General features: G+C 52.9%; 3 protein-coding genes across 3 annotated transcripts in view; all 3 read right to left on the minus strand.

Moving 5' to 3' along the window:
• Positions 1 to 21,955: 21,955 nt before the first annotated feature.
• On the minus strand, positions 21,956 to 23,017 carry LOC125321008 (inositol 1,4,5-trisphosphate receptor-interacting protein-like 1; the record flags this gene model as incomplete). Its single annotated transcript, XM_048293443.1, has 1 exon — positions 21,956 to 23,017. A coding segment is annotated over exon 1 (1,062 nt), but the record flags the coding sequence as incomplete, so codon positions are not given.
• A 4,813-nt stretch (positions 23,018 to 27,830) lies between these two features.
• LOC125320977 (inositol 1,4,5-trisphosphate receptor-interacting protein-like 1) lies at positions 27,831 to 51,679 on the minus strand. Its single transcript, XM_048293405.1, has 4 exons — positions 51,043 to 51,679; positions 44,023 to 44,028; positions 41,271 to 41,650; positions 27,831 to 27,836 (listed from the first exon to the last, which is right to left on the minus strand). Exons 1-4 carry the CDS (start codon positions 51,677 to 51,679, stop codon positions 27,831 to 27,833), a joined length of 1,029 nt encoding a protein of 342 aa, XP_048149362.1.
• A 17,750-nt stretch (positions 51,680 to 69,429) lies between these two features.
• LOC125320961 (inositol 1,4,5-trisphosphate receptor-interacting protein-like 1) overlaps positions 69,430 to 69,718 on the minus strand; it is a gene marked incomplete at its 5' end in the record, with an annotated part of 1,026 nt that continues 737 nt past the window's right edge. Inside the window, one exon of the mRNA XM_048293395.1 lies at positions 69,430 to 69,718. This exon is cut by the window's right edge and continues 737 nt beyond it. Within this exon, the coding sequence (XP_048149352.1) occupies positions 69,460 to 69,718 (259 nt within the window).

Genomic DNA, 69,718 nt, shown 5'->3' on the forward strand with positions numbered 1-69,718 from the left:
GATTTTCAAGGAGCCTTCCAAGCCAAGGCCTTCTGTGATTCTGTGATCACAGATCACTTGGGGCAGCTGGCCTTCGTTTCTGCTTAGAACCACTTCAGCACGGTAAATTGGGCTGAGTTCAAGGACACTGTTCACGAGCCCAGCTTGCCAGCGCCTGAGATTTACCAGTGCTCTGGGTCTGGCTGAGATCAATCAAGTCTTGCACGCTCCAGATTCTGGAATATTGTCGTTTCTTGAAGCAAGGACAAAGCAGCTTCTGGCCTTCCACTCCTAAATGCACTAACTGCAGAGCATGAGTAGATGTCCCAGCAGATAGCGACACTATACAAGGCTTGACTTGTGCAAAAAATAATATCATCTAGGTAATCTATCATAGAGATGTAATAAATAGATCTATTTTCTTAAAATCTTTCCAGACATAAATGCACTAAGAGCATTAATATGTGTCACAACAGATAGTGACACTAAATATGTGTTCTATGGTTATTATTTAAAACTGATGACCTACTCAACCCTTTCTAATTATTTTTTCGCATATTTCATCTAGATGATCATTTTATCATTTTCATTCTATTTTATCATAGAATAAGGATGTATTTGGTATCTTTTCTATTACTTAGATTAGTATATTGCTTTGTTTTATTATACTTTACTATTATATATGATCATTAATAAACTTTAGAGTATACGCTATGTATAAACAATATATATACATCTATGAAATAAAAATCTAGATTCTTATATAGACACAGTTTCAGGCCAGCTCCGACACAAGTCGGACCCAAAGGTGTCCCTTCCGGGGACAAGGAGTGTGGAGCTTTTAAAGGGGTACCCTTCCTTCTCGGACCAGGCTAAAAGAGCAGAGGAGGCTGCTGTTCTGCTAAGTTCTTTATTTCATAGTCTCATAGCTTTCTTGAAGGCCGAGTTCAAAGGGGGTTACATGATAAAGCCAAGCAGCAGCAGCAACAGCAGGCAAAACCCGCTTCTTCTATATCCTCTATATGCTCCATATATGCTTTTTCTTGCAGAAGGGTGGATTATATTTGTTAATTGACCAATAAGATTAACACATGATTCTGGTTTTTCTTTTCTTAACCTATCCTGGTCTAATTCTTACAATCGTAAGTCTTACACAAGTGTTACATAGGTATTACACAGATTTGCGTATACAGTTTCTATCAGTTCTTCTTGTTTATGTGAACACTCCATCTAAAAAATGTGAACAGTATAATTCTATCTATATTTTGTCGAAAGGAAAGAATTCCGTGAAAAGGTAACCCTGCTGCAGCAAGCACTGTGTTTAAGGTCTCTGTGACAGCTTTTAAATTCTTAAGGCACTTAGCATATATTTCTACTAAAAGTTAAAAAATCTATCTTTCTATTTCACTTTGCTGTGGCTTCTTGCGTCACAGCTTGTGCAAACCTTTTAATTCAACCCCTGTGCTTTGGCTTCCCTCTGGGCCTGAGTCCAGAGGAGCTTTCACTCCAACAAAGGAGAGAACCGTCCATTGGCTGATGGCGGGCAAGCGGCGCTGATTGTTCCTCTTGGTCTTTTGTTCCCTGTTTCTGTTTCCTTTTTCTGTCCCACATTCCTGCTTCTTTCCTCCTTTAAGTTTTGGCCCTTGCCAAAGGCCGGGAACAATTGCACGTTACAGCTGGGCTTTGGTGGCTTTGGCCACCAAAAAGGCCACCAAAAAAACAGAGGCAGGCGCTCTGTTTGTGCGTGTCCTCAGGAGTGGCAAAGGTCATATGCAAGTAGGGCTTAGTGCAGATCTGGGTGACTTGTTTTGGAGATGGAAATGATACGAGGAGGTAGAATCAACCCTGCTGTGGCCCTGCACCTGCTGAGGCGGCAGGAGAGGCCGTGGGACCTGGGCCAGAGTCTTTGCACGCATCCTCTTCTCCTTGAAGGACCAGATTTGTACGACAGCTTGTTCTGCGCAGTGAAGGGCAGTGAGGCCGATGGCGCTAGAGAGGTGCAGGTGCTCTTCTGGGCCTCAGGGAAACAACATGGGGCCGAGAGGCCTCTGCTTCACTGCAGACGTCATTCTGTGCTTAGGCCTTGCTGCAGCCAGGGGCAAGAGAGCTGAGAGGCCCCGCTGATGTTTTTCTCAAGCAGCCCCTTCAATTCTTTGCTGACTTCAAGCAGCTGTGCAGCACATCTGGCATTCAGCGCAGTGAGCGAGCACTGCAGCACATTGCCCAGAGGTTGTGGAGTCTCCCTGAGCGCAGATAGTCAAGAACCATCTGAAGGCAACCCTTTGCAAGGCGCAGCGGGAAGACCCTGCTGGAGCAGCCCTGGCCAAGATGATCCCACCGGTGCTCCTTCCAAACGTTAACTCTTCTGGGATTTGGAGATCCGCATCTTTGCACAAGGTGAAGCTCTCAGAGGGAAAGTGGAGTCCAAGAAAGAGTTGGGGGCAGCCACAAGGCCTGGTGCTAATGGGAGTCTCTCTCACAAGGCCCCTGGCCACGGCCTCTTCAGCTCCATCAGCTTTGACTCCCCGAAAGTTCTTTTGCTCTAGAGGAAAGGTGTGGCAGCAATTCCCACTGCCTCTTGAGCAGTGCCCTCTCCACATTCTGCACGCTCAGGTCTGCGTCAGCTGCAGCCCAGGGAGCAGATTCTGCCCACAGAGCCCAGAGAACACAAAAGGGAATCGGAGTATTTCCTCTTGCGTGGTCCCCGATCTGGGTAGCCAACCTGGTCATCAGTGCATGCGGTGCTGAGGAGACTGCTGAGATGACACCGCTGCTGCTGCTGCTTCTGCTGGCAGAGTGCTGCTGCACAGCGTTTTCCCTTCCCTCTCTGTGTCCCACATTGTTCCCTCTTTTCCCCTGTACAATGAGGGGCTTCTCTGCGGCCAGCTGCCGGCCCCACAAGCACAGCTCTAAGGTGGAGAAGCTCTTTCAGTGCTCATCGTTCAGGGTTCGTGTGAACCGCTTTCGCAGATCCACGTACTCACTCATCGCCTGGGAGTGGGCAACGGGATCCATCACCAGGTGGTGGAAGAGATTGCACGTCTCGGCCATTTGCACCTCTGGGGGAACCCTGATCTCCCCAGGAAGGCTCCGGTTGCCCACGATGAAGTGGTTGAGGCATCTCACTTGCACGCAGAAGCGCAGGCCCTCGCTGATATCCACCAGTCGCCTGACAAAATCTCTCCTGCGCCACCGTGACACGGGGATGATGGACAGGAGGTGCATGACAATGGTCTTGATGGTGTAGGTGGAAAAGCCGGAGCCCAGCTGCAGACAGCTGAAGAACTGCAGGCATTTGAGGTGCAAGCTGTCAGGGGGGGCCTGCCTGGCGATGCACTTGAAGAACTTCATCTCTGCCACGACGTAGCTCTCCGGCCATGTTGTGCTTGGCGTGCAGGCCTCCCTAGGCTGGCTGCTCACAAAGATGTCTGAGTCGCCTTGCCGCACCCCAAACAGCACCTCAATGCGGAAGCTTGCTGCGCCGTTGCTCACCTGGAATTGGCAGGAGCGTCTGGAGGGCAGCAGCACTAAATGCCAATTGTGGGACTGAGGCAAAGCCGGCCAGATTGCTCTCACCAGTTGGTAGAACCAGCGGGCAGTTTTCTGCACGTCGAGGTAGGAGCCGGTGCACAGGGTGTGTAGGAGGCTGGCATCCTGATTGCTCCTCAGCACCTCCTGGGGCTGGTGCAGGAAGCACAGCATGTTCTCCCCCTGCTGCTCCCTGCTGCAGGTGCACTCCAGCTGCACGCGGACGCGGAAGTTCCTCCCGCGCCTCTGCCCCGCAGTGTCCAGCTCCAGCTGGAAGGAGTGGCCTCGGGGAGGATTCATGGCTACCAGCACACGGTACACAACATCCTGCTCACGGGGACTCCAACCTTCGAAGGCACTGCCCACCCCGATGGCTCGTTGCAGCACCGGGTAGAAACTGTTGCACAAGACGTGGCCAAAGTAAATGGCAAAATTGTCCATCAGGTCAGTTGTCCACTCACAGCCTTCCTGCAGGTCCTGTACAGGCCACTGGATGCGCTCCATTGCAATCCTTCCTATGTTATCTTCGCCCTCGTGCTCTTCTTCTTGGACTCCATTGGCAGCATCATTGTTGTTTTCTGCATTTGCAGCCTCACGGACAACTTCATTTCCAACATCGTCTTCTTCATTTGCAGCAACATTGCCGACTTCCTGTACATTGCCATCATCATTGTTGACTTCCTCGCGGTTGGCAGCATTGGCTTCTTCTTCTTCTTCATTTCCAACATCTTCTTCTTGGTTTGCAGCCGCATTTCTGACTTCCTCTTCATCGGCACCATCGTTTTCTTCTTCACGCTCCTCTCTCCTCAGGCTCCTTTTCCTCCAGATAAACTCTAGGGCCAAGAGAAGGAGCAGGAGCCCAGCAAAATCCCAGACCTGCCAGTGCTGCAAGGCAGACCACGGCAGGTCTCCCCAGGCCCCTCCACTCTGCCTCAGCATAAGCTGCTCCACCTCCCGCTCCAGAAGAATCCTCTCCACTTCCTGGTGCATCGCATGCACCTCCATGCTCAGACGCCTGGCCTCATGCAAAGCATCTCCCGCGGGCTGCGGGTACGGGATAAGGCTTTGCAAGAGCAAGAGCCAGAATAGCCAGTGACCCATGGTCTGCAGGAGGATGGAGAGAAGGCCTTGAGTGGGGCGGGGAGGGAGGCAGCTGCCACTGGGGGCAGCAGGGACGGCAATCACAGGCATCTGGGGCCGGGAAGGACAGGGCCCCAGACAGCTGGCAGGCAGCAAGGCCTGTCCCGCTGCCCCAGCAGCAGCAGCAGCGGCACCGTGCCCTGCCCAAGGCTCTCCCATATGAGGGGCTGTCCCTGCATGCGGGGGGACAAGCCAGCCTCGGGTGCAGCGTTTCCGCCCCGGCCCTCGTCCCCAGCCCAGCCTCCCCGCCACGTGTGCACTCACCGCTTGCCCAAGCAATACAGGGCCAGCGTTACCTGCTGGGGCCTTTTAGAGCTGCCCCCATTGTGACACGTCGCCCGGCATGTCACAGGGGTCACAGCACAGCACAGCCAGGCCAGCACCACCCTTTGTCCCCAGCCCAGCTCAGGCGCTCAGAGTGGCCCTGGTGTACTGGTTAAGGCTGCTTTGGAGTGAATCTTCTGGGAAGAACTCCCCTTGCTCTTCCTTTGGTCTTTCTTATCAGCTGCTCCCCACTGGCAATCTCCTAGATATCCATGCTGGAAGGCACCCTTGACTCCACACTGCTTGAGCTACACTTGAAGCTCTGAGTGGTCGAGGTTGAAAAAGACCCTGAAGATCACACAGTCCAACCGCAAACTTAACACTGCCTACTCCACTGATCAGCCAGCTCCCCAAATGCCACATGCACGTGACTTTTAAACCTTGCTGAGGGTGCTGACGCCGCCATTTCTGCTAGGCAGCCTGTTCCCAAGCTTGAGGTGCTCTTTATTGAGGGAATAGTTCCTGGAGATCCAATCTAAAGCTCCCGTGGCACAACTTGAGCTCATTTCCTCTGGTCCAAATACGCTTTGTTGCCCGGGCTAATAGAAGGGAGGTTGCAGCTGGCTACAAGCTCCCTTCAGGGACCATCTGCACCGTGTCAGGAGCTTGCGCTGTGAAACCAGCTCCTCCCAGAAGAGAGAAAGGTGATGCTTTTGCTCTGTCGTTCCCGTCATCCAGTGGCAGCAAATGGCTTGTCGGTGGGCAGAAGAGTTTTGGGCTGCCAGGAAGCGTTTCCATGTTGACGCAGTCCTCGCCTTAATTGTGTCTGCCCTCGTGGGGGAGACTTTTTAGAGCCTTTGCCAGGAGTCAGAGACAAACAGGACCTTTGGCTTTCTCAGCCTTCAGATAGTTGTTTATTAAGTCTTATCAGGAAAGTACAAGCCACTGACGTGACCCAGACATAGCATGAAGCAGAGAATGCAGCAAAAGCCAAATTATCAAGATTTTGCAGCCCGTTGAAAGGTAAATTACCCAATGAAAACTTACAACGCAAGGTCTTTTCACTTCTCTACCACTGTCTAATAAATCACCTAGTCATGCTGGCAGGAACTGAGGAATTCCCTGTCAAATCATCCCAGACCACTTCTGCCGCAGAATATGGAGTAGATGGAGAAGAAGAAGAAGGTCTGGAGAACAATAACAATCCTCCATGTGGATGTTTTCTGCTTTTATCTACTTCCTATACTAATAACCGCAAAACCTCTAAATTTTTCACCCTGTGACAATCTTACATAGTATTCTGTCACCTAATTCACACCATTGTAGATTCTAATTCTTCCCAGAGGCTAGGCAATTTTCTCCATGGCCGAAGGTCAAAGACAATGTTGTCCACGGGGGTAGAACCCTTCAAAAGAGGCAGAGAAGTATTCTCTGTATTCTGGCTTCCCACACCATGTGGGGAGAAGCTTTCTGCCAAATCCATCAAGCAAGGCAATCCGTGCCCTTCCAAGCAGAAGGAAAAATGGGAATTTGCCTTGAAGAAAATGTCAGGGTTTGGAGTGCAAGTCAGTGCTGGAATGTGCCAGCATGTCCGTGTGGACTTTGCTAAGCTGCAAGGCCAGGCTGTGAAGACGGGATCCCTGCAGCCAAGAAATGCCCTCTTGCTCTGGGGCCTTCCATGGCACCAGCAGCACAAGGGAGAGCCCTTCCTTGGCCTTTGCCTTCAGCAAGGCCCCACTTTGGGCAAAGCCTGAATTCCCTAAGGAAGCAGCTCCCATTTCCACTGCCCGCCCTGAAGGATGCCAGAGGACACACAAGCTCAGCAAGGTGCTAATGCAATACAGCTTGGGCTGCAGCTTTCTGCCCTTGTATCTCTGGAGCCTTGCAGGGGAAGGCTGCGTGCCTTGGTGCGACTTTCAGCAGCTCTCCTTGCTGACAGCAACTGGGCAGCCCAAGGCTCTTTGCTCTCTGCCCAGGCAAGAGCAGAAAGAAGCCTTCCTCTGCCTTTGTAGGCCCCCGAGACGAGCAAGGACAATGAGTGTGCAGAGAAGAGGCCAGCAGCACTGCACAGCAGCTTCTCTCCTAAATGGCAGCAAACTCAAAGACTCATGCTATGCTTTGGGGTTTGGCTTGTGTTTTGTTTGGAGCTTTTCCCCCCCAGGAAAACCTGTGGCATTTGCCAAGTTGCCCACGTGCATTTGAGTGGTGCGCTCTGGCTGCTGCCTAGATGGCTCTCCAAATGGTGCCTTTGGCCCTCTCTTTCCTCTGTTACCGTGGCTCATTTCAAGGGCTTGATGGGTAACACCCTTTCTCTTTTCTCACCTTGTGCTCAAGAGCTGGGAGAGCCGCCGACCCCCCTGGCCCGCCCCAGCTTGAGCCTAAAAGGCTTCTGCAGCAGGGGAACGGGGCGTGGGGCCAATGGCTCAGCTGCCAGCACCGCTGCTAGCCAACGTGGAAGGCTCATCTGTACGGCTGCAGTCAGCTCACAGCTGCCAGCATCTGGGCTGTGTCCTGCCCCACCTTTGTCCTGCCATCAAGGCGGAGGACACAAACCTGAGACACTGACAAGCCCGCCTTGTCCGCCATGTCCCCAGGTGCCACATCCACACATTCCTTAAGTGCCTGCAGGCATGGCAATCGCCCCAATTCCGTGGGCAGCCTGTGCCAGTGCTTGACAACCCTTTCAGAGGAGACCCTTTGCCCTAATACCCAATCTAAAGCACTCCTGGCACAACTTGAGGCCATTTCCTCTTGTCCTGTCCCTTGTTCCCTGCGAGCAGAGCCTGACCTGCATTAGCTCCACCCTCCTGTCTGGGAGTTGCAGGAAGTGAGAAGGTTCCTCTCTGATCCTGCCCTTCTCCAGTGTCAGCCCCTGCAGCTCCCTCAGCCCCTGCTCATCAGACTTCTTCTCCAGCCTCTTGGCCAGCTCCCTTCCCTTCCCTTCCCTTCCCTTCCCTTCCCTTCCCTTCCCTTCCCTTCCCTTCCCTTCCCTTCCCTTCCCTTCCCTTCCCTTCCCTTCCCTTCCCTTCCCTTCCCTTCCCTTCCCTTCCCTTCCCTTCCCTTCCCTTCCCTTCCCTTCCCTGCACACACTCCAGCCTCTCAAGGTCATGCTTGAGGGGAGGGGCCCAAAACTCATCCCAAGACTCCAGGAAACTTAGAGCTGCTCCACTGAACTCTCCAAAGAGAGCAAGGGCGAGTGATGCTGACATTTCTCCCGGCTACTCAGGGAATATCTTGCCTGCCTCTTCACGCTGCCTGCCTGCTTTATACCAGAGCCCCTCCACGAAATCTGCCTTGTTGGCCTTCGCCCATGAATACTCAACCCCATCAGCACCAGCATGAAGCTCGAGACAGTTGGAACCCTCCCTTACACAGACACCGACCCCAGCAGCTCTCCTTCCTTGCCTGTCCCTTCTGAAGGCTTTCTAGCCATCGGCTACAGCGCTCCAGTGTGGGACTCATCCCACCATGGCTCTGGCATGGCAACCATGTCCCGCTTTTCCCAACCTGCAACCATTCCCAGCGGCTGCACTTTGTTGTCCATGCTGCATGAAGTGGCGAGGAAGCACGTCAGTTGAGCTCTTGATCTCGCTACCTTTTTGGAGGGGGATGAAAGGAAGAAGAGAAACTTGTCTTGACACACAGACCGCGTGAATGTGCTTGTCGATAGGGCCAGGGACTCACAGCTAGGGAAGGCACAAAAGAAGTTCTCCCTTCTAGAAAATGTTACTGATTGGCACGCACAGTTGCTCAGCCAAGGCCGTGTGAAATTCCTGAACTTAGAGAAGAAGAACAAAGGCTTAAGAGAGTTAAGAATAGTGTTTGGTTCTATATGTGTATCTAAAGAAACCAGAGGGTGCATATTAGAGGGGGCCATAGAGACGGCGATTTGGGAAGTCTGTACCTTCCGAGTACCTCAGGCAACGGGGGAAGGAAGAGGGTGATGCACCTGGAAATTAGGATCAAAAAGGAGGCTGCGCCCCACAGCAATTGGAGACACGCCATGAGAAATGTCCCATGGCCTCTGCCTTTATTGCAATGAGACGACAGGACTCCTGTGTGTCTTTTCCAGACTAAACCTCGGGTGTTGTGAATTCTTTTCTGCACAGGGAGAGGCCCTAATCCTTTGGGGACCATTCTCAAGCTCTTCTCTGCTTTCTGACCCATCAAGAAGCCCCGGGTCCTTGCTGCTGCACGCATCTCCCACGGCTCTCTGCCGGCCGCCCACCGGAGCTGCCAGCTCCGGCTGGCAGGGCCTCAGCGCCCTGTGCCCTGTGCCCTTTGGCCCCGCCGGCCACGCCAGGCCCTGCCTGCTGCCCTGATGGTGGCACTCGTGGCCCCAGTGCTCTCCAAGGGCTTCTCCGGGGGCACCTTCCTGCGGCCTTTCAGTCCCTGCACGAGGCCCAGCTGAGACCTGCAGAGGGGCTGTTCCCAAGGGCCTGGAGGCACAGCCCCAGGGGCAGTGGCTTGCCACTGACAGAGGGTGGGCTTAGGCTGGAGATGTGCAAGAAATTCTGGCCTCGGAGGCTGGCGAGGCCCTGGCCCACGCTGCCCACAGAAGCTGTGGCTGCCCCATGGCTGGCAGTGTTCCAGGCCAGCTTGGACGGGGCTTGGAGCAACCTGGCCTAGTGGGAGGTGTCCCTGCCCTTGGCAGCAGGCTTGCAACAAGACGATTTTCAAGGAGCCTTCCAAGCCAAGGCCTTCTGTGATTCTGTGATCACAGATCACTTGGGGCAGCTGGCCTTCGTTTCTGCTTAGAACCACTTCAGCACGGTAAATTGGGCTGAGTTCAAGGACACTGTTCACGAGCCCAGCTTGCCAGCGCCTGAGATTTACCAGTGCTCTGGGTCTGGCTGAGATCAATCAAGTCTTGCACGCTCCAGATTCTGGCATATTGTCGTTTCTTGAAGCAAGGACAAAGCAGCTTCTGGCCTTCCACTCCTAAATGCACTAACTGCAGAGCATGAGTAGATGTCCCAGCAGATAGCGACACTATACAAGGCTTGACTTGTGCAAAAAATAATATCATCTAGGTAATCTATCATAGAGATGTAATAAATAGATCTATTTTCTTAAAATCTTTCCAGACATAAATGCACTAAGAGCATTAATATGTGTCACAACAGATAGTGACACTAAATATGTGTTCTATGGTTATTATTTAAAACTGATGACCTACTCAACCCTTTCTAATTATTTTTTCGCATATTTCATCTAGATGATCATTTTATCATTTTCATTCTATTTTATCATAGAATAAGGATGTATTTGGTATCTTTTCTATTACTTAGATTAGTATATTGCTTTGTTTTATTATACTTTACTATTATATATGATCATTAATAAACTTTAGAGTATACGCTATGTATAAACAATATATATACATCTATGAAATAAAAATCTAGATTCTTATATAGACACAGTTTCAGGCCAGCTCCGACACAAGTCGGACCCAAAGGTGTCCCTTCCGGGGACAAGGAGTGTGGAGCTTTTAAAGGGGTACCCTTCCTTCTCGGACCAGGCTAAAAGAGCAGAGGAGGCTGCTGTTCTGCTAAGTTCTTTATTTCATAGTCTCATAGCTTTCTTGAAGGCCGAGTTCAAAGGGGGTTACATGATAAAGCCAAGCAGCAGCAGCAACAGCAGGCAAAACCCGCTTCTTCTATATCCTCTATATGCTCCATATATGCTTTTTCTTGCAGAAGGGTGGATTATATTTGTTAATTGACCAATAAGATTAACACATGATTCTGGTTTTTCTTTTCTTAACCTATCCTGGTCTAATTCTTACAATCGTAAGTCTTACACAAGTGTTACATAGGTATTACACAGATTTGCGTATACAGTTTCTATCAGTTCTTCTTGTTTATGTGAACACTCCATCTAAAAAATGTGAACAGTATAATTCTATCTATATTTTGTCGAAAGGAAAGAATTCCGTGAAAAGGTAACCCTGCTGCAGCAAGCACTGTGTTTAAGGTCTCTGTGACAGCTTTTAAATTCTTAAGGCACTTAGCATATATTTCTACTAAAAGTTAAAAAATCTATCTTTCTATTTCACTTTGCTGTGGCTTCTTGCATCACAGCTTGTGCAAACCTTTTAATTCAACCCCTGTGCTTTGGCTTCCCTCTGGGCCTGAGTCCAGAGGAGCTTTCACTCCAACAAAGGAGAGAACCGTCCATTGGCTGATGGCGGGCAAGCGGCGCTGATTGTTCCTCTTGGTCTTTTGTTGCCTGTTTCTGTTTCCTTTTTCTGTCCCACATTCCTGCTTCTTTCCTCCTCTAAGTTTTGGCCCTTGCCAAAGGCCGGGAACAATTGCACGTTACAGCTGGGCTTTGGTGGCTTTGGCTGTGCACGTAAGGCAGGCGCTCTGTTTGTGCGTGTCCTCAGGAGTGGCAAAGGTCATATGCAAGTAGGGCTTAGTGCAGATCTGGGTGACTTGTTTTGGAGATGGAAATGATACGAGGAGGTAGAATCAACCCTGCTGTGGCCCTGCACCTGCTGAGGCGGCAGGAGAGGCCGTGGGACCTGGGCCAGAGTCTTTGCACGCATCCTCTTCTCCTAGAAGGACCAGATTTGTACGACAGCTTGTTCTGCGCAGTGAAGGGCAGTGAGGCCGATGGCGCTAGAGAGGTGCAGGTGCTCTTCTGGGCCTCAGGGAAACAACATGGGGCCGAGAGGCCTCTGCTTCACTGCAGACGTCATTCTGTGCTTAGGCCTTGCTGCAGCCAGGGGCAAGAGAGCTGAGAGGCCCCGCTGATGTTTTTCTCAAGCAGCCCCTTCAATTCTTTGCTGACTTCAAGCAGCTGTGCAGCACATCTGGCATTCAGCGCAGTGAGCGAGCACTGCAGCACATTGCCCAGAGGTTGTGGAGTCTCCCTGAGCGCAGATAGTCAAGAACCATCTGAAGGCAACCCTTTGCAAGGCGCAGCGGGAAGACCCTGCTGGAGCAGCCCTGGCCAAGATGATCCCACCGGTGCTCCTTCCAAACGTTAACTCTTCTGGGATTTGGAGATCCGCATCTTTGCACAAGGTGAAGCTCTCAGAGGGAAAGTGGAGTCCAAGAAAGAGTTGGGGGCAGCCACAAGGCCTGGTGCTAATGGGAGTCTCTCTCACAAGGCCCCTGGCCATGGCCTCTTCAGCTCCATCAGCTTTGACTCCCCGAAAGTTCTTTTGCTCTAGAGGAAAGGTGTGGCAGCAATTCCCACTGCCTCTTGAGCAGTGCCCTCTCCACATTCTGCACGCTCAGGTCTGCGTCAGCTGCAGCCCAGGGAGCAGATTCTGCCCACAGAGCCCAGAGAACACAAAAGGGAATCGGAGTATTTCCTCTTGCGTGGTCCCCGATCTGGGTAGCCAACCTGGTCATCAGTGCATGCGGTGCTGAGGAGACTGCTGAGATGACACCGCTGCTGCTGCTGCTTCTGCTGGCAGAGTGCTGCTGCACAGCGTTTTCCCTTCCCTCTCTGTGTCCCACATTGTTCCCTCTTTTCCCCTGTACAATGAGGGGCTTCTCTGCGGCCAGCTGCCGGCCCCACAAGCACAGCTCTAAGGTGGAGAAGCTCTTTCAGTGCTCATCGTTCAGGGTTCGTGTGAACCGCTTTCGCAGATCCACGTACTCACTCATCGCCTGGGAGTGGGCAACGGGATCCATCACCAGGTGGTGGAAGAGATTGCACGTCTCGGCCATTTGCACCTCTGGGGGAACCCTGATCTCCCCAGGAAGGCTCCGGTTGCCCACGATGAAGTGGTTGAGGCATCTCACTTGCACGCAGAAGCGCAGGCCCTCGCTGATATCCACCAGTCGCCTGACAAAATCTCTCCTGCGCCACCGTGACACGGGGATGATGGACAGGAGGTGCATGACAATGGTCTTGATGGTGTAGGTGGAAAAGCCGGAGCCCAGCTGCAGACAGCTGAAGAACTGCAGGCATTTGAGGTGCAAGCTGTCAGGGGGGGCCTGCCTGGCGATGCACTTGAAGAACTTCATCTCTGCCACGGCGTAGCTCTCCGGCCATGTTGTGCTTGGCGTGCAGGCCTCCCTAGGCTGGCTGCTCACAAAGATGTCTGAGTCGCCTTGCCGCACCCCAAACAGCACCTCAATGCGGAAGCTTGCTGCGCCGTTGCTCACCTGGAATTGGCAGGAGCGTCTGGAGGGCAGCAGCACTAAATGCCAATTGTGGGACTGAGGCAAAGCCGGCCAGATTGCTCTCACCAGTTGGTAGAACCAGCGGGCAGTTTTCTGCACGTCGAGGTAGGAGCCGGTGCACAGGGTGTGTAGGAGGCTGGCATCCTGATTGCTCCTCAGCACCTCCTGGGGCTGGTGCAGGAAGCACAGCATGTTCTCCCCCTGCTGCTCCCTGCTGCAGGTGCACTCCAGCTGCACGCGGACGCGGAAGTTCCTCCCGCGCCTCTGCCCTGCAGTGTCCAGCTCCAGCTGGAAGGAGTGGCCTCGGGGAGGATTCATGGCTACCAGCACACGGTACACAACATCCTGCTCACGGGGACTCCAACCTTCGAAGGCACTGCCCACCCCGATGGCTCGTTGCAGCACCGGGTAGAAACTGTTGCACAAGACGTGGCCAAAGTAAATGGCAAAATTGTCCATCAGGTCAGTTGTCCACTCACAGCCTTCCTGCAGGTCCTGTACAGGCCACTGGATGCGCTCCATTGCAATCCTTCCTATGTTATCTTCGCCCTCGTGCTCTTCTTCTTGGACTCCATTGGCAGCATCATTGTTGTTTTCTGCATTTGCAGCCTCACGGACAACTTCATTTCCAACATCGTCTTCTTCATTTGCAGCAACATTGCCGACTTCCTGTACATTGCCATCATCATTGTTGACTTCCTCGCGGTTGGCAGCATTGGCTTCTTCTTCTTCTTCATTTCCAACATCTTCTTCTTGGTTTGCAGCCGCATTTCTGACTTCCTCTTCATCGGCACCATCGTTTTCTTCTTCACGCTCCTCTCTCCTCAGGCTCCTTTTCCTCCAGATAAACTCTAGGGCCAAGAGAAGGAGCAGGAGCCCAGCAAAATCCCAGACCTGCCAGTGCTGCAAGGCAGACCACGGCAGGTCTCCCCAGGCCCCTCCACTCTGCCTCAGCATAAGCTGCTCCACCTCCCGCTCCAGAAGAATCCTCTCCACTTCCTGGTGCATCGCATGCACCTCCATGCTCAGACGCCTGGCCTCATGCAAAGCATCTCCCGCGGGCTGCGGGTACGGGATAAGGCTTTGCAAGAGCAAGAGCCAGAATAGCCAGTGACCCATGGTCTGCAGGAGGATGGAGAGAAGGCCTTGAGTGGGACGGGGAGGGAGGCAGCTGCCACTGGGGGCAGCAGGGACGGCAATCACAGGCATCTGGGGCCGGGAAGGACAGGGCCCCAGACAGCTGGCAGGCAGCAAGGCCTGTCCCGCTGCCCCAGCAGCAGCAGCAGCGGCACCGTGCCCTGCCCAAGGCTCTCCCATATGAGGGGCTGTCCCTGCATGCGGGGGGACAAGCCAGCCTCGGGTGCAGCGTTTCCGCCCCGGCCCTCGTCCCCAGCCCAGCCTCCCCGCCACGTGTGCACTCACCGCTTGCCCAAGCAATACAGGGCCAGCGTTACCTGCTGGGGCCTTTTAGAGCTGCCCCCATTGTGACACGTCGCCCGGCATGTCACAGGGGTCACAGCACAGCATAGCCAGGCCAGCACCACCCTTTGTCCCCAGCCCAGCTCAGGCGCTCAGAGTGGCCCTGGTGTACTGGTTAAGGCTGCTTTGGAGTGAATCTTCTGGGAAGAACTCCCCTTGCTCTTCCTTTGGTCTTTCTTATCAGCTGCTCCCCACTGGCAATCTCCTAGATATCCATGCTGGAAGGCACCCTTGACTCCACACTGCTTGAGCTACACTTGAAGCTCTGAGTGGTCGAGGTTGAAAAAGACCCTGAAGATCACACAGTCCAACCGCAAACTTAACACTGCCTACTCCACTGATCAGCCAGCTCCCCAAATGCCACATGCACGTGACTTTTAAACCTTGCTGAGGGTGCTGACGCCGCCATTTCTGCTAGGCAGCCTGTTCTCAAGCTTGAGGTGCTCTTTATTGAGGGAATAGTTCCTGGAGATCCAATCTAAAGCTCCCGTGGCACAACTTGAGCTCATTTCCTCTGGTCCAAATATGCTTTGTTCCCCGGGCTAATAGAAGGGAGGTTGCAGCTGGCTACAAGCTCCCTTCAGGGACCATCTGCACCGTGTCAGGAGCTTGCGCTGTGAAACCAGCTCCTCCCAGAAGAGAGAAAGGTGATGCTTTTGCTCTGTCGTTCCCGTCATCCAGTGGCAGCAAATGGCTTGTCGGTGGGCAGAAGAGTTTTGGGCTGCCAGGAAGCGTTTCCATGTTGACGCAGTCCTCGCCTTAATTGTGTCTGCCCTCGTGGGGGAGACTTTTTAGAGCCTTTGCCAGGAGTCAGAGACAAACAGGACCTTTGGCTTTCTCAGCCTTCAGATAGTTGTTTATTAAGTCTTATCAGGAAAGTACAAGCCACTGACGTGACCCAGACATAGCATGAAGCAGAGAATGCAGCAAAAGCCAAATTATCAAGATTTTGCAGCCCGTTGAAAGGTAAATTACCCAATGAAAACTTACAACGCAAGGTCTTTTCACTTCTCTACCACTGTCTAATAAATCACCTAGTCATGCTGGCAGGAACTGAGGAATTCCCTGTCAAATCATCCCAGACCACTTCTGCCGCAGAATATGGAGTAGATGGAGAAGAAGAAGAAGGTCTGGAGAACAGTAACAATCCTCCATGTGGGTGTTTTCTGCTTTTATCTACTTCCTATACTAATAACCGCAAAACCTCTAAATTTTTCACCCTGTGACAATCTTACATAGTATTCTGTCACCTAATTCACACCATTGTAGATTCTAATTCTTCCCAGAGGCTAGGCAATTTTCTCCATGGCCGAAGGTCAAAGACAATGTTGTCCACGGGGGTAGAACCCTTCAAAAGAGGCAGAGAAGTATTCTCTGTATTCTGGCTTCCCACACCATGTGGGGAGAAGCTTTCTGCCAAATCCATCAAGCAAGGCAATCCGTGCCCTTCCAAGCAGAAGGAAAAATGGGAATTTGCCTTGAAGAAAATGTCAGGGTTTGGAGTGCAAGTCAGTGCTGGAATGTGCCAGCATGTCCGTGTGGACTTTGCTAAGCTGCAAGGCCAGGCTGTGAAGACGGGATCCCTGCAGCCAAGAAATGCCCTCTTGCTCTGGGGCCTTCCATGGCACCAGCAGCACAAGGGAGAGCCCTTCCTTGGCCTTTGCCTTCAGCAAGGCCCCACTTTGGGCAAAGCCTGAATTCCCTAAGGAAGCAGCTCCCATTTCCACTGCCCGCCCTGAAGGATGCCAGAGGACACACAAGCTCAGCAAGGTGCTAATGCAATACAGCTTGGGCTGCAGCTTTCTGCCCTTGTATCTCTGGAGCCTTGCAGGGGAAGGCTGCGTGCCTTGGTGCGACTTTCAGCAGCTCTCCTTGCTGACAGCAACTGGGCAGCCCAAGGCTCTTTGCTCTCTGCCCAGGCAAGAGCAGAAAGAAGCCTTCCTCTGCCTTTGTAGGCCCCCGAGACGAGCAAGGACAATGAGTGTGCAGAGAAGAGGCCAGCAGCACTGCACAGCAGCTTCTCTCCTAAATGGCAGCAAACTCAAAGACTCATGCTATGCTTTGGGGTTTGGCTTGTGTTTTGTTTGGAGCTTCCCCCCCCCAGGAAAACCTGTGGCATTTGCCAAGTTGCCCACGTGCATTTGAGTGGTGCGCTCTGGCTGCTGCCTAGATGGCTCTCCAAATGGTGCCTTTGGCCCTCTCTTTCCTCTGTTACCGTGGCTCATTTCAAGGGCTTGATGGGTAACACCCTTTCTCTTTTCTCACCTTGTGCTCAAGAGCTGGGAGAGCCGCCGACCCCCCTGGCCCGCCCCAGCTTGAGCCTAAAAGGCTTCTGCAGCAGGGGAACGGGGCGTGGGGCCAATGGCTCAGCTGCCAGCACCGCTGCTAGCCAACGTGGAAGGCTCATCTGTACGGCTGCAGTCAGCTCACAGCTGCCAGCATCTGGGCTGTGTCCTGCCCCACCTTTGTCCTGCCATCAAGGCGGAGGACACAAACCTGAGACACTGACAAGCCCGCCTTGTCCGCCATGTCCCCAGGTGCCACATCCACACATTCCTTAAGTGCCTGCAGGCATGGCAATCGCCCCAATTCCGTGGGCAGCCTGTGCCAGTGCTTGACAACCCTTTCAGAGGAGACCCTTTGCCCTAATACCCAATCTAAAGCACTCCTGGCACAACTTGAGGCCATTTCCTCTTGTCCTGTCCCTTGTTCCCTGCGAGCAGAGCCTGACCTGCATTAGCTCCACCCTCCTGTCTGGGAGTTGCAGGAAGTGAGAAGGTTCCTCTCTGATCCTGCCCTTCTCCAGTGTCAGCCCCTGCAGCTCCCTCAGCCCCTGCTCATCAGACTTCTTCTCCAGCCTCTTGGCCAGCTCCCTTCCCTTCCCTTCCCTTCTCTGCACACACTCCAGCCTCTCAAGGTCATGCTTGAGGGGAGGGGCCCAAAACTCATCCCAAGACTCCAGGAAACTTAGAGCTGCTCCACTGAACTCTCCAAAGAGAGCAAGGGCGAGTGATGCTGACATTTCTCCCGGCTACTCAGGGAATATCTTGCCTGCCTCTTCACGCTGCCTGCCTGCTTTATACCAGAGCCCCTCCACGAAATCTGCCTTGTTGGCCTTCGCCCATGAATACTCAACCCCATCAGCACCAGCATGAAGCTCGAGACAGTTGGAACCCTCCCTTACACAGACACCGACCCCAGCAGCTCTCCTTCCTTGCCTGTCCCTTCTGAAGGCTTTCTAGCCATCGGCTACAGCGCTCCAGTGTGGGACTCATCCCACCATGGCTCTGGCATGGCAACCATGTCCCGCTTTTCCCAACCTGCAACCACTCCCAGCGGCTGCACTTTGTTGTCCATGCTGCATGAAGTGGCGAGGAAGCACTTCAGTTGAGCTCTTGATCTCGCTACCTTTTTGGAGGGGGATGAAAGGAAGAAGAGAAACTTGTCTTGACACACAGACCGCGTGAATGTGCTTGTCGATAGGGCCAGGGACTCACAGCTAGGGAAGGCATAAAAGAAGTTCTCCCTTCTAGAAAATGTTACCGATTGGCACGCACTGTTGCTCAGCCAAGGCCGTGTGAAATTCCTGAACTTAGAGAAGAAGAACAAAGGCTTAAGAGAGTTAAGAATAGTGTTTGGTTCTATATGTGTATCTAAAGAAACCAGAGGGTGCATATTAGAGGGGGCCATAGAGACGGCGATTTGGGAAGTCTGTACCTTCCGAGTACCTCAGGCAACGGGGGAAGGAAGAGGGTGATGCACCTGGAAATTAGGATCAAAAAGGAGGCTGCGCCCCACAGCAATTGGAGACACGCCATGAGAAATGTCCCGTGGCCTCTGCCTTTATTGCAATGAGACGACAGGACTCCTGTGTGTCTTTTCCAGACTAAACCTCGGGTGTTGTGAATTTTTTTCTGCACAGGGAGAGGCCCTAATCCTTTGGGGACCATTCTCAAGCTCTTCTCTGCTTTCTGACCCATCAAGAAGCCCCGGGTCCTTGCTGCTGCACGCATCTCCCACGGCTCTCTGCCGGCTGGCCGCCCAGCGGAGCTGCCAGCTCCGGCTGGCAGGGCCTCAGCGCCCTGTGCCCTGTGCCCTTTGGCCCCGCCGGCCGCGCCAGGCCCTGCCTGCTGCCCTGATGGTGGCACTCGTGGCCCCAGTGCTCTCCAAGGGCTTCTCCGGGGGCACCTTCCTGCGGCCTTTCAGTCCCTGCACGAGGCCCAGCTGAGACCTGCAGAGGGGCTGTTCCCAAGGGCCTGGAGGCACAGCCCCAGGGGCAGTGGCTTGCCACTGACAGAGGGTGGGCTTAGGCTGGAGATGTGCAAGAAATTCTGGCCTCGGAGGCTGGCGAGGCCCTGGCCCACGCTGCCCACAGAAGCTGTGGCTGCCCCATGGCTGGCAGTGTTCCAGGCCAGCTTGGACGGGGCTTGGAGCAACCTGGCCTAGTGGGAGGTGTCCCTGCCCTTGGCAGCAGGCTTGCAACAAGACGATTTTCAAGGAGCCTTCCAAGCCAAGGCCTTCTGTGATTCTGTGATCACAGATCACTTGGGGCAGCTGACCTTCGTTTCTGCTTAGAACCACTTCAGCACGGTAAATTGGGCTGAGTTCAAGGACACTGTTCACGAGCCCAGCTTGCCAGCGCCTGAGATTTACCAGTGCTCTGGGTCTGGCTGAGATCAATCAAGTCTTGCACGCTCCAGATTCTGGCATATTGTCGTTTCTTGAAGCAAGGACAAAGCAGCTTCTGGCCTTCCACTCCTAAATGCACTAACTGCAGAGCATGAGTAGATGTCCCAGCAGATAGCGACACTATACAAGGCTTGACTTGTGCAAAAAATAATATCATCTAGGTAATCTATCATAGAGATGTAATAAATAGATCTATTTTCTTAAAATCTTTCCAGACATAAATGCACTAAGAGCATTAATATGTGTCACAACAGATAGTGACACTAAATATGTGTTCTATGGTTATTATTTAAAACTGATGACCTACTCAACCCTTTCTAATTATTTTTTCGCATATTTCATCTAGATGATCATTTTATCATTTTCATTCTATTTTATCATAGAATAAGGATGTATTTGGTATCTTTTCTATTACTTAGATTAGTATATTGCTTTGTTTTATTATACTTTACTATTATATATGATCATTAATAAACTTTAGAGTATACGCTATGTATAAACAATATATATACATCTATGAAATAAAAATCTAGATTCTTATATAGACACAGTTTCAGGCCAGCTCCGACACAGTCGGACCCAAAGGTGTCCCTTCCGGGGACAAGGAGTGTGGAGCTTTTAAAGGGGTACCCTTCCTTCTCGGACCAGGCTAAAAGAGCAGAGGAGGCTGCTGTTCTGCTAAGTTCTTTATTTCATAGTCTCATAGCTTTCTTGAAGGCCGAGTTCAAAGGGGGTTACATGATAAAGCCAAGCAGCAGCAGCAACAGCAGGCAAAACCCGCTTCTTCTATATCCTCTATATGCTCCATATATGCTTTTTCTTGCAGAAGGGTGGATTATATTTGTTAATTGACCAATAAGATTAACACATGATTCTGGTTTTTCTTTTCTTAACCTATCCTGGTCTAATTCTTACAATCGTAAGTCTTACACAAGTGTTACATAGGTATTACACAGATTTGCGTATACAGTTTCTATCAGTTCTTCTTGTTTATGTGAACACTCCATCTAAAAAATGTGAACAGTATAATTCTATCTATATTTTGTCGAAAGGAAAGAATTCCGTGAAAAGGTAACCCTGCTGCAGCAAGCACTGTGTTTAAGGTCTCTGCGACAGCTTTTTAATTCTTAAGGCACTTAGCATATATTTCTACTAAAAGTTAAAAAATCTATCTTTCTATTTCACTTTGCTGTGGCTTCTTGCATCACAGCTTGTGCAAACCTTTTAATTCAACCCCTGTGCTTTGGCTTCCCTCTGGGCCTGAGTCCAGAGGAGCTTTCACTCCAACAAAGGAGAGACACCGTCCATGGGCTGATGGCGGGCAAGCGGCGCTGATTGTTCCTCTTGGTCTTTTGTTGCCTGTTTCTGTTTCCTTTTTCTGTCCCACATTCCTGCTTCTTTCCTCCTCTAAGTTTTGGCCCTTGCCAAAGGCCGGGAACAATTGCACGTTACAGCTGGGCTTTGGTGGCTTTGGCCGTGCACGTAAGGCAGGCGCTCTGTTTGTGCGTGTCCTCAGGAGTGGCAAAGGTCATATGCAAGTAGGGCTTAGTGCAGATCTGGGTGACTTGTTTTGGAGATGGAAATGATACGAGGAGGTAGAATCAACCCTGCTGTGGCCCTGCACCTGCTGAGGCGGCAGGAGAGGCCGTGGGACCTGGGCCAGAGTCTTTGCACGCATCCTCTTCTCCTAGAAGGACCAGATTTGTACGACAGCTTGTTCTGCGCAGTGAAGGGCAGTGAGGCCGATGGCGCTAGAGAGGTGCAGGTGCTCTTCTGGGCCTCAGGGAAACAACATGGGGCCGAGAGGCCTCTGCTTCACTGCAGACGTCATTCTGTGCTTAGGCCTTGCTGCAGCCAGGGGCAAGAGAGCTGAGAGGCCCCGCTGATGTTTTTCTCAAGCAGCCCCTTCAATTCATTGCTGACTTCAAGCAGCTCTGCAGCACATCTGGCATTCAGCGCAGTGAGCGAGCACTGCAGCACGTTGCCCAGAGGTTGTGGAGTCTCTCTGAGCGCAGATAGTCAAGAACCATCTGAAGGCAACCCTTTGCAAGGCGCAGCGGGAAGACCCTGCTGGAGCAGCCCTGGCCAAGATGATCCCACCGGTGCTCCTTCCAAACGTTAACTCTTCTGGGATTTGGAGATCCGCATCTTTGCACAAGGTGAAGCTCTCAGAGGGAAAGTGGAGTCCAAGAAAGAGTTGGGGGCAGCCACAAGGCCTGGTGCTAATGGGAGTCTCTCTCACAAGGCCCCTGGCCACGGCCTCTTCAGCTCCATCAGCTTTGACTCCCCGAAAGTTCTTTTGCTCTAGAGGAAAGGTGTGGCAGCAATTCCCACTGCCTCTTGAGCAGTGCCCTCTCCACATTCTGCACGCTCAGGTCTGCGTCAGCTGCAGCCCAGGGAGCAGATTCTGCCCACAGAGCCCAGAGAACACAAAAGGGAATCGGAGTATTTCCTCTTGCGTGGTCCCCGATCTGGGTAGCCAACCTGGTCATCAGTGCATGCGGTGCTGAGGAGACTGCTGAGATGACACCGCTGCTGCTGCTGCTTCTGCTGGCAGAGTGCTGCTGCACAGCGTTTTCCCTTCCCTCTCTGTGTCCCACATTGTTCCCTCTTTTCCCCTGTACAATGAGGGGCTTCTCTGCGGCCAGCTGCCGGCCCCACAAGCACAGCTCTAAGGTGGAGAAGCTCTTTCAGTGCTCATCGTTCAGGGTTCGTGTGAACCGCTTTCGCAGATCCACGTACTCACTCATCGCCTGGGAGTGGGCAACGGGATCCATCACCAGGTGGTGGAAGAGATTGCACGTCTCGGCCATTTGCACCTCTGGGGGAACCCTGATCTCCCCAGGAAGGCTCCGGTTGCCCACGATGAAGTGGTTGAGGCATCTCACTTGCACGCAGAAGCGCAGGCCCTCGCTGATATCCACCAGTCGCCTGACAAAATCTCTCCTGCGCCACCGTGACACGGGGATGATGGACAGGAGGTGCATGACAATGGTCTTGATGGTGTAGGTGGAAAAGCCGGAGCCCAGCTGCAGACAGCTGAAGAACTGCAGGCATTTGAGGTGCAAGCTGTCAGGGGGGGCCTGCCTGGCGATGCACTTGAAGAACTTCATCTCTGCCACGGCGTAGCTCTCCGGCCATGTTGTGCTTGGCGTGCAGGCCTCCCTAGGCTGGCTGCTCACAAAGATGTCTGAGTCGCCTTGCCGCACCCCAAACAGCACCTCAATGCGGAAGCTTGCTGCGCCGTTGCTCACCTGGAATTGGCAGGAGCGTCTGGAGGGCAGCAGCACTAAATGCCAATTGTGGGACTGAGGCAAAGCCGGCCAGATTGCTCTCACCAGTTGGTAGAACCAGCGGGCAGTTTTCTGCACGTCGAGGTAGGAGCCGGTGCACAGGGTGTGTAGGAGGCTGGCATCCTGATTGCTCCTCAGCACCTCCTGGGGCTGGTGCAGGAAGCACAGCATGTTCTCCCCCTGCTGCTCCCTGCTGCAGGTGCACTCCAGCTGCACGCGGACGCGGAAGTTCCTCCCGCGCCTCTGCCCTGCAGTGTCCAGCTCCAGCTGGAAGGAGTGGCCTCGGGGAGGATTCATGGCTACCAGCACACGGTACACAACATCCTGCTCACGGGGACTCCAACCTTCGAAGGCACTGCCCACCCCGATGGCTCGTTGCAGCACCGGGTAGAAACTGTTGCACAAGACGTGGCCAAAGTAAATGGCAAAATTGTCCATCAGGTCAGTTGTCCACTCACAGCCTTCCTGCAGGTCCTGTACAGGCCACTGGATGCGCTCCATTGCAATCCTTCCTATGTTATCTTCGCCCTCGTGCTCTTCTTCTTGGACTCCATTGGCAGCATCATTGTTGTTTTCTGCATTTGCAGCCTCACGGACAACTTCATTTCCAACATCGTCTTCTTCATTTGCAGCAACATTGCCGACTTCCTGTACATTGCCATCATCATTGTTGACTTCCTTGCGGTTGGCAGCATTGGCTTCTTCTTCTTCTTCATTTCCAACATCTTCTTCTTGGTTTGCAGCCGCATTTCTGACTTCCTCTTCATCGGCACCATCGTTTTCTTCTTCACGCTCCTCTCTCCTCAGGCTCCTTTTCCTCCAGATAAACTCTAGGGCCAAGAGAAGGAGCAGGAGCCCAGCAAAATCCCAGACCTGCCAGTGCTGCAAGGCAGACCACGGCAGGTCTCCCCAGGCCCCTCCACTCTGCCTCAGCATAAGCTGCTCCACCTCCCGCTCCAGAAGAATCCTCTCCACTTCCTGGTGCATCGCATGCACCTCCATGCTCAGACGCCTGGCCTCATGCAAAGCATCTCCCGCGGGCTGCGGGTACGGGATAAGGCTTTGCAAGAGCAAGAGCCAGAATAGCCAGTGACCCATGGTCTGCAGGAGGATGGAGAGAAGGCCTTGAGTGGGACGGGGAGGGAGGCAGCTGCCACTGGGGGCAGCAGGGACGGCAATCACAGGCATCTGGGGCCGGGAAGGACAGGGCCCCAGACAGCTGGCAGGCAGCAAGGCCTGTCCCGCTGCCCCAGCAGCAGCAGCAGCGGCACCGTGCCCTGCCCAAGGCTCTCCCATATGAGGGGCTGTCCCTGCATGCGGGGGGACAAGCCAGCCTCGGGTGCAGCGTTTCCGCCCCGGCCCTCGTCCCCAGCCCAGCCTCCCCGCCACGTGTGCACTCACCGCTTGCCCAAGCAATACAGGGCCAGCGTTACCTGCTGGGGCCTTTTAGAGCTGCCCCCATTGTGACACGTCGCCCGGCATGTCACAGGGGTCACAGCACAGCATAGCCAGGCCAGCACCACCCTTTGTCCCCAGCCCAGCTCAGGCGCTCAGAGTGGCCCTGGTGTACTGGTTAAGGCTGCTTTGGAGTGAATCTTCTGGGAAGAACTCCCCTTGCTCTTCCTTTGGTCTTTCTTATCAGCTGCTCCCCACTGGCAATCTCCTAGATATCCATGCTGGAAGGCACCCTTGACTCCACACTGCTTGAGCTACACTTGAAGCTCTGAGTGGTCGAGGTTGAAAAAGACCCTGAAGATCACACAGTCCAACCGCAAACTTAACACTGCCTACTCCACTGATCAGCCAGCTCCCCAAATGCCACATGCACGTGACTTTTAAACCTTGCTGAGGGTGCTGACGCCGCCATTTCTGCTAGGCAGCCTGTTCCCAAGCTTGAGGTGCTCTTTATTGAGGGAATAGTTCCTGGAGATCCAATCTAAAGCTCCCGTGGCACAACTTGAGCTCATTTCCTCTGGTCCAAATATGCTTTGTTCCCCGGGCTAATAGAAGGGAGGTTGCAGCTGGCTACAAGCTCCCTTCAGGGACCATCTGCACCGTGTCAGGAGCTTGCGCTGTGAAACCAGCTCCTCCCAGAAGAGAGAAAGGTGATGCTTTTGCTCTGTCGTTCCCGTCATCCAGTGGCAGCAAATGGCTTGTCGGTGGGCAGAAGAGTTTTGGGCTGCCAGGAAGCGTTTCCATGTTGACGCAGTCCTCGCCTTAATTGTGTCTGCCCTCGTGGGGGAGACTTTTTAGAGCCTTTGCCAGGAGTCAGAGACAAACAGGACCTTTGGCTTTCTCAGCCTTCAGATAGTTGTTTATTAAGTCTTATCAGGAAAGTACAAGCCACTGACGTGACCCAGACATAGCATGAAGCAGAGAATGCAGCAAAAGCCAAATTATCAAGATTTCGCAGCCCGTTGAAAGGTAAATTACCCAATGAAAACTTACAACGCAAGGTCTTTTCACTTCTCTACCACTGTCTAATAAATCACCTAGTCATGCTGGCAGGAACTGAGGAATTCCCTGTCAAATCATCCCAGACCACTTCTGCCGCAGAATATGGAGTAGATGGAGAAGAAGAAGAAGGTCTGGAGAACAGTAACAATCCTCCATGTGGGTGTTTTCTGCTTTTATCTACTTCCTATACTAATAACCGCAAAACCTCTAAATTTTTCACCCTGTGACAATCTTACATAGTATTCTGTCACCTAATTCACACCATTGTAGATTCTAATTCTTCCCAGAGGCTAGGCAATTTTCTCCATGGCCGAAGGTCAAAGACAATGTTGTCCACGGGGGTAGAACCCTTCAAAAGAGGCAGAGAAGTATTCTCTGTATTCTGGCTTCCCACACCATGTGGGGAGAAGCTTTCTGCCAAATCCATCAAGCAAGGCAATCCGTGCCCTTCCAAGCAGAAGGAAAAATGGGAATTTGCCTTGAAGAAAATGTCAGGGTTTGGAGTGCAAGTCAGTGCTGGAATGTGCCAGCATGTCCGTGTGGACTTTGCTAAGCTGCAAGGCCAGGCTGTGAAGACGGGATCCCTGCAGCCAAGAAATGCCCTCTTGCTCTGGGGCCTTCCATGGCACCAGCAGCACAAGGGAGAGCCCTTCCTTGGCCTTTGCCTTCAGCAAGGCCCCACTTTGGGCAAAGCCTGAATTCCCTAAGGAAGCAGCTCCCATTTCCACTGCCCGCCCTGAAGGATGCCAGAGGACACACAAGCTCAGCAAGGTGCTAATGCAATACAGCTTGGGCTGCAGCTTTCTGCCCTTGTATCTCTGGAGCCTTGCAGGGGAAGGCTGCGTGCCTTGGTGCGACTTTCAGCAGCTCTCCTTGCTGACAGCAACTGGGCAGCCCAAGGCTCTTTGCTCTCTGCCCAGGCAAGAGCAGAAAGAAGCCTTCCTCTGCCTTTGTAGGCCCCCGAGACGAGCAAGGACAATGAGTGTGCAGAGAAGAGGCCAGCAGCACTGCACAGCAGCTTCTCTCCTAAATGGCAGCAAACTCAAAGACTCATGCTATGCTTTGGGGTTTGGCTTGTGTTTTGTTTGGAGCTTCCCCCCCCCAGGAAAACCTGTGGCATTTGCCAAGTTGCCCACGTGCATTTGAGTGGTGCGCTCTGGCTGCTGCCTAGATGGCTCTCCAAATGGTGCCTTTGGCCCTCTCTTTCCTCTGTTACCGTGGCTCATTTCAAGGGCTTGATGGGTAACACCCTTTCTCTTTTCTCACCTTGTGCTCAAGAGCTGGGAGAGCCGCCGACCCCCCTGGCCCGCCCCAGCTTGAGCCTAAAAGGCTTCTGCAGCAGGGGAACGGGGCGTGGGGCCAATGGCTCAGCTGCCAGCACCGCTGCTAGCCAACGTGGAAGGCTCATCTGTACGGCTGCAGTCAGCTCACAGCTGCCAGCATCTGGGCTGTGTCCTGCCCCACCTTTGTCCTGCCATCAAGGCGGAGGACACAAACCTGAGACACTGACAAGCCCGCCTTGTCCGCCATGTCCCCAGGTGCCACATCCACACATTCCTTAAGTGCCTGCAGGCATGGCAATCGCCCCAATTCCGTGGGCAGCCTGTGCCAGTGCTTGACAACCCTTTCAGAGGAGACCCTTTGCCCTAATACCCAATCTAAAGCACTCCTGGCACAACTTGAGGCCATTTCCTCTTGTCCTGTCCCTTGTTCCCTGCGAGCAGAGCCTGACCTGCATTAGCTCCACCCTCCTGTCTGGGAGTTGCAGGAAGTGAGAAGGTTCCTCTCTGATCCTGCCCTTCTCCAGTGTCAGCCCCTGCAGCTCCCTCAGCCCCTGCTCATCAGACTTCTTCTCCAGCCTCTTGGCCAGCTCCCTTCCCTTCCCTTCCCTTCCCTTCCCTTCCCTTCCCTTCCCTTCCCTTCCCTTCCCTTCCCTTCCCTTCCCTTCCCTTCCCTTCCCTTCCCTTCCCTTCCCTTCCCTTCCCTTCCCTTCCCTTCCCTTCCCTTCCCTTCCCTTCCCTTCCCTTCCCTTCCCTTCCCTTCCCTTCCCTTCCCTTCCCTTCCCTTCCCTTCCCTTCCCTTCCCTTCCCTTCCCTTCCCTTCCCTTCTCTGCACACACTCCAGCCTCTCAAGGTCATGCTTGAGGGGAGGGGCCCAAAACTCATCCCAAGACTCCAGGAAACTTAGAGCTGCTCCACTGAACTCTCCAAAGAGAGCAAGGGCGAGTGATGCTGACATTTCTCCCGGCTACTCAGGGAATATCTTGCCTGCCTCTTCACGCTGCCTGCCTGCTTTATACCAGAGCCCCTCCACGAAATCTGCCTTGTTGGCCTTCGCCCATGAATACTCAACCCCATCAGCACCAGCATGAAGCTCGAGACAGTTGGAACCCTCCCTTACACAGACACCGACCCCAGCAGCTCTCCTTCCTTGCCTGTCCCTTCTGAAGGCTTTCTAGCCATCGGCTACAGCGCTCCAGTGTGGGACTCATCCCACCATGGCTCTGGCATGGCAACCATGTCCCGCTTTTCCCAACCTGCAACCACTCCCAGCGGCTGCACTTTGTTGTCCATGCTGCATGAAGTGGCGAGGAAGCACTTCAGTTGAGCTCTTGATCTCGCTACCTTTTTGGAGGAGGATGAAAGGAAGAAGAGAAACTTGTCTTGACACACAGACCGCGTGAATGTGCTTGTCGATAGGGCCAGGGACTCACAGCTAGGGAAGGCACAAAAGAAGTTCTCCCTTCTAGAAAATGTTAGCGATTGGCACGCACTGTTGCTCAGCCAAGGCCGTGTGAAATTCCTGAACTTAGAGAAGAAGAACAAAGGCTTAAGAGAGTTAAGAATAGTGTTTGGTTCTATATCTGTACATAAAGAAACCAGAGGGTGCATATTAGAGGGGGCCATAGAGACGGCAATTTGGGAAGTCTGTACCTTCCGAGTACCTCAGGCAACGGGGGAAGGAAGAGGGTGATGCACCTGGAAATTAGGATCAAAAAGGAGGCTGCGCCCCACAGCAATTGGAGACACGCCATGAGAAATGTCCCGTGGCCTCTGCCTTTATTGCAATGAGACGACAGGACTCCTGTGTGTCTTTTCCAGACTAAACCTCGGGTGTTGTGAATTCTTTTCTGCACAGGGAGAGGCTCTAATCCTTTGGGGACCATTCTCAAGCTCTTCTCTGCTTTCTGACCCATCAAGAAGCCCCGGGTCCTTGCTGCTGCACGCATCTCCCACGGCTCTCTGCCGGCCGCCCACCGGAGCTGCCAGCTCCGGCTGGCAGGGCCTCAGCGCCCTGTGCCCTGTGCCCTTTGGCCCCGCCGGCCGCGCCAGGCCCTGCCTGCTGCCCTGATGGTGGCACTCGTGGCCCCAGTGCTCTCCAAGGGCTTCTCCGGGGGCACCTTCCTGCGGCCTTTCAGTCCCTGCACGAGGCCCAGCTGAGACCTGCAGAGGGGCTGTTCCCAAGGGCCTGGAGGCACAGCCCCAGGGGCAGTGGCTTGCCACTGACAGAGGGTGGGCTTAGGCTGGAGATGTGCAAGAAATTCTGGCCTCGGAGGCTGGCGAGGCCCTGGCCCACGCTGCCCACAAAAGCTGTGGCTGCCCCATGGCTGGCAGTGTTCCAGGCCAGCTTGGACGGGGCTTGGAGCAACCTGGCCTAGTGGGAGGTGTCCCTGCCCTTGGCAGCAGGCTTGCAACAAGACGATTTTCAAGGAGCCTTCCAAGCCAAGGCCTTCTGTGATTCTGTGATCACAGATCACTTGGGGCAGCTGGCCTTCGTTTCTGCTTAGAACCACTTCAGCACGGTAAATTGGGCTGAGTTCAAGGACACTGTTCACGAGCCCAGCTTGCCAGCGCCTGAGATTTACCAGTGCTCTGGGTCTGGCTGAGATCAATCAAGTCTTGCACGCTCCAGATTCTGGCATATTGTCGTTTCTTGAAGCAAGGACAAAGCAGCTTCTGGCCTTCCACTCCTAAATGCACTAACTGCAGAGCATGAGTAGATGTTCCAGCAGATAGCGACACTATACAAGGCTTGACTTGTGCAAAAAATAATATCATCTAGGTAATCTATCATAGAGATGTAATAAATAGATCTATTTTCTTAAAATCTTTCCAGACATAAATGCACTAAGAGCATTAATATGTGTCACAACAGATAGTGACACTAAATATGTGTTCTATGGTTATTATTTAAAACTGATGACCTACTCAACCCTTTCTAATTATTTTTTCGCATATTTCATCTAGATGATCATTTTATCATTTTCATTCTATTTTATCATAGAATAAGGATGTATTTGGTATCTTTTCTATTACTTAGATTAGTATATTGCTTTGTTTTATTATACTTTACTATTATATATGATCATTAATAAACTTTAGAGTATACGCTATGTATAAACAATATATATACATCTATGAAATAAAAATCTAGATTCTTATATAGACACAGTTTCAGGCCAGCTCCGACACAGTCGGACCCAAAGGTGTCCCTTCCGGGGACAAGGAGTGTGGAGCTTTTAAAGGGGTACCCTTCCTTCTCGGACCAGGCTAAAAGAGCAGAGGAGGCTGCTGTTCTGCTAAGTTCTTTATTTCATAGTCTCATAGCTTTCTTGAAGGCCGAGTTCAAAGGGGGTTACATGATAAAGCCAAGCAGCAGCAGCAACAGCAGGCAAAACCCGCTTCTTCTATATCCTCTATATGCTCCATATATGCTTTTTCTTGCAGAAGGGTGGATTATATTTGTTAATTGACCAGTAAGATTAACACATGATTCTGGTTTTTCTTTTCTTAACCTATCCTGGTCTAATTCTTACAATCGTAAGTCTTACACAAGTGTTACATAGGTATTACACAGATTTGCGTATACAGTTTCTATCAGTTCTTCTTGTTTATGTGAACACTCCATCTAAAAAATGTGAACAGTATAATTCTATCTATATTTTGTCGAAAGGAAAGAATTCCGTGAAAAGGTAACCCTGCTGCAGCAAGCACTGTGTTTAAGGTCTCTGCGACAGCTTTTTAATTCTTAAGGCACTTAGCATATATTTCTACTAAAAGTTAAAAAATCTATCTTTCTATTTCACTTTGCTGTGGCTTCTTGCATCACAGCTTGTGCAAACCTTTTAATTCAACCCCTGTGCTTTGGCTTCCCTCTGGGCCTGAGTCCAGAGGAGCTTTCACTCCAACAAAGGAGAGACACCGTCCATGGGCTGATGGCGGGCAAGCGGCGCTGATTGTTCCTCTTGGTCTTTTGTTGCCTGTTTCTGTTTCCTTTTTCTGTCCCACATTCCTGCTTCTTTCCTCCTCTAAGTTTTGGCCCTTGCCAAAGGCCGGGAACAATTGCACGTTACAGCTGGGCTTTGGTGGCTTTGGCCGTGCACGTAAGGCAGGCGCTCTGTTTGTGCGTGTCCTCAGGAGTGGCAAAGGTCATATGCAAGTAGGGCTTAGTGCAGATCTGGGTGACTTGTTTTGGAGATGGAAATGATACGAGGAGGTAGAATCAACCCTGCTGTGGCCCTGCACCTGCTGAGGCGGCAGGAGAGGCCGTGGGACCTGGGCCAGAGTCTTTGCACGCATCCTCTTCTCCTTGAAGGACCAGATTTGTACGACAGCTTGTTCTGCGCAGTGAAGGGCAGTGAGGCCGATGGCGCTAGAGAGGTGCAGGTGCTCTTCTGGGCCTCAGGGAAACAACATGGGGCCGAGAGGCCTCTGCTTCACTGCAGACGTCATTCTGTGCTTAGGCCTTGCTGCAGCCAGGGGCAAGAGAGCTGAGAGGCCCCGCTGATGTTTTTCTCAAGCAGCCCCTTCAATTCTTTGCTGACTTCAAGCAGCTCTGCAGCACATCTGGCATTCAGCGCAGTGAGCGAGCACTGCAGCACGTTGCCCAGAGGTTGTGGAGTCTCCCTGAGCGCAGATAGTCAAGAACCATCTGAAGGCAACCCTTTGCAAGGCGCAGCGGGAAGACCCTGCTGGAGCAGCCCTGGCCAAGATGATCCCACTGGTGCTCCTTCCAAACGTTAACTCTTCTGGGATTTGGAGATCCGCATCTTTGCACAAGGTGAAGCTCTCAGAGGGAAAGTGGAGTCCAAGAAAGAGTTGGGGGCAGCCACAAGGCCTGGTGCTAATGGGAGTCTCTCTCACAAGGCCCCTGGCCACGGCCTCTTCAGCTCCATCAGCTTTGACTCCCCGAAAGTTCTTTTGCTCTAGAGGAAAGGTGTGGCAGCAATTCCCACTGCCTCTTGAGCAGTGCCCTCTCCACATTCTGCACGCTCAGGTCTGCGTCAGCTGCAGCCCAGGGAGCAGATTCTGCCCACAGAGCCCAGAGAACACAAAAGGGAATCGGAGTATTTCCTCTTGCGTGGTCCCCGATCTGGGTAGCCAACCTGGTCATCAGTGCATGCGGTGCTGAGGAGACTGCTGAGATGACACCGCTGCTGCTGCTGCTTCTGCTGGCAGAGTGCTGCTGCACAGCGTTTTCCCTTCCCTCTCTGTGTCCCACATTGTTCCCTCTTTTCCCCTGTACAATGAGGGGCTTCTCTGCGGCCAGCTGCCGGCCCCACAAGCACAGCTCTAAGGTGGAGAAGCTCTTTCAGTGCTCATCGTTCAGGGTTCGTGTGAACCGCTTTCGCAGATCCACGTACTCACTCATCGCCTGGGAGTGGGCAACGGGATCCATCACCAGGTGGTGGAAGAGATTGCACGTCTCGGCCATTTGCACCTCTGGGGGAACCTTGATCTCCCCAGGAAGGCTCCGGTTGCCCACGATGAAGTGGTTGAGGCATCTCACTTGCACGCAGAAGCGCAGGTCCTCGCTGATATCCACCAGTCGCCTGACAAAATCTCTCCTGCGCCACCGTGACACGGGGATGATGGACAGGAGGTGCATGACAATGGTCTTGATGGTGTAGGTGGAAAAGCCGGAGCCCAGCTGCAGACAGCTGAAGAACTGCAGGCATTTGAGGTGCAAGCTGTCAGGGGGGGCCCGCCTGGCGATGCACTTGAAGAACTTCATCTCTGCCACGGCGTAGCTTTCCGGCCATGTTGTGCTTGGCGTGCAGGCCTCCCTAGGCTGGCTGCTCACAAAGATGTCTGAGTCGCCTTGCCGCACCCCAAACAGCACCTCAATGCGGAAGCTTGCTGCGCCGTTGCTCACCTGGAATTGGCAGGAGCGTCTGGAGGGCAGCAGCACTAAATGCCAATTGTGGGACTGAGGCAAAGCCGGCCAGATTGCTCTCACCAGTTGGTAGAACCAGCGGGCAGTTTTCTGCACGTCGAGGTAGGAGCCGGTGCACAGGGTGTGTAGGAGGCTGGCATCCTGATTGCTCCTCAGCACCTCCTGGGGCTGGTGCAGGAAGCACAGCATGTTCTCCCCCTGCTGCTCCCTGCTGCAGGTGCACTCCAGCTGCACGCGGACGCGGAAGTTCCTCCCGCGCCTCTGCCCCGCAGTGTCCAGCTCCAGCTGGAAGGAGTGGCCTCGGGGAGGATTCATGGCTACCAGCACACGGTACACAACCTCCTGCTCACGGATCTCCAACCTTCGAAGGCACTGCCCACCCCGATGGCTCGTTGCAGCACCGGGTAGAAACTGTTGCACAAGACGTGGCCAAAGTAAATGGCAAAATTGTCCATCAGGTCAGTTGTCCACTCACAGCCTTCCTGCAGGTCCTGTACAGGCCACTGGATGCGCTCCATTGCAATCCTTCCTATGTTATCTTCGCCCTCGTGCTCTTCTTCTTGGACTCCATTGGCAGCATCATTGTTGTTTTCTGCATTTGCAGCCTCACGGACAACTTCATTTCCAACATCGTCTTCTTCATTTGCAGCAACATTGCCGACTTCCTGTACATTGCCATCATCATTGTTGACTTCCTCGCGGTTGGCAGCATTGGCTTCTTCTTCTTCTTCATTTCCAACATCTTCTTCTTGGTTTGCAGCCGCATTTCTGACTTCCTCTTCATCGGCACCATCGTTTTCTTCTTCACGCTCCTCTCTCCTCAGGCTCCTTTTCCTCCAGATAAACTCTAGGGCCAAGAGAAGGAGCAGGAGCCCAGCAAAATCCCAGACCTGCCAGTGCTGCAAGGCAGACCACGGCAGGTCTCCCCAGGCCCCTCCACTCTGCCTCAGCATAAGCTGCTCCACCTCCCGCTCCAGAAGAATCCTCTCCACTTCCTGGTGCATCGCATGCACCTCCATGCTCAGACGCCTGGCCTCATGCAAAGCATCTCCCGCGGGCTGCGGGTACGGGATAAGGCTTTGCAAGAGCAAGAGCCAGAATAGCCAGTGACCCATGGTCTGCAGGAGGATGGAGAGAAGGCCTTGAGTGGGGCGGGGAGGGAGGCAGCTGCCACTGGGGGCAGCAGGGACGGCAATCACAGGCATCTGGGGCCGGGAAGGACAGGGCCCCAGACAGCTGGCAGGCAGCAAGGCCTGTCCCGCTGCCCCAGCAGCAGCAGCAGCGGCACCGTGCCCTGCCCAAGGCTCTCCCATATGAGGGGCTGTCCCTGCATGCGGGGGGACAAGCCAGCCTCGGGTGCAGCGTTTCCGCCCCGGCCCTCGTCCCCAGCCCAGCCTCCCCGCCACGTGTGCACTCACCGCTTGCCCAAGCAATACAGGGCCAGCGTTACCTGCTGGGGCCTTTTAGAGCTGCCCCCATTGTGACACGTCGCCCGGCATGTCACAGGGGTCACAGCACAGCACAGCCAGGCCAGCACCACCCTTTGTCCCCAGCCCAGCTCAGGCGCTCAGAGTGGCCCTGGTGTACTGGTTAAGGCTGCTTTGGAGTGAATCTTCTGGGAAGAACTCCCCTTGCTCTTCCTTTGGTCTTTCTTATCAGCTGCTCCCCACTGGCAATCTCCTAGATATCCATGCTGGAAGGCACCCTTGACTCCACACTGCTTGAGCTACACTTGAAGCTCTGAGTGGTCGAGGTTGAAAAAGACCCTGAAGATCACACAGTCCAACCGCAAACTTAACACTGCCTACTCCACTGATCAGCCAGCTCCCCAAATGCCACATGCACGTGACTTTTAAACCTTGCTGAGGGTGCTGACGCCGCCATTTCTGCTAGGCAGCCTGTTCCCAAGCTTGAGGTGCTCTTTATTGAGGGAATAGTTCCTGGAGATCCAATCTAAAGCTCCCGTGGCACAACTTGAGCTCATTTCCTCTGGTCCAAATACGCTTTGTTCCCCGGGCTAATAGAAGGGAGGTTGCAGCTGGCTACAAGCTCCCTTCAGGGACCATCTGCACCGTGTCAGGAGCTTGCGCTGTGAAACCAGCTCCTCCCAGAAGAGAGAAAGGTGATGCTTTTGCTCTGTCGTTCCCGTCATCCAGTGGCAGCAAATGGCTTGTCGGTGGGCAGAAGAGTTTTGGGCTGCCAGGAAGCGTTTCCATGTTGACGCAGTCCTCGCCTTAATTGTGTCTGCCCTCGTGGGGGAGACTTTTTAGAGCCTTTGCCAGGAGTCAAACAGGACCTTTGGCTTTCTCAGCCTTCAGATAGTTGTTTATTAAGTCTTATCAGGAAAGTACAAGCCACTGACGTGACCCAGACATAGCATGAAGCAGAGAATGCAGCAAAAGCCGAATTATCAAGATTTTGCAGCCCGTTGAAAGGTAAATTACCCAATGAAAACTTACAACGCAAGGTCTTTTCACTTCTCTACCACTGTCTAATAAATCACCTAGTCATGCTGGCAGGAACTGAGGAATTCCCTGTCAAATCATCCCAGACCACTTCTGCCGCAGAATATGGAGTAGATGGAGAAGAAGAAGAAGGTCTGGAGAACAGTAACAATCCTCCATGTGGGTGTTTTCTGCTTTTATCTACTTCCTATACTAATAACCGCAAAACCTCTAAATTTTTCACCCTGTGACAATCTTACATAGTATTCTGTCACCTAATTCACACCATTGTAGATTCTAATTCTTCCCAGAGGCTAGGCAATTTTCTCCATGGCCGAAGGTCAAAGACAATGTTGTCCACGGGGGTAGAACCCTTCAAAAGAGGCAGAGAAGTATTCTCTGTATTCTGGCTTCCCACACCATGTGGGGAGAAGCTTTCTGCCAAATCCATCAAGCAAGGCGATCCGTGCCCTTCCAAGCAGAAGGAAAAATGGGAATTTGCCTTGAAGAAAATGTCAGGGTTTGGAGTGCAAGTCAGTGCTGGAATGTGCCAGCATGTCCGTGTGGACTTTGCTAAGCTGCAAGGCCAGGCTGTGAAGACGGGATCCCTGCAGCCAAGAAATGCCCTCTTGCTCTGGGGCCTTCCATGGCACCAGCAGCACAAGGGAGAGCCCTTCCTTGGCCTTTGCCTTCAGCAAGGCCCCACTTTGGGCAAAGCCTGAATTCCCTAAGGAAGCAGCTCCCATTTCCACTGCCCGCCCTGAAGGATGCCAGAGGACACACAAGCTCAGCAAGGTGCTAATGCAATACAGCTTGGGCTGCAGCTTTCTGCCCTTGTATCTCTGGAGCCTTGCAGGGGAAGGCTGCGTGCCTTGGTGCGACTTTCAGCAGCTCTCCTTGCTGACAGCAACTGGGCAGCCCAAGGCTCTTTGCTCTCTGCCCAGGCAAGAGCAGAAAGAAGCCTTCCTCTGCCTTTGTAGGCCCCCGAGACGAGCAAGGACAATGAGTGTGCAGAGAAGAGGCCAGCAGCACTGCACAGCAGCTTCTCTCCTAAATGGCAGCAAACTCAAAGACTCATGCTATGCTTTGGGGTTTGGCTTGTGTTTTGTTTGGAGCTTTCCCCCCCCAGGAAAACCTGTGGCATTTGCCAAGTTGCCCATGTGCATTTGAGTGGTGCGCTCTGGCTGCTGCCTAGATGGCTCTCCAAATGGTGCCTTTGGCCCTCTCTTTCCTCTGTTACCGTGGCTCATTTCAAGGGCTTGATGGGTAACACCCTTTCTCTTTTCTCACCTTGTGCTCAAGAGCTGGGAGAGCCGCCGACCCCCCTGGCCCGCCCCAGCTTGAGCCTAAAAGGCTTCTGCAGCAGGGGAACGGGGCGTGGGGCCAATGGCTCAGCTGCCAGCACCGCTGCTAGCCAACGTGGAAGGCTCATCTGTACGGCTGCAGTCAGCTCACAGCTGCCAGCATCTGGGCTGTGTCCTGCCCCACCTTTGTCCTGCCATCAAGGCGGAGGACACAAACCTGAGACACTGACAAGCCCGCCTTGTCCGCCATGTCCCCAGGTGCCACATCCACACATTCCTTAAGTGCCTGCAGGCATGGCAATCGCCCCAATTCCGTGGGCAGCCTGTGCCAGTGCTTGACAACCCTTTCAGAGGAGACCCTTTGCCCTAACCTAATCTAAAGCACTCCTGGCACAACTTGAGGCCATTTCCTCTTGTCCTGTCCCTTGTTCCCTGCGAGCAGAGCCTGACCTGCATTAGCTCCACCCTCCTGTCTGGGAGTTGCAGGAAGTGAGAAGGTTCCTCTCTGATCCTGCTCTTCTCCAGTGTCAGCCCCTGCAGCTCCCTCAGCCCCTGCTCATCAGACTTCTTCTCCAGCCTCTTGGCCAGCTCCCTTCCCTTCCCTTCCCTTCCCTTCCCTTCCCTTCCCTTCCCTTCCCTTCCCTTCCCTTCCCTTCCCTTCCCTTCCCTTCCCTTCCCTTCCCTTCCCTTCCCTTCCCTTCCCTTCCCTTCCCTTCCCTTCCCTTCCCTTCCCTTCCCTTCCCTTCCCTTCCCTTCCCTTCCCTGCACACACTCCAGCCTCTCAAGGTCATGCTTGAGGGGAGGGGCCCAAAACTCATCCCAAGACTCCAGGAAACTTAGAGCTGCTCCACTGAACTCTCCAAAGAGAGCAAGGGCGAGTGATGCTGACATTTCTCCCGGCTACTCAGGGAATATCTTGCCTGCCTCTTCACGCTGCCTGCCTGCTTTATACCAGAGCCCCTCCACGAAATCTGCCTTGTTGGCCTTCGCCCATGAATACTCAACCCCATCAGCACCAGCATGAAGCTCGAGACAGTTGGAACCCTCCCTTACACAGACACCGACCCCAGCAGCTCTCCTTCCTTGCCTGTCCCTTCTGAAGGCTTTCTAGCCATCGGCTACAGCGCTCCAGTGTGGGACTCATCCCACCATGGCTCTGGCATGGCAACCATGTCCCGCTTTTCCCAACCTGCAACCACTCCCAGCGGCTGCACTTTGTTGTCCATGCTGCATGAAGTGGCGAGGAAGCACTTCAGTTGAGCTCTTGATCTCGCTACCTTTTTGGAGGGGGATGAAAGGAAGAAGAGAAACTTGTCTTGACACACAGACCGCGTGAATGTGCTTGTCGATAGGGCCAGGGACTCACAGCTAGGGAAGGCATAAAAGAAGTTCTCCCTTCTAGAAAATGTTACCGATTGGCACGCACTGTTGCTCAGCCAAGGCCGTGTGAAATTCCTGAACTTAGAGAAGAAGAACAAAGGCTTAAGAGAGTTAAGAATAGTGTTTGGTTCTATATGTGTATCTAAAGAAACTAGAGGGTGCATATTAGAGGGGGCCATAGAGACGGCGATTTGGGAAGTCTGTACCTTCCGAGTACCTCAGGCAACGGGGGAAGGAAGAGGGTGATGCACCTGGAAATTAGGATCAAAAAGGAGGCTGCGCCCCACAGCAATTGGAGACACGCCATGAGAAATGTCCCGTGGCCTCTGCCTTTATTGCAATGAGACGACAGGACTCCTGTGTGTCTTTTCCAGACTAAACCTCGGGTGTTGTGAATTCTTTTCTGCACAGGGAGAGGCCCTAATCCTTTGGGGACCATTCTCAAGCTCTTCTCTGCTTTCTGACCCATTAAGAAGCCCCGGGTCCTTGCTGCTGCACGCATCTCCCACGGCTCTCTGCCGGCCGCCCACCGGAGCTGCCAGCTCCGGCTGGCAGGGCCTCAGCGCCCTGTGCCCTGTGCCCTTTGGCCCCGCCGGCCGTGCCAGGCCCTGCCTGCTGCCCTGATGGTGGCACTCGTGGCCCCAGTGCTCTCCAAGGGCTTCTCCGGGGGCACCTTCCTGCGGCCTTTCAGTCCCTGCACGAGGCCCAGCTGAGACCTGCAGAGGGGCTGTTCCCAAGGGCCTGGAGGCACAGCCCCAGGGGCAGTGGCTTGCCACTGACAGAGGGTGGGCTTAGGCTGGAGATGTGCAAGAAATTCTGGCCTCGGAGGCTGGCGAGGCCCTGGCCCACGCTGCCCACAGAAGCTGTGGCTGCCCCATGGCTGGCAGTGTTCCAGGCCAGCTTGGACGGGGCTTGGAGCAACCTGGCCTAGTGGGAGGTGTCCCTGCCCTTGGCAGCAGGCTTGCAACAAGACGATTTTCAAGGAGCCTTCCAAGCCAAGGCCTTCTGTGATTCTGTGATCACAGATCACTTGGGGCAGCTGGCCTTCGTTTCTGCTTAGAACCACTTCAGCACGGTAAATTGGGCTGAGTTCAAGGACACTGTTCACGAGCCCAGCTTGCCAGCGCCTGAGATTTACCAGTGCTCTGGGTCTGGCTGAGATCAATCAAGTCTTGCACGCTCCAGATTCTGGAATATTGTCGTTTCTTGAAGCAAGGACAAAGCAGCTTCTGGCCTTCCACTCCTAAATGCACTAACTGCAGAGCATGAGTAGATGTCCCAGCAGATAGCGACACTATACAAGGCTTGACTTGTGCAAAAAATAATATCATCTAGGTAATCTATCATAGAGATGTAATAAATAGATCTATTTTCTTAAAATCTTTCCAGACATAAATGCACTAAGAGCATTAATATGTGTCACAACAGATAGTGACACTAAATATGTGTTCTATGGTTATTATTTAAAACTGATGACCTACTCAACCCTTTCTAATTATTTTTTCGCATATTTCATCTAGATGATCATTTTATCATTTTCATTCTATTTTATCATAGAATAAGGATGTATTTGGTATCTTTTCTATTACTTAGATTAGTATATTGCTTTGTTTTATTATACTTTACTATTATATATGATCATTAATAAACTTTAGAGTATACGCTATGTATAAACAATATATATACATCTATGAAATAAAAATCTAGATTCTTATATAGACACAGTTTCAGGCCAGCTCCGACACAGTCGGACCCAAAGGTGTCCCTTCCGGGGACAAGGAGTGTGGAGCTTTTAAAGGGGTACCCTTCCTTCTCGGACCAGGCTAAAAGAGCAGAGGAGGCTGCTGTTCTGCTAAGTTCTTTATTTCATAGTCTCATAGCTTTCTTGAAGGCCGAGTTCAAAGGGGGTTACATGATAAAGCCAAGCAGCAGCAGCAACAGCAGGCAAAACCCGCTTCTTCTATATCCTCTATATGCTCCATATATGCTTTTTCTTGCAGAAGGGTGGATTATATTTGTTAATTGACCAATAAGATTAACACATGATTCTGGTTTTTCTTTTCTTAACCTATCCTGGTCTAATTCTTACAATCGTAAGTCTTACACAAGTGTTACATAGGTATTACACAGATTTGCGTATACAGTTTCTATCAGTTCTTCTTGTTTATGTGAACACTCCATCTAAAAAATGTGAACAGTATAATTCTATCTATATTTTGTCGAAAGGAAAGAATTCCGTGAAAAGGTAACCCTGCTGCAGCAAGCACTGTGTTTAAGGTCTCTGCGACAGCTTTTTAATTCTTAAGGCACTTAGCATATATTTCTACTAAAAGTTAAAAAATCTATCTTTCTATTTCACTTTGCTGTGGCTTCTTGCATCACAGCTTGTGCAAACCTTTTAATTCAACCCCTGTGCTTTGGCTTCCCTCTGGGCCTGAGTCCAGAGGAGCTTTCACTCCAACAAAGGAGAGACACCGTCCATGGGCTGATGGCGGGCAAGCGGCGCTGATTGTTCCTCTTGGTCTTTTGTTGCCTGTTTCTGTTTCCTTTTTCTGTCCCACATTCCTGCTTCTTTCCTCCTCTAAGTTTTGGCCCTTGCCAAAGGCCGGGAACAATTGCACGTTACAGCTGGGCTTTGGTGGCTTTGGCCGTGCACGTAAGGCAGGCGCTCTGTTTGTGCATGTCCTCAGGAGTGGCAAAGGTCATATGCAAGTAGGGCTTAGTGCAGATCTGGGTGACTTGTTTTGGAGATGGAAATGATACGAGGAGGTAGAATCAACCCTGCTGTGGCCCTGCACCTGCTGAGGCGGCAGGAGAGGCCGTGGGACCTGGGCCAGAGTCTTTGCACGCATCCTCTTCTCCTAGAAGGACCAGATTTGTACGACAGCTTGTTCTGCGCAGTGAAGGGCAGTGAGGCCGATGGCGCTAGAGAGGTGCAGGTGCTCTTCTGGGCCTCAGGGAAACAACATGGGGCCGAGAGGCCTCTGCTTCACTGCAGACGTCATTCTGTGCTTAGGCCTTGCTGCAGCCAGGGGCAAGAGAGCTGAGAGGCCCCGCTGATGTTTTTCTCAAGCAGCCCCTTCAATTCATTGCTGACTTCAAGCAGCTCTGCAGCACATCTGGCATTCAGCGCAGTGAGCGAGCACTGCAGCACGTTGCCCAGAGGTTGTGGAGTCTCCCTGAGCGCAGATAGTCAAGAACCATCTGAAGGCAACCCTTTGCAAGGCGCAGCGGGAAGACCCTGCTGGAGCAGCCCTGGCCAAGATGATCCCACCGGTGCTCCTTCCAAACGTTAACTCTTCTGGGATTTGGAGATCCGCATCTTTGCACAAGGTGAAGCTCTCAGAGGGAAAGTGGAGTCCAAGAAAGAGTTGGGGGCAGCCACAAGGCCTGGTGCTAATGGGAGTCTCTCTCACAAGGCCCCTGGCCACGGCCTCTTCAGCTCCATCAGCTTTGACTCCCCGAAAGTTCTTTTGCTCTAGAGGAAAGGTGTGGCAGCAATTCCCACTGCCTCTTGAGCAGTGCCCTCTCCACATTCTGCACGCTCAGGTCTGCGTCAGCTGCAGCCCAGGGAGCAGATTCTGCCCACAGAGCCCAGAGAACACAAAAGGGAATCGGAGTATTTCCTCTTGCGTGGTCCCCGATCTGGGTAGCCAACCTGGTCATCAGTGCATGCGGTGCTGAGGAGACTGCTGAGATGACACCGCTGCTGCTGCTGCTTCTGCTGGCAGAGTGCTGCTGCACAGCGTTTTCCCTTCCCTCTCTGTGTCCCACATTGTTCCCTCTTTTCCCCTGTACAATGAGGGGCTTCTCTGCGGCCAGCTGCCGGCCCCACAAGCACAGCTCTAAGGTGGAGAAGCTCTTTCAGTGCTCATCGTTCAGGGTTCGTGTGAACCGCTTTCGCAGATCCACGTACTCACTCATCGCCTGGGAGTGGGCAACGGGATCCATCACCAGGTGGTGGAAGAGATTGCACGTCTCGGCCATTTGCACCTCTGGGGGAACCTTGATCTCCCCAGGAAGGCTCCGGTTGCCCACGATGAAGTGGTTGAGGCATCTCACTTGCACGCAGAAGCGCAGGTCCTCGCTGATATCCACCAGTCGCCTGACAAAATCTCTCCTGCGCCACCGTGACACGGGGATGATGGACAGGAGGTGCATGACAATGGTCTTGATGGTGTAGGTGGAAAAGCCGGAGCCCAGCTGCAGACAGCTGAAGAACTGCAGGCATTTGAGGTGCAAGCTGTCAGGGGGGGCCCGCCTGGCGATGCACTTGAAGAACTTCATCTCTGCCACGGCGTAGCTTTCCGGCCATGTTGTGCTTGGCGTGCAGGCCTCCCTAGGCTGGCTGCTCACAAAGATGTCTGAGTCGCCTTGCCGCACCCCAAACAGCACCTCAATGCGGAAGCTTGCTGCGCCGTTGCTCACCTGGAATTGGCAGGAGCGTCTGGAGGGCAGCAGCACTAAATGCCAATTGTGGGACTGAGGCAAAGCCGGCCAGATTGCTCTCACCAGTTGGTAGAACCAGCGGGCAGTTTTCTGCACGTCGAGGTAGGAGCCGGTGCACAGGGTGTGTAGGAGGCTGGCATCCTGATTGCTCCTCAGCACCTCCTGGGGCTGGTGCAGGAAGCACAGCATGTTCTCCCCCTGCTGCTCCCTGCTGCAGGTGCACTCCAGCTGCACGCGGACGCGGAAGTTCCTCCCGCGCCTCTGCCCCGCAGTGTCCAGCTCCAGCTGGAAGGAGTGGCCTCGGGGAGGATTCATGGCTACCAGCACACGGTACACAACCTCCTGCTCACGGATCTCCAACCTTCGAAGGCACTGCCCACCCCGATGGCTCGTTGCAGCACCGGGTAGAAACTGTTGCACAAGACGTGGCCAAAGTAAATGGCAAAATTGTCCATCAGGTCAGTTGTCCACTCACAGCCTTCCTGCAGGTCCTGTACAGGCCACTGGATGCGCTCCATTGCAATCCTTCCTATGTTATCTTCGCCCTCGTGCTCTTCTTCTTGGACTCCATTGGCAGCATCATTGTTGTTTTCTGCATTTGCAGCCTCACGGACAACTTCATTTCCAACATCATCTTCTTCATTTGCAGCAACATTGCCGACTTCCTGTACATTGCCATCATCATTGTTGACTTCCTCGCGGTTGGCAGCATTGGCTTCTTCTTCTTCTTCATTTCCAACATCTTCTTCTTGGTTTGCAGCCGCATTTCTGACTTCCTCTTCATCGGCACCATCGTTTTCTTCTTCACGCTCCTCTCTCCTCAGGCTCCTTTTCCTCCAGATAAACTCTAGGGCCAAGAGAAGGAGCAGGAGCCCAGCAAAATCCCAGACCTGCCAGTGCTGCAAGGCAGACCACGGCAGGTCTCCCCAGGCCCCTCCACTCTGCCTCAGCATAAGCTGCTCCACCTCCCGCTCCAGAAGAATCCTCTCCACTTCCTGGTGCATCGCATGCACCTCCATGCTCAGACGCCTGGCCTCATGCAAAGCATCTCCCGCGGGCTGCGGGTACGGGATAAGGCTTTGCAAGAGCAAGAGCCAGAATAGCCAGTGACCCATGGTCTGCAGGAGGATGGAGAGAAGGCCTTGAGTGGGGCGGGGAGGGAGGCAGCTGCCACTGGGGGCAGCAGGGACGGCAATCACAGGCATCTGGGGCCGGGAAGGACAGGGCCCCAGACAGCTGGCAGGCAGCAAGGCCTGTCCCGCTGCCCCAGCAGCAGCAGCAGCGGCACCGTGCCCTGCCCAAGGCTCTCCCATATGAGGGGCTGTCCCTGCATGCGGGGGGACAAGCCAGCCTCGGGTGCAGCGTTTCCGCCCCGGCCCTCGTCCCCAGCCCAGCCTCCCCGCCACGTGTGCACTCACCGCTTGCCCAAGCAATACAGGGCCAGCGTTACCTGCTGGGGCCTTTTAGAGCTGCCCCCATTGTGACACGTCGCCCGGCATGTCACAGGGGTCACAGCACAGCACAGCCAGGCCAGCACCACCCTTTGTCCCCAGCCCAGCTCAGGCGCTCAGAGTGGCCCTGGTGTACTGGTTAAGGCTGCTTTGGAGTGAATCTTCTTGGAAGAACTCCCCTTGCTCTTCCTTTGGTCTTTCTTATCAGCTGCTCCCCACTGGCAATCTCCTAGATATCCATGCTGGAAGGCACCCTTGACTCCACACTGCTTGAGCTACACTTGAAGCTCTGAGTGGTCGAGGTTGAAAAAGACCCTGAAGATCACACAGTCCAACCGCAAACTTAACACTGCCTACTCCACTGATCAGCCAGCTCCCCAAATGCCACATGCACGTGACTTTTAAACCTTGCTGAGGGTGCTCACGCCGCCATTTCTGCTAGGCAGCCTGTTCCCAAGCTTGAGGTGCTCTTTATTGAGGGAATAGTTCCTGGAGATCCAATCTAAAGCTCCCGTGGCACAACTTGAGCTCATTTCCTCTGGTCCAAATACGCTTTGTTCCCCGGGCTAATAGAAGGGAGGTTGCAGCTGGCTACAAGCTCCCTTCAGGGACCATCTGCACCGTGTCAGGAGCTTGCGCTGTGAAACCAGCTCCTCCCAGAAGAGAGAAAGGTGATGCTTTTGCTCTGTCGTTCCCGTCATCCAGTGGCAGCAAATGGCTTGTCGGTGGGCAGAAGAGTTTTGGGCTGCCAGGAAGCGTTTCCATGTTGACGCAGTCCTCGCCTTAATTGTGTCTGCCCTCATGGGGGAGACTTTTTAGAGCCTTTGCCAGGAGTCAAACAGGACCTTTGGCTTTCTCAGCCTTCAGATAGTTGTTTATTAAGTCTTATCAGGAAAGTACAAGCCACTGACGTGACCCAGACATAGCATGAAGCAGAGAATGCAGCAAAAGCCAAATTATCAAGATTTTGCAGCCCGTTGAAAGGTAAATTACCCAATGAAAACTTACAACGCAAGGTCTTTTCACTTCTCTACCACTGTCTAATAAATCACCTAGTCATGCTGGCAGGAACTGAGGAATTCCCTGTCAAATCATCCCAGACCACTTCTGCCGCAGAATATGGAGTAGATGGAGAAGAAGAAGAAGGTCTGGAGAACAGTAACAATCCTCCATGTGGGTGTTTTCTGCTTTTATCTACTTCCTATACTAATAACCGCAAAACCTCTAAATTTTTCACCCTGTGACAATCTTACATAGTATTCTGTCACCTAATTCACACCATTGTAGATTCTAATTCTTCCCAGAGGCTAGGCAATTTTCTCCATGGCCGAAGGTCAAAGACAATGTTGTCCACGGGGGTAGAACCCTTCAAAAGAGGCAGAGAAGTATTCTCTGTATTCTGGCTTCCCACACCATGTGGGGAGAAGCTTTCTGCCAAATCCATCAAGCAAGGCGATCCGTGCCCTTCCAAGCAGAAGGAAAAATGGGAATTTGCCTTGAAGAAAATGTCAGGGTTTGGAGTGCAAGTCAGTGCTGGAATGTGCCAGCATGTCCGTGTGGACTTTGCTAAGCTGCAAGGCCAGGCTGTGAAGACGGGATCCCTGCAGCCAAGAAATGCCCTCTTGCTCTGGGGCCTTCCATGGCACCAGCAGCACAAGGGAGAGCCCTTCCTTGGCCTTTGCCTTCAGCAAGGCCCCACTTTGGGCAAAGCCTGAATTCCCTAAGGAAGCAGCTCCCATTTCCACTGCCCGCCCTGAAGGATGCCAGAGGACACACAAGCTCAGCAAGGTGCTAATGCAATACAGCTTGGGCTGCAGCTTTCTGCCCTTGTATCTCTGGAGCCTTGCAGGGGAAGGCTGCGTGCCTTGGTGCGACTTTCAGCAGCTCTCCTTGCTGACAGCAACTGGGCAGCCCAAGGCTCTTTGCTCTCTGCCCAGGCAAGAGCAGAAAGAAGCCTTCCTCTGCCTTTGTAGGCCCCCGAGACGAGCAAGGACAATGAGTGTGCAGAGAAGAGGCCAGCAGCACTGCACAGCAGCTTCTCTCCTAAATGGCAGCAAACTCAAAGACTCATGCTATGCTTTGGGGTTTGGCTTGTGTTTTGTTTGGAGCTTTCCCCCCCCAGGAAAACCTGTGGCATTTGCCAAGTTGCCCACGTGCATTTGAGTGGTGCGCTCTGGCTGCTGCCTAGATGGCTCTCCAAATGGTGCCTTTGGCCCTCTCTTTCCTCTGTTACCGTGGCTCATTTCAAGGGCTTGATGGGTAACACCCTTTCTCTTTTCTCACCTTGTGCTCAAGAGCTGGGAGAGCCGCCGACCCCCCTGGCCCGCCCCAGCTTGAGCCTAAAAGGCTTCTGCAGCAGGGGAACGGGGCGTGGGGCCAATGGCTCAGCTGCCAGCACCGCTGCTAGCCAACGTGGAAGGCTCATCTGTACGGCTGCAGTCAGCTCACAGCTGCCAGCATCTGGGCTGTGTCCTGCCCCACCTTTGTCCTGCCATCAAGGCGGAGGACACAAACCTGAGACACTGACAAGCCCGCCTTGTCCGCCATGTCCCCAGGTGCCACATCCACACATTCCTTAAGTGCCTGCAGGCATGGCAATCGCCCCAATTCCGTGGGCAGCCTGTGCCAGTGCTTGACAACCCTTTCAGAGGAGACCCTTTGCCCTAATACCCAATCTAAAGCACTCCTGGCACAACTTGAGGCCATTTCCTCTTGTCCTGTCCCTTGTTCCCTGCGAGCAGAGCCTGACCTGCATTAGCTCCACCCTCCTGTCTGGGAGTTGCAGGAAGTGAGAAGGTTCCTCTCTGATCCTGCTCTTCTCCAGTGTCAGCCCCTGCAGCTCCCTCAGCCCCTGCTCATCAGACTTCTTCTCCAGCCTCTTGGCCAGCTCCCTTCCCTTCCCTTCCCTTCTCTGCACACACTCCAGCCTCTCAAGGTCATGCTTGAGGGGAGGGGCCCAAAACTCATCCCAAGACTCCAGGAAACTTAGAGCTGCTCCACTGAACTCTCCAAAGAGAGCAAGGGCGAGTGATGCTGACATTTCTCCCGGCTACTCAGGGAATATCTTGCCTGCCTCTTCACGCTGCCTGCCTGCTTTATACCAGAGCCCCTCCACGAAATCTGCCTTGTTGGCCTTCGCCCATGAATACTCAACCCCATCAGCACCAGCATGAAGCTCGAGACAGTTGGAACCCTCCCTTACACAGACACCGACCCCAGCAGCTCTCCTTCCTTGCCTGTCCCTTCTGAAGGCTTTCTAGCCATCGGCTACAGCGCTCCAGTGTGGGACTCATCCCACCATGGCTCTGGCATGGCAACCATGTCCCGCTTTTCCCAACCTGCAACCACTCCCAGCGGCTGCACTTTGTTGTCCATGCTGCATGAAGTGGCGAGGAAGCACTTCAGTTGAGCTCTTGATCTCGCTACCTTTTTGGAGGAGGATGAAAGGAAGAAGAGAAACTTGTCTTGACACACAGACCGCGTGAATGTGCTTGTCGATAGGGCCAGGGACTCACAGCTAGGGAAGGCACAAAAGAAGTTCTCCCTTCTAGAAAATGTTACCGATTGGCATGCACTGTTGCTCAGCCAAGGCCGTGTGAAATTCCTGAACTTAGAGAAGAAGAACAAAGGCTTAAGAGAGTTAAGAATAGTGTTTGGTTCTATATGTGTATCTAAAGAAACCAGAGGGTGCATATTAGAGGGGGCCATAGAGACGGCGATTTGGGAAGTCTGTACCTTCCGAGTACCTCAGGCAACGGGGGAAGGAAGAGGGTGATGCACCTGGAAATTAGGATCAAAAAGGAGGCTGCGCCCCACAGCAATTGGAGACACGCCATGAGAAATGTCCCATGGCCTCTGCCTTTATTGCAATGAGACGACAGGACTCCTGTGTGTCTTTTCCAGACTAAACCTCGGGTGTTGTGAATTCTTTTCTGCACAGGGAGAGGCCCTAATCCTTTGGGGACCATTCTCAAGCTCTTCTCTGCTTTCTGACCCATCAAGAAGCCCCGGGTCCTTGCTGCTGCACGCATCTCCCACGGCTCTCTGCCGGCTGGCCGCCCAGCGGAGCTGCCAGCTCCGGCTGGCAGGGCCTCAGCGCCCTGTGCCCTGTGCCCTTTGGCCCCGCCGGCCGCGCCAGGCCCTGCCTGCTGCCCTGATGGTGGCACTCGTGGCCCCAGTGCTCTCCAAGGGCTTCTCCAGGGGCACCTTCCTGCGGCCTTTCAGTCCCTGCACGAGGCCCAGCTGAGACCTGCAGAGGGGCTGTTCCCAAGGGCCTGGAGGCACAGCCCCAGGGGCAGTGGCTTGCCACTGACAGAGGGTGGGCTTAGGCTGGAGATGTGCAAGAAATTCTGGCCTCGGAGGCTGGCGAGGCCCTGGCCCACGCTGCCCACAGAAGCTGTGGCTGCCCCATGGCTGGCAGTGTTCCAGGCCAGCTTGGACGGGGCTTGGAGCAACCTGGCCTAGTGGGAGGTGTCCCTGCCCTTGGCAGCAGGCTTGCAACAAGACGATTTTCAAGGAGCCTTCCAAGCCAAGGCCTTCTGTGATTCTGTGATCACAGATCACTTGGGGCAGCTGGCCTTCATTTCTGCTTAGAACCACTTCAGCACGGTAAATTGGGCTGAGTTCAAGGACACTGTTCACGAGCCCAGCTTGCCAGCGCCTGAGATTTACCAATGCTCTGGGTCTGGCTGAGATCAATCAAGTCTTGCACGCTCCAGATTCTGGAATATTGTCGTTTCTTGAAGCAAGGACAAAGCAGCTTCTGGCCTTCCACTCCTAAATGCACTAACTGCAGAGCATGAGTAGATGTCCCAGCAGATAGCGACACTATACAAGGCTTGACTTGTGCAAAAAATAATATCATCTAGGTAATCTATCATAGAGATGTAATAAATAGATCTATTTTCTTAAAATCTTTCCAGACATAAATGCACTAAGAGCATTAATATGTGTCACAACAGATAGTGACACTAAATATGTGTTCTATGGTTATTATTTAAAACTGATGACCTACTCAACCCTTTCTAATTATTTTTTCGCATATTTCATCTAGATGATCATTTTATCATTTTCATTCTATTTTATCATAGAATAAGGATGTATTTGGTATCTTTTCTATTACTTAGATTAGTATATTGCTTTGTTTTATTATACTTTACTATTATATATGATCATTAATAAACTTTAGAGTATACGCTATGTATAAACAATATATATACATCTATGAAATAAAAATCTAGATTCTTATATAGACACAGTTTCAGGCCAGCTCCGACACAAGTCGGACCCAAAGGTGTCCCTTCCGGGGACAAGGAGTGTGGAGCTTTTAAAGGGGTACCCTTCCTTCTCGGACCAGGCTAAAAGAGCAGAGGAGGCTGCAGTTCTGCTAAGTTCTTTATTTCATAGTCTCATAGCTTTCTTGAAGGCCGAGTTCAAAGGGGGTTACATGATAAAGCCAAGCAGCAGCAGCAACAGCAGGCAAAACCCGCTTCTTCTATATCCTCTATATGCTCCATATATGCTTTTTCTTGCAGAAGGGTGGATTATATTTGTTAATTGACCAATAAGATTAACACATGATTCTGGTTTTTCTTTTCTTAACCTATCCTGGTCTAATTCTTACAATCGTAAGTCTTACACAAGTGTTACATAGGTATTACACAGATTTGCGTATACAGTTTCTATCAGTTCTTCTTGTTTATGTGAACACTCCATCTAAAAAATGTGAACAGTATAATTCTATCTATATTTTGTCGAAAGGAAAGAATTCCGTGAAAAGGTAACCCTGCTGCAGCAAGCACTGTGTTTAAGGTCTCTGCGACAGCTTTTTAATTCTTAAGGCACTTAGCATATATTTCTACTAAAAGTTAAAAAATCTATCTTTCTATTTCACTTTGCTGTGGCTTCTTGCATCACAGCTTGTGCAAACCTTTTAATTCAACCCCTGTGCTTTGGCTTCCCTCTGGGCCTGAGTCCAGAGGAGCTTTCACTCCAACAAAGGAGAAACACCGTCCATGGGCTGATGGCGGGCAAGCGGCGCTGATTGTTCCTCTTGGTCTTTTGTTGCCTGTTTCTGTTTCCTTTTTCTGTCCCACATTCCTGCTTCTTTCCTCCTCTAAGTTTTGGCCCTTGCCAAAGGCCGGGAACAATTGCACGTTACAGCTGGGCTTTGGTGGCTTTGGCCGTGCACGTAAGGCAGGCGCTCTGTTTGTGCGTGTCCTCAGGAGTGGCAAAGGTCATATGCAAGTAGGGCTTAGTGCAGATCTGGGTGACTTGTTTTGGAGATGGAAATGATACGAGGAGGTAGAATCAACCCTGCTGTGGCCCTGCACCTGCTGAAGCAGCAGGAGAGGCCGTGGGACCTGGGCCAGAGTCTTTGCGCGCATCCTCTTCTCCTTGAAGGACCAGATTTGTACGACAGCTTGTTCTGCGCAGTGAAGGGCAGTGAGGCCGATGGCGCTAGAGAGGTGCAGGTGCTCTTCTGGGCCTCAGGGAAACAACATGGGGCCGAGAGGCCTCTGCTTCACTGCAGACGTCATTCTGTGCTTAGGCCTTGCTGCAGCCAGGGGCAAGAGAGCTGAGAGGCCCCGCTGATGTTTTTCTCAAGCAGCCCCTTCAATTCTTTGCTGACTTCAAGCAGCTCTGCAGCACATCTGGCATTCAGCGCAGTGAGCGAGCACTGCAGCACATTGCCCAGAGGTTGTGGAGTCTCCCTGAGCGCAGATAGTCAAGAACCATCTGAAGGCAACCCTTTGCAAGGCGCAGCGGGAAGACCCTGCTGGAGCAGCCCTGGCCAAGATGATCCCACCGGTGCTCCTTCCAAACGTTAACTCTTCTGGGATTTGGAGATCCGCATCTTTGCACAAGGTGAAGCTCTCAGAGGGAAAGTGGAGTCCAAGAAAGAGTTGGGGGCAGCCACAAGGCCTGGTGCTAATGGGAGTCTCTCTCACAAGGCCCCTGGCCATGGCCTCTTCAGCTCCATCAGCTTTGACTCCCCGAAAGTTCTTTTGCTCTAGAGGAAAGGTGTGGCAGCAATTCCCACTGCCTCTTGAGCAGTGCCCTCTCCACATTCTGCACGCTCAGGTCTGCGTCAGCTGCAGCCCAGGGAGCAGATTCTGCCCACAGAGCCCAGAGAATACAAAAGGGAATCGGAGTATTTCCTCTTGCGTGGTCCCCGATCTGGGTAGCCAACCTGGTCATCAGTGCATGCGGTGCTGAGGAGACTGCTGAGATGACACCGCTGCTGCTGCTGCTTCTGCTGGCAGAGTGCTGCTGCACAGCGTTTTCCCTTCCCTCTCTGTGTCCCACATTGTTCCCTCTTTTCCCCTGTACAATGAGGGGCTTCTCTGCGGCCAGCTGCCGGCCCCACAAGCACAGCTCTAAGGTGGAGAAGCTCTTTCAGTGCTCATCGTTCAGGGTTCGTGTGAACCGCTTTCGCAGATCCACGTACTCACTCATCGCCTGGGAGTGGGCAACGGGATCCATCACCAGGTGGTGGAAGAGATTGCACGTCTCGGCCATTTGCACCTCTGGGGGAACCCTGATCTCCCCAGGAAGGCTCCGGTTGCCCACAATGAAGTGGTTGAGGCATCTCACTTGCACGCAGAAGCGCAGGCCCTCGCTGATATCCACCAGTCGCCTGACAAAATCTCTCCTGTGCCACCGTGACACGGGGATGATGGACAGGAGGTGCATGACAATGGTCTTGATGGTGTAGGTGGAAAAGCCGGAGCCCAGCTGCAGACAGCTGAAGAACTGCAGGCATTTGAGGTGCAAGCTGTCAGGGGGGGCCTGCCTGGCGATGCACTTGAAGAACTTCATCTCTGCCACGGCGTAGCTCTCCGGCCATGTTGTGCTTGGCGTGCAGGCCTCCCTAGGCTGGCTGCTCACAAAGATGTCTGAGTCGCCTTGCCGCACCCCAAACAGCACCTCAATGCGGAAGCTTGCTGCGCCGTTGCTCACCTGGAATTGGCAGGAGCGTCTGGAGGGCAGCAGCACTAAATGCCAATTGTGGGACTGAGGCAAAGCCGGCCAGATTGCTCTCACCAGTTGGTAGAACCAGCGGGCAGTTTTCTGCACGTCGAGGTAGGAGCCGGTGCACAGGGTGTGTAGGAGGCTGGCATCCTGATTGCTCCTCAGCACCTCCTGGGGCTGGTGCAGGAAGCACAGCATGTTCTCACCCTGCTGCTCCCTGCTGCAGGTGCACTCCAGCTGCACGCGGACGCGGAAGTTCCTCCCGCGCCTCTGCCCCGCAGTGTCCAGCTCCAGCTGGAAGGAGTGGCCTCGGGGAGGATTCATGGCTACCAGCACACGGTACACAACATCCTGCTCACGGGGACTCCAACCTTCGAAGGCACTGCCCACCCCGATGGCTCGTTGCAGCACCGGGTAGAAACTGTTGCACAAGACGTGGCCAAAGTAAATGGCAAAATTGTCCATCCGGTCAGTTGTCCACTCACAGCCTTCCTGCAGGTCCTGTACAGGCCACTGGATGCGCTCCATTGCAATCCTTCCTATGTTATCTTCGCCCTCGTGCTCTTCTTCTTGGACTCCATTGGCAGCATCATTGTTGTTTTCTGCATTTGCAGCCTCACGGACAACTTCATTTCCAACATCGTCTTCTTCATTTGCAGCAACATTGCCGACTTCCTGTACATTGCCATCATCATTGTTGACTTCCTCGCGGTTGGCAGCATTGGCTTCTTCTTCATTTCCAACATCTTCTTCTTGGTTTGCAGCCGCATTTCTGACTTCCTCTTCATTGGCACCATCGTTTTCTTCTTCACGCTCCTCTCTCCTCAGGCTCCTTTTCCTCCAGATAAACTCTAGGGCCAAGAGAAGGAGCAGGAGCCCAGCAAAATCCCAGACCTGCCAGTGCTGCAAGGCAGACCACGGCAGGTCTCCCCAGGCCCCTCCACTCTGCCTCAGCATAAGCTGCTCCACCTCCCGCTCCAGAAGAATCCTCTCCACTTCCTGGTGCATCGCATGCACCTCCATGCTCAGACGCCTGGCCTCATGCAAAGCATCTCCCGCGGGCTGCGGGTACGGGATAAGGCTTTGCAAGAGCAAGAGCCAGAATAGCCAGTGACCCATGGTCTGCAGGAGGATGGAGAGAAGGCCTTGAGTGGGGCGGGGAGGGAGGCAGCTGCCACTGGGGGCAGCAGGGACGGCAATCACAGGCATCTGGGGCCGGGAAGGACAGGGCCCCAGACAGCTGGCAGGCAGCAAGGCCTGTCCCGCTGCCCCAGCAGCAGCAGCAGCGGCACCGTGCCCTGCCCAAGGCTCTCCCATATGAGGGGCTGTCCCTGCATGCGGGGGGACAAGCCAGCCTCGGGTGCAGCGTTTCCGCCCCGGCCCTCGTCCCCAGCCCAGCCTCCCCGCCACGTGTGCACTCACCGTTTGCCCAAGCAATACAGGGCCAGCGTTACCTGCTGGGGCCTTTTAGAGCTGCCCCCATTGTGACACGTCGCCCGGCATGTCACAGGGGTCACAGCACAGCACAGCCAGGCCAGCACCACCCTTTGTCCCCAGCCCAGCTCAGGCGCTCAGAGTGGCCCTGGTGTACTGGTTAAGGCTGCTTTGGAGTGAATCTTCTGGGAAGAACTCCCCTTGCTCTTCCTTTGGTCTTTCTTATCAGCTGCTCCCCACTGGCAATCTCCTAGATATCCATGCTGGAAGGCACCCTTGACTCCACACTGCTTGAGCTACACTTGAAGCTCTGAGTGGTCGAGGTTGAAAAAGACCCTGAAGATCACACAGTCCAACCGCAAACTTAACACTGCCTACTCCACTGATCAGCCAGCTCCCCAAATGCCACATGCACGTGACTTTTAAACCTTGCTGAGGGTGCTGACGCCGCCATTTCTGCTAGGCAGCCTGTTCCCAAGCTTGAGGTGCTCTTTATTGAGGGAATAGTTCCTGGAGATCCAATCTAAAGCTCCCGTGGCACAACTTGAGCTCATTTCCTCTGGTCCAAATACGCTTTGTTGCCCGGGCTAATAGAAGGGAGGTTGCAGCTGGCTACAAGCTCCCTTCAGGGACCATCTGCACCGTGTCAGGAGCTTGCGCTGTGAAACCAGCTCCTCCCAGAAGAGAGAAAGGTGATGCTTTTGCTCTGTCGTTCCCGTCATCCAGTGGCAGCAAATGGCTTGTCGGTGGGCAGAAGAGTTTTGGGCTGCCAGGAAGCGTTTCCATGTTGACGCAGCCCTCGCCTTAATTGTGTCTGCCCTCGTGGGGGAGACTTTTTAGAGCCTTTGCCAGGAGTCAGAGACAAACAGGACCTTTGGCTTTCTCAGCCTTCAGATAGTTGTTTATTAAGTCTTATCAGGAAAGTACAAGCCACTGATGTGACCCAGACATAGCATGAAGCAGAGAATGCAGCAAAAGCCAAATTATCAAGATTTCGCAGCCCGTTGAAAGGTAAATTACCCAATGAAAACTTACAACGCAAGGTCTTTTCACTTCTCTACCACTGTCTAATAAATCACCTAGTCATGCTGGCAGGAACTGAGGAATTCCCTGTCAAATCATCCCAGACCACTTCTGCCGCAGAATATGGAGTAGATGGAGAAGAAGAAGAAGGTCTGGAGAACAATAACAATCCTCCATGTGGATGTTTTCTGCTTTTATCTACTTCCTAAACTAATAACCGCAAAACCTCTAAATTTTTCACCCTGTGACAATCTTACATAGTATTCTGTCACCTAATTCACACCATTGTAGATTCTAATTCTTCCCAGAGGCTAGGCAATTTTCTCCATGGCCGAAGGTCAAAGACAATGTTGTCCACGGGGGTAGAACCCTTCAAAAGAGGCAGAGAAGTATTCTCTGTATTCTGGCTTCCCACACCATGTGGGGAGAAGCTTTCTGCCAAATCCATCAAGCAAGGCAATCCGTGCCCTTCCAAGCAGAAGGAAAAATGGGAATTTGCCTTGAAGAAAATGTCAGGGTTTGGAGTGCAAGTCAGTGCTGGAATGTGCCAGCATGTCCGTGTGGACTTGCTAAGCTGCAAGGCCAGGCTGTGAAGACGGGATCCCTGCAGCCAAGAAATGCCCTCTTGCTCTGGGGCCTTCCATGGCACCAGCAGCACAAGGGAGAGCCCTTCCTTGGCCTTTGCCTTCAGCAAGGCCCCACTTTGGGCAAAGCCTGAATTCCCTAAGGAAGCAGCTCCCATTTCCACTGCCCGCCCTGAAGGATGCCAGAGGACACACAAGCTCAGCAAGGTGCTAATGCAATACAGCTTGGGCTGCAGCTTTCTGCCCTTGTATCTCTGGAGCCTTGCAGGGGAAGGCTGCGTGCCTTGGTGCGACTTTCAGCAGCTCTCCTTGCTGACAGCAACTGGGCAGCCCAAGGCTCTTTGCTCTCTGCCCAGGCAAGAGCAGAAAGAAGCCTTCCTCTGCCTTTGTAGGCCCCCGAGACGAGCAAGGACAATGAGTGTGCAGAGAAGAGGCCAGCAGCACTGCACAGCAGCTTCTCTCCTAAATGGCAGCAAACTCAAAGACTCATGCTATGCTTTGGGGTTTGGCTTGTGTTTTGTTTGGAGCTTTTTCCCCCCAGGAAAACCTGTGGCATTTGCCAAGTTGCCCACGTGCATTTGAGTGGTGCGCTCTGGCTGCTGCCTAGATGGCTCTCCAAATGGTGCCTTTGGCCCTCTCTTTCCTCTGTTACCGTGGCTCATTTCAAGGGCTTGATGGGTAACACCCTTTCTCTTTTCTCACCTTGTGCTCAAGAGCTGGGAGAGCCGCCGACCCCCCTGGCCCGCCCCAGCTTGAGCCTAAAAGGCTTCTGCAGCAGGGGAACGGGGCGTGGGGCCAATGGCTCAGCTGCCAGCACCGCTGCTAGCCAACGTGGAAGGCTCATCTGTACGGCTGCAGTCAGCTCACAGCTGCCAGCATCTGGGCTGTGTCCTGCCCCACCTTTGTCCTGCCATCAAGGCGGAGGACACAAACCTGAGACACTGACAAGCCCGCCTTGTCCGCCATGTCCCCAGGTGCCACATCCACACATTCCTTAAGTGCCTGCAGGCATGGCAATCGCCCCAATTCTGTGGGCAGCCTGTGCCAGTGCTTGACAACCCTTTCAGAGGAGAGCCTTTGCCCTAATACCCAATCTAAAGCACTCCTGGCACAACTTGAGGCCATTTCCTCTTGTCCTGTCCCTTGTTCCCTGCGAGCAGAGCCTGACCTGCATTAGCTCCACCCTCCTGTCTGGGAGTTGCAGGAAGTGAGAAGGTTCCTCTCTGATCCTGCTCTTCTCCAGTGTCAGCCCCTGCAGCTCCCTCAGCCCCTGCTCATCAGACTTCTTCTCCAGCCTCTTGGCCAGCTCCCTTCCCTTCCCTTCCCTTCTCTGCACACACTCCAGCCTCTCAAGGTCATGCTTGAGGGGAGGGGCCCAAAACTCATCCCAAGACTCCAGGAAACTTAGAGCTGCTCCACTGAACTCTCCAAAGAGAGCAAGGGCGAGTGATGCTGACATTTCTCCCGGCTACTCAGGGAATATCTTGCCTGCCTCTTCACGCTGCCTGCCTGCTTTATACCAGAGCCCCTCCACGAAATCTGCCTTGTTGGCCTTCGCCCATGAATACTCAACCCCATCAGCACCAGCATGAAGCTCGAGACAGTTGGAACCCTCCCTTACACAGACACCGACCCCAGCAGCTCTCCTTCCTTGCCTGTCCCTTCTGAAGGCTTTCTAGCCATCGGCTACAGCGCTCCAGTGTGGGACTCATCCCACCATGGCTCTGGCATGGCAACCATGTCCCGCTTTTCCCAACCTGCAACCACTCCCAGCGGCTGCACTTTGTTGTCCATGCTGCATGAAGTGGCGAGGAAGCACTTCAGTTGAGCTCTTGATCTCGCTACCTTTTTGGAGGGGGATGAAAGGAAGAAGAGAAACTTGTCTTGACACACAGACCGCGTGAATGTGCTTGTCGATAGGGCCAGGGACTCACAGCTAGGGAAGGCACAAAAGAAGTTCTCCCTTCTAGAAAATGTTACCGATTGGCACGCACTGTTGCTCAGCCAAGGCCGTGTGAAATTCCTGAACTTAGAGAAGAAGAACAAAGGCTTAAGAGAGTTAAGAATAGTGTTTGGTTCTATATGTGTATCTAAAGAAACCAGAGGGTGCATATTAGAGGGGGCCATAGAGACGGCGATTTGGGAAGTCTGTACCTTCCGAGTACCTCAGGCAACGGGGGAAGGAAGAGGGTGATGCACCTGGAAATTAGGATCAAAAAGGAGGCTGCGCCCCACAGCAATTGGAGACACGCCATGAGAAATGTCCCGTGGCCTCTGCCTTTATTGCAATGAGACGACAGGACTCCTGTGTGTCTTTTCCAGACTAAACCTCGGGTGTTGTGAATTCTTTTCTGCACAGGGAGAGGCCCTAATCCTTTGGGGACCATTCTCAAGCTCTTCTCTGCTTTCTGACCCATCAAGAAGCCCCGGGTCCTTGCTGCTGCACGCATCTCCCACGGCTCTCTGCCGGCTGGCCGCCCAGCGGAGCTGCCAGCTCCGGCTGGCAGGGCCTCAGCGCCCTGTGCCCTGTGCCCTTTGGCCCCGCCGGCCGCGCCAGGCCCTGCCTGCTGCCCTGATGGTGGCACTCGTGGCCCCAGTGCTCTCCAAGGGCTTCTCCGGGGGCACCTTCCTGCGGCCTTTCAGTCCCTGCACGAGGCCCAGCTGAGACCTGCAGAGGGGCTGTTCCCAAGGGCCTGGAGGCACAGCCCCAGGGGCAGTGGCTTGCCACTGACAGAGGGTGGGCTTAGGCTGGAGATGTGCAAGAAATTCTGGCCTCGGAGGCTGGCGAGGCCCTGGCCCACGCTGCCCACAGAAGCTGTGGCTGCCCCATGGCTGGCAGTGTTCCAGGCCAGCTTGGACGGGGCTTGGAGCAACCTGGCCTAGTGGGAGGTGTCCCTGCCCTTGGCAGCAGGCTTGCAACAAGACGATTTTCAAGGAGCCTTCCAAGCCAAGGCCTTCTGTGATTCTGTGATCACAGATCACTTGGGGCAGCTGGCCTTCATTTCTGCTTAGAACCACTTCAGCACGGTAAATTGGGCTGAGTTCAAGGACACTGTTCACGAGCCCAGCTTGCCAGCGCCTGAGATTTACCAATGCTCTGGGTCTGGCTGAGATCAATCAAGTCTTGCACGCTCCAGATTCTGGAATATTGTCGTTTCTTGAAGCAAGGACAAAGCAGCTTCTGGCCTTCCACTCCTAAATGCACTAACTGCAGAGCATGAGTAGATGTCCCAGCAGATAGCGACACTATACAAGGCTTGACTTGTGCAAAAAATAATATCATCTAGGTAATCTATCATAGAGATGTAATAAATAGATCTATTTTCTTAAAATCTTTCCAGACATAAATGCACTAAGAGCATTAATATGTGTCACAACAGATAGTGACACTAAATATGTGTTCTATGGTTATTATTTAAAACTGATGACCTACTCAACCCTTTCTAATTATTTTTTCGCATATTTCATCTAGATGATCATTTTATCATTTTCATTCTATTTTATCATAGAATAAGGATGTATTTGGTATCTTTTCTATTACTTAGATTAGTATATTGCTTTGTTTTATTATACTTTACTATTATATATGATCATTAATAAACTTTAGAGTATACGCTATGTATAAACAATATATATACATCTATGAAATAAAAATCTAGATTCTTATATAGACACAGTTTCAGGCCAGCTCCGACACAAGTCGGACCCAAAGGTGTCCCTTCCGGGGACAAGGAGTGTGGAGCTTTTAAAGGGGTACCCTTCCTTCTCGGACCAGGCTAAAAGAGCAGAGGAGGCTGCAGTTCTGCTAAGTTCTTTATTTCATAGTCTCATAGCTTTCTTGAAGGCCGAGTTCAAAGGGGGTTACATGATAAAGCCAAGCAGCAGCAGCAACAGCAGGCAAAACCCGCTTCTTCTATATCCTCTATATGCTCCATATATGCTTTTTCTTGCAGAAGGGTGGATTATATTTGTTAATTGACCAATAAGATTAACACATGATTCTGGTTTTTCTTTTCTTAACCTATCCTGGTCTAATTCTTACAATCGTAAGTCTTACACAAGTGTTACATAGGTATTACACAGATTTGCGTATACAGTTTCTATCAGTTCTTCTTGTTTATGTGAACACTCCATCTAAAAAATGTGAACAGTATAATTCTATCTATATTTTGTCGAAAGGAAAGAATTCCGTGAAAAGGTAACCCTGCTGCAGCAAGCACTGTGTTTAAGGTCTCTGCGACAGCTTTTTAATTCTTAAGGCACTTAGCATATATTTCTACTAAAAGTTAAAAAATCTATCTTTCTATTTCACTTTGCTGTGGCTTCTTGCATCACAGCTTGTGCAAACCTTTTAATTCAACCCCTGTGCTTTGGCTTCCCTCTGGGCCTGAGTCCAGAGGAGCTTTCACTCCAACAAAGGAGAAACACCGTCCATGGGCTGATGGCGGGCAAGCGGCGCTGATTGTTCCTCTTGGTCTTTTGTTGCCTGTTTCTGTTTCCTTTTTCTGTCCCACATTCCTGCTTCTTTCCTCCTCTAAGTTTTGGCCCTTGCCAAAGGCCGGGAACAATTGCACGTTACAGCTGGGCTTTGGTGGCTTTGGCCGTGCACGTAAGGCAGGCGCTCTGTTTGTGCGTGTCCTCAGGAGTGGCAAAGGTCATATGCAAGTAGGGCTTAGTGCAGATCTGGGTGACTTGTTTTGGAGATGGAAATGATACGAGGAGGTAGAATCAACCCTGCTGTGGCCCTGCACCTGCTGAAGCAGCAGGAGAGGCCGTGGGACCTGGGCCAGAGTCTTTGCGCGCATCCTCTTCTCCTTGAAGGACCAGATTTGTACGACAGCTTGTTCTGCGCAGTGAAGGGCAGTGAGGCCGATGGCGCTAGAGAGGTGCAGGTGCTCTTCTGGGCCTCAGGGAAACAACATGGGGCCGAGAGGCCTCTGCTTCACTGCAGACGTCATTCTGTGCTTAGGCCTTGCTGCAGCCAGGGGCAAGAGAGCTGAGAGGCCCCGCTGATGTTTTTCTCAAGCAGCCCCTTCAATTCTTTGCTGACTTCAAGCAGCTCTGCAGCACATCTGGCATTCAGCGCAGTGAGCGAGCACTGCAGCACATTGCCCAGAGGTTGTGGAGTCTCCCTGAGCGCAGATAGTCAAGAACCATCTGAAGGCAACCCTTTGCAAGGCGCAGCGGGAAGACCCTGCTGGAGCAGCCCTGGCCAAGATGATCCCACCGGTGCTCCTTCCAAACGTTAACTCTTCTGGGATTTGGAGATCCGCATCTTTGCACAAGGTGAAGCTCTCAGAGGGAAAGTGGAGTCCAAGAAAGAGTTGGGGGCAGCCACAAGGCCTGGTGCTAATGGGAGTCTCTCTCACAAGGCCCCTGGCCATGGCCTCTTCAGCTCCATCAGCTTTGACTCCCCGAAAGTTCTTTTGCTCTAGAGGAAAGGTGTGGCAGCAATTCCCACTGCCTCTTGAGCAGTGCCCTCTCCACATTCTGCACGCTCAGGTCTGCGTCAGCTGCAGCCCAGGGAGCAGATTCTGCCCACAGAGCCCAGAGAATACAAAAGGGAATCGGAGTATTTCCTCTTGCGTGGTCCCCGATCTGGGTAGCCAACCTGGTCATCAGTGCATGCGGTGCTGAGGAGACTGCTGAGATGACACCGCTGCTGCTGCTGCTTCTGCTGGCAGAGTGCTGCTGCACAGCGTTTTCCCTTCCCTCTCTGTGTCCCACATTGTTCCCTCTTTTCCCCTGTACAATGAGGGGCTTCTCTGCGGCCAGCTGCCGGCCCCACAAGCACAGCTCTAAGGTGGAGAAGCTCTTTCAGTGCTCATCGTTCAGGGTTCGTGTGAACCGCTTTCGCAGATCCACGTACTCACTCATCGCCTGGGAGTGGGCAACGGGATCCATCACCAGGTGGTGGAAGAGATTGCACGTCTCGGCCATTTGCACCTCTGGGGGAACCCTGATCTCCCCAGGAAGGCTCCGGTTGCCCACAATGAAGTGGTTGAGGCATCTCACTTGCACGCAGAAGCGCAGGCCCTCGCTGATATCCACCAGTCGCCTGACAAAATCTCTCCTGTGCCACCGTGACACGGGGATGATGGACAGGAGGTGCATGACAATGGTCTTGATGGTGTAGGTGGAAAAGCCGGAGCCCAGCTGCAGACAGCTGAAGAACTGCAGGCATTTGAGGTGCAAGCTGTCAGGGGGGGCCTGCCTGGCGATGCACTTGAAGAACTTCATCTCTGCCACGGCGTAGCTCTCCGGCCATGTTGTGCTTGGCGTGCAGGCCTCCCTAGGCTGGCTGCTCACAAAGATGTCTGAGTCGCCTTGCCGCACCCCAAACAGCACCTCAATGCGGAAGCTTGCTGCGCCGTTGCTCACCTGGAATTGGCAGGAGCGTCTGGAGGGCAGCAGCACTAAATGCCAATTGTGGGACTGAGGCAAAGCCGGCCAGATTGCTCTCACCAGTTGGTAGAACCAGCGGGCAGTTTTCTGCACGTCGAGGTAGGAGCCGGTGCACAGGGTGTGTAGGAGGCTGGCATCCTGATTGCTCCTCAGCACCTCCTGGGGCTGGTGCAGGAAGCACAGCATGTTCTCACCCTGCTGCTCCCTGCTGCAGGTGCACTCCAGCTGCACGCGGACGCGGAAGTTCCTCCCGCGCCTCTGCCCCGCAGTGTCCAGCTCCAGCTGGAAGGAGTGGCCTCGGGGAGGATTCATGGCTACCAGCACACGGTACACAACATCCTGCTCACGGGGACTCCAACCTTCGAAGGCACTGCCCACCCCGATGGCTCGTTGCAGCACCGGGTAGAAACTGTTGCACAAGACGTGGCCAAAGTAAATGGCAAAATTGTCCATCCGGTCAGTTGTCCACTCACAGCCTTCCTGCAGGTCCTGTACAGGCCACTGGATGCGCTCCATTGCAATCCTTCCTATGTTATCTTCGCCCTCGTGCTCTTCTTCTTGGACTCCATTGGCAGCATCATTGTTGTTTTCTGCATTTGCAGCCTCACGGACAACTTCATTTCCAACATCGTCTTCTTCATTTGCAGCAACATTGCCGACTTCCTGTACATTGCCATCATCATTGTTGACTTCCTCGCGGTTGGCAGCATTGGCTTCTTCTTCATTTCCAACATCTTCTTCTTGGTTTGCAGCCGCATTTCTGACTTCCTCTTCATTGGCACCATCGTTTTCTTCTTCACGCTCCTCTCTCCTCAGGCTCCTTTTCCTCCAGATAAACTCTAGGGCCAAGAGAAGGAGCAGGAGCCCAGCAAAATCCCAGACCTGCCAGTGCTGCAAGGCAGACCACGGCAGGTCTCCCCAGGCCCCTCCACTCTGCCTCAGCATAAGCTGCTCCACCTCCCGCTCCAGAAGAATCCTCTCCACTTCCTGGTGCATCGCATGCACCTCCATGCTCAGACGCCTGGCCTCATGCAAAGCATCTCCCGCGGGCTGCGGGTACGGGATAAGGCTTTGCAAGAGCAAGAGCCAGAATAGCCAGTGACCCATGGTCTGCAGGAGGATGGAGAGAAGGCCTTGAGTGGGGCGGGGAGGGAGGCAGCTGCCACTGGGGGCAGCAGGGACGGCAATCACAGGCATCTGGGGCCGGGAAGGACAGGGCCCCAGACAGCTGGCAGGCAGCAAGGCCTGTCCCGCTGCCCCAGCAGCAGCAGCAGCGGCACCGTGCCCTGCCCAAGGCTCTCCCATATGAGGGGCTGTCCCTGCATGCGGGGGGACAAGCCAGCCTCGGGTGCAGCGTTTCCGCCCCGGCCCTCGTCCCCAGCCCAGCCTCCCCGCCACGTGTGCACTCACCGTTTGCCCAAGCAATACAGGGCCAGCGTTACCTGCTGGGGCCTTTTAGAGCTGCCCCCATTGTGACACGTCGCCCGGCATGTCACAGGGGTCACAGCACAGCACAGCCAGGCCAGCACCACCCTTTGTCCCCAGCCCAGCTCAGGCGCTCAGAGTGGCCCTGGTGTACTGGTTAAGGCTGCTTTGGAGTGAATCTTCTGGGAAGAACTCCCCTTGCTCTTCCTTTGGTCTTTCTTATCAGCTGCTCCCCACTGGCAATCTCCTAGATATCCATGCTGGAAGGCACCCTTGACTCCACACTGCTTGAGCTACACTTGAAGCTCTGAGTGGTCGAGGTTGAAAAAGACCCTGAAGATCACACAGTCCAACCGCAAACTTAACACTGCCTACTCCACTGATCAGCCAGCTCCCCAAATGCCACATGCACGTGACTTTTAAACCTTGCTGAGGGTGCTGACGCCGCCATTTCTGCTAGGCAGCCTGTTCCCAAGCTTGAGGTGCTCTTTATTGAGGGAATAGTTCCTGGAGATCCAATCTAAAGCTCCCGTGGCACAACTTGAGCTCATTTCCTCTGGTCCAAATACGCTTTGTTGCCCGGGCTAATAGAAGGGAGGTTGCAGCTGGCTACAAGCTCCCTTCAGGGACCATCTGCACCGTGTCAGGAGCTTGCGCTGTGAAACCAGCTCCTCCCAGAAGAGAGAAAGGTGATGCTTTTGCTCTGTCGTTCCCGTCATCCAGTGGCAGCAAATGGCTTGTCGGTGGGCAGAAGAGTTTTGGGCTGCCAGGAAGCGTTTCCATGTTGACGCAGCCCTCGCCTTAATTGTGTCTGCCCTCGTGGGGGAGACTTTTTAGAGCCTTTGCCAGGAGTCAGAGACAAACAGGACCTTTGGCTTTCTCAGCCTTCAGATAGTTGTTTATTAAGTCTTATCAGGAAAGTACAAGCCACTGATGTGACCCAGACATAGCATGAAGCAGAGAATGCAGCAAAAGCCAAATTATCAAGATTTCGCAGCCCGTTGAAAGGTAAATTACCCAATGAAAACTTACAACGCAAGGTCTTTTCACTTCTCTACCACTGTCTAATAAATCACCTAGTCATGCTGGCAGGAACTGAGGAATTCCCTGTCAAATCATCCCAGACCACTTCTGCCGCAGAATATGGAGTAGATGGAGAAGAAGAAGAAGGTCTGGAGAACAATAACAATCCTCCATGTGGATGTTTTCTGCTTTTATCTACTTCCTAAACTAATAACCGCAAAACCTCTAAATTTTTCACCCTGTGACAATCTTACATAGTATTCTGTCACCTAATTCACACCATTGTAGATTCTAATTCTTCCCAGAGGCTAGGCAATTTTCTCCATGGCCGAAGGTCAAAGACAATGTTGTCCACGGGGGTAGAACCCTTCAAAAGAGGCAGAGAAGTATTCTCTGTATTCTGGCTTCCCACACCATGTGGGGAGAAGCTTTCTGCCAAATCCATCAAGCAAGGCAATCCGTGCCCTTCCAAGCAGAAGGAAAAATGGGAATTTGCCTTGAAGAAAATGTCAGGGTTTGGAGTGCAAGTCAGTGCTGGAATGTGCCAGCATGTCCGTGTGGACTTGCTAAGCTGCAAGGCCAGGCTGTGAAGACGGGATCCCTGCAGCCAAGAAATGCCCTCTTGCTCTGGGGCCTTCCATGGCACCAGCAGCACAAGGGAGAGCCCTTCCTTGGCCTTTGCCTTCAGCAAGGCCCCACTTTGGGCAAAGCCTGAATTCCCTAAGGAAGCAGCTCCCATTTCCACTGCCCGCCCTGAAGGATGCCAGAGGACACACAAGCTCAGCAAGGTGCTAATGCAATACAGCTTGGGCTGCAGCTTTCTGCCCTTGTATCTCTGGAGCCTTGCAGGGGAAGGCTGCGTGCCTTGGTGCGACTTTCAGCAGCTCTCCTTGCTGACAGCAACTGGGCAGCCCAAGGCTCTTTGCTCTCTGCCCAGGCAAGAGCAGAAAGAAGCCTTCCTCTGCCTTTGTAGGCCCCCGAGACGAGCAAGGACAATGAGTGTGCAGAGAAGAGGCCAGCAGCACTGCACAGCAGCTTCTCTCCTAAATGGCAGCAAACTCAAAGACTCATGCTATGCTTTGGGGTTTGGCTTGTGTTTTGTTTGGAGCTTTTTCCCCCCAGGAAAACCTGTGGCATTTGCCAAGTTGCCCACGTGCATTTGAGTGGTGCGCTCTGGCTGCTGCCTAGATGGCTCTCCAAATGGTGCCTTTGGCCCTCTCTTTCCTCTGTTACCGTGGCTCATTTCAAGGGCTTGATGGGTAACACCCTTTCTCTTTTCTCACCTTGTGCTCAAGAGCTGGGAGAGCCGCCGACCCCCCTGGCCCGCCCCAGCTTGAGCCTAAAAGGCTTCTGCAGCAGGGGAACGGGGCGTGGGGCCAATGGCTCAGCTGCCAGCACCGCTGCTAGCCAACGTGGAAGGCTCATCTGTACGGCTGCAGTCAGCTCACAGCTGCCAGCATCTGGGCTGTGTCCTGCCCCACCTTTGTCCTGCCATCAAGGCGGAGGACACAAACCTGAGACACTGACAAGCCCGCCTTGTCCGCCATGTCCCCAGGTGCCACATCCACACATTCCTTAAGTGCCTGCAGGCATGGCAATCGCCCCAATTCTGTGGGCAGCCTGTGCCAGTGCTTGACAACCCTTTCAGAGGAGAGCCTTTGCCCTAATACCCAATCTAAAGCACTCCTGGCACAACTTGAGGCCATTTCCTCTTGTCCTGTCCCTTGTTCCCTGCGAGCAGAGCCTGACCTGCATTAGCTCCACCCTCCTGTCTGGGAGTTGCAGGAAGTGAGAAGGTTCCTCTCTGATCCTGCTCTTCTCCAGTGTCAGCCCCTGCAGCTCCCTCAGCCCCTGCTCATCAGACTTCTTCTCCAGCCTCTTGGCCAGCTCCCTTCCCTTCCCTTCCCTTCTCTGCACACACTCCAGCCTCTCAAGGTCATGCTTGAGGGGAGGGGCCCAAAACTCATCCCAAGACTCCAGGAAACTTAGAGCTGCTCCACTGAACTCTCCAAAGAGAGCAAGGGCGAGTGATGCTGACATTTCTCCCGGCTACTCAGGGAATATCTTGCCTGCCTCTTCACGCTGCCTGCCTGCTTTATACCAGAGCCCCTCCACGAAATCTGCCTTGTTGGCCTTCGCCCATGAATACTCAACCCCATCAGCACCAGCATGAAGCTCGAGACAGTTGGAACCCTCCCTTACACAGACACCGACCCCAGCAGCTCTCCTTCCTTGCCTGTCCCTTCTGAAGGCTTTCTAGCCATCGGCTACAGCGCTCCAGTGTGGGACTCATCCCACCATGGCTCTGGCATGGCAACCATGTCCCGCTTTTCCCAACCTGCAACCACTCCCAGCGGCTGCACTTTGTTGTCCATGCTGCATGAAGTGGCGAGGAAGCACTTCAGTTGAGCTCTTGATCTCGCTACCTTTTTGGAGGGGGATGAAAGGAAGAAGAGAAACTTGTCTTGACACACAGACCGCGTGAATGTGCTTGTCGATAGGGCCAGGGACTCACAGCTAGGGAAGGCACAAAAGAAGTTCTCCCTTCTAGAAAATGTTACCGATTGGCACGCACTGTTGCTCAGCCAAGGCCGTGTGAAATTCCTGAACTTAGAGAAGAAGAACAAAGGCTTAAGAGAGTTAAGAATAGTGTTTGGTTCTATATGTGTATCTAAAGAAACCAGAGGGTGCATATTAGAGGGGGCCATAGAGACGGCGATTTGGGAAGTCTGTACCTTCCGAGTACCTCAGGCAACGGGGGAAGGAAGAGGGTGATGCACCTGGAAATTAGGATCAAAAAGGAGGCTGCGCCCCACAGCAATTGGAGACACGCCATGAGAAATGTCCCGTGGCCTCTGCCTTTATTGCAATGAGACGACAGGACTCCTGTGTGTCTTTTCCAGACTAAACCTCGGGTGTTGTGAATTCTTTTCTGCACAGGGAGAGGCCCTAATCCTTTGGGGACCATTCTCAAGCTCTTCTCTGCTTTCTGACCCATCAAGAAGCCCCGGGTCCTTGCTGCTGCACGCATCTCCCACGGCTCTCTGCCGGCTGGCCGCCCAGCGGAGCTGCCAGCTCCGGCTGGCAGGGCCTCAGCGCCCTGTGCCCTGTGCCCTTTGGCCCCGCCGGCCGCGCCAGGCCCTGCCTGCTGCCCTGATGGTGGCACTCGTGGCCCCAGTGCTCTCCAAGGGCTTCTCCGGGGGCACCTTCCTGCGGCCTTTCAGTCCCTGCACGAGGCCCAGCCGAGACCTGCAGAGGGGCTGTTCCCAAGGGCCTGGAGGCACAGCCCCAGGGGCAGTGGCTTGCCACTGACAGAGGGTGGGCTTAGGCTGGAGATGTGCAAGAAATTCTGGCCTCGGAGGCTGGCGAGGCCCTGGCCCACGCTGCCCACAGAAGCTGTGGCTGCCCCATGGCTGGCAGTGTTCCAGGCCAGCTTGGACGGGGCTTGGAGCAACCTGGCCTAGTGGGAGGTGTCCCTGCCCTTGGCAGCAGGCTTGCAACAAGACGATTTTCAAGGAGCCTTCCAAGCCAAGGCCTTCTGTGATTCTGTGATCACAGATCACTTGGGGCAGCTGGCCTTCATTTCTGCTTAGAACCACTTCAGCACGGTAAATTGGGCTGAGTTCAAGGACACTGTTCACGAGCCCAGCTTGCCAGCGCCTGAGATTTACCAATGCTCTGGGTCTGGCTGAGATCAATCAAGTCTTGCACGCTCCAGATTCTGGAATATTGTCGTTTCTTGAAGCAAGGACAAAGCAGCTTCTGGCCTTCCACTCCTAAATGCACTAACTGCAGAGCATGAGTAGATGTCCCAGCAGATAGCGACACTATACAAGGCTTGACTTGTGCAAAAAATAATATCATCTAGGTAATCTATCATAGAGATGTAATAAATAGATCTATTTTCTTAAAATCTTTCCAGACATAAATGCACTAAGAGCATTAATATGTGTCACAACAGATAGTGACACTAAATATGTGTTCTATGGTTATTATTTAAAACTGATGACCTACTCAACCCTTTCTAATTATTTTTTCGCATATTTCATCTAGATGTTCATTTTATCATTTTCATTCTATTTTATCATAGAATAAGGATGTATTTGGTATCTTTTCTATTACTTAGATTAGTATATTGCTTTGTTTTATTATACTTTACTATTATATATGATCATTAATAAACTTTAGAGTATACGCTATGTATAAACAATATATATACATCTATGAAATAAAAATCTAGATTCTTATATAGACACAGTTTCAGGCCAGCTCCGACACAAGTCGGACCCAAAGGTGTCCCTTCCGGGGACAAGGAGTGTGGAGCTTTTAAAGGGGTACCCTTCCTTCTCGGACCAGGCTAAAAGAGCAGAGGAGGCTGCTGTTCTGCTAAGTTCTTTATTTCATAGTCTCATAGCTTTCTTGAAGGCCGAGTTCAAAGGGGGTTACATGATAAAGCCAAGCAGCAGCAGCAACAGCAGGCAAAACCCGCTTCTTCTATATCCTCTATATGCTCCATATATGCTTTTTCTTGCAGAAGGGTGGATTATATTTGTTAATTGACCAATAAGATTAACACATGATTCTGGTTTTTCTTTTCTTAACCTATCCTGGTCTAATTCTTACAATCGTAAGTCTTACACAAGTGTTACATAGGTATTACACAGATTTGCGTATACAGTTTCTATCAGTTCTTCTTGTTTATGTGAACACTCCATCTAAAAAATGTGAACAGTATAATTCTATCTATATTTTGTCGAAAGGAAAGAATTCCGTGAAAAGGTAACCCTGCTGCAGCAAGCACTGTGTTTAAGGTCTCTGCGACAGCTTTTTAATTCTTAAGGCACTTAGCATATATTTCTACTAAAAGTTAAAAAATCTATCTTTCTATTTCACTTTGCTGTGGCTTCTTGCATCACAGCTTGTGCAAACCTTTTAATTCAACCCCTGTGCTTTGGCTTCCCTCTGGGCCTGAGTCCAGAGGAGCTTTCACTCCAACAAAGGAGAGACACCGTCCATGGGCTGATGGCGGGCAAGCGGCGCTGATTGTTCCTCTTGGTCTTTTGTTGCCTGTTTCTGTTTCCTTTTTCTGTCCCACATTCCTGCTTCTTTCCTCCTCTAAGTTTTGGCCCTTGCCAAAGGCCGGGAACAATTGCACGTTACAGCTGGGCTTTGGTGGCTTTGGCCACCAAAAAGGCCTCCAAAAAAACAGAGGCAGGCGCTCTGTTTGTGCGTGTCCTCAGGAGTGGCAAAGGTCATATGCAAGTAGGGCTTAGTGCAGATCTGGGTGACTTGTTTTGGAGATGGAAATGATACGAGGAGGTAGAATCAACCCTGCTGTGGCCCTGCACCTGCTGAGGCGGCAGGAGAGGCCGTGGGACCTGGGCCAGAGTCTTTGCACGCATCCTCTTCTCCTTGAAGGACCAGATTTGTACGACAGCTTGTTCTGCGCAGTGAAGGGCAGTGAGGCCGATGGCGCTAGAGAGGTGCAGGTGCTCTTCTGGGCCTCAGGGAAACAACATGGGGCCGAGAGGCCTCTGCTTCACTGCAGACGTCATTCTGTGCTTAGGCCTTGCTGCAGCCAGGGGCAAGAGAGCTGAGAGGCCCCGCTGATGTTTTTCTCAAGCAGCCCCTTCAATTCTTTGCTGACTTCAAGCAGCTGTGCAGCACATCTGGCATTCAGCGCAGTGAGCGAGCACTGCAGCACATTGCCCAGAGGTTGTGGAGTCTCCCTGAGCGCAGATAGTCAAGAACCATCTGAAGGCAACCCTTTGCAAGGCGCAGCGGGAAGACCCTGCTGGAGCAGCCCTGGCCAAGATGATCCCACCGGTGCTCCTTCCAAACGTTAACTCTTCTGGGATTTGGAGATCCGCATCTTTGCACAAGGTGAAGCTCTCAGAGGGAAAGTGGAGTCCAAGAAAGAGTTGGGGGCAGCCACAAGGCCTGGTGCTAATGGGAGTCTCTCTCACAAGGCCCCTGGCCACGGCCTCTTCAGCTCCATCAGCTTTGACTCCCCGAAAGTTCTTTTGCTCTAGAGGAAAGGTGTGGCAGCAATTCCCACTGCCTCTTGAGCAGTGCCCTCTCCACATTCTGCACGCTCAGGTCTGCGTCAGCTGCAGCCCAGGGAGCAGATTCTGCCCACAGAGCCCAGAGAACACAAAAGGGAATCGGAGTATTTCCTCTTGCGTGGTCCCCGATCTGGGTAGCCAACCTGGTCATCAGTGCATGCGGTGCTGAGGAGACTGCTGAGATGACACCGCTGCTGCTGCTGCTTCTGCTGGCAGAGTGCTGCTGCACAGCGTTTTCCCTTCCCTCTCTGTGTCCCACATTGTTCCCTCTTTTCCCCTGTACAATGAGGGGCTTCTCTGCGGCCAGCTGCCGGCCCCACAAGCACAGCTCTAAGGTGGAGAAGCTCTTTCAGTGCTCATCGTTCAGGGTTCGTGTGAACCGCTTTCGCAGGTCCACGTACTCACTCATCGCCTGGGAGTGGGCAACGGGATCCATCACCAGGTGGTGGAAGAGATTGCACGTCTCGGCCATTTGCACCTCTGGGGGAACCCTGATCTCCCCAGGAAGGCTCCGGTTGCCCACAATGAAGTGGTTGAGGCATCTCACTTGCACGCAGAAGCGCAGGCCCTCGCTGATATCCACCAGTCGCCTGACAAAATCTCTCCTG

The sequence above is a fragment of the Corvus hawaiiensis genome, unplaced genomic scaffold (genome assembly GCF_020740725.1).
Source record: "Corvus hawaiiensis isolate bCorHaw1 unplaced genomic scaffold, bCorHaw1.pri.cur scaffold_32_ctg1, whole genome shotgun sequence".
In the NCBI taxonomy this organism is placed as follows: domain Eukaryota; kingdom Metazoa; phylum Chordata; class Aves; order Passeriformes; family Corvidae; genus Corvus; species Corvus hawaiiensis.

What these genes read in the sequence shown, in the direction of transcription:
- LOC125320977 (XM_048293405.1), bottom strand. Translation starts at nt 51,679, where the DNA reads ATGGAGCGCATCCAGTGGCCTGTACAGGACCTGCAGGAAGGCTGTGAG.